The 70,708-nt window shown below is 40.8% G+C and overlaps 3 protein-coding genes across 3 annotated transcripts; all 3 read left to right on the top strand.

Annotated features, from left to right (window-relative positions):
• Positions 1-7,985: 7,985 nt before the first annotated feature.
• Positions 7,986-13,180, top strand: LOC128739724 (uncharacterized). The gene is made up of 3 exons (XM_053835221.1): positions 7,986-8,041; positions 9,671-10,972; positions 13,174-13,180. The coding sequence occupies exons 1-3, from the start codon at positions 7,986-7,988 to the stop codon at positions 13,178-13,180; spliced, it is 1,365 nt and encodes a 454-aa protein (XP_053691196.1).
• Positions 13,181-13,269: 89 nt separating this feature from the next.
• Positions 13,270-19,077, top strand: LOC128739725 (uncharacterized). The gene has a single exon (XM_053835222.1). The coding sequence runs from the start codon at positions 13,270-13,272 to the stop codon at positions 19,075-19,077; it is 5,808 nt and encodes a 1,935-aa protein (XP_053691197.1).
• A 4,623-nt stretch (positions 19,078-23,700) lies between these two features.
• Positions 23,701-58,145, top strand: LOC128741319 (dynein light chain 1, cytoplasmic). Its single transcript, XM_053837051.1, has 3 exons — positions 23,701-24,011; positions 30,677-30,842; positions 56,189-58,145. Exons 2-3 carry the CDS (start codon positions 30,735-30,737, stop codon positions 56,348-56,350), a joined length of 270 nt encoding a protein of 89 aa, XP_053693026.1. The 5' UTR covers positions 23,701-24,011; positions 30,677-30,734; the 3' UTR covers positions 56,351-58,145.
• Positions 58,146-70,708: the final 12,563 nt, after the last annotated feature.

Genomic DNA, 70,708 nt, shown 5'->3' on the forward strand with positions numbered 1-70,708 from the left:
CTCGGTTGAAAATAACCGACGGACACGACAAATATGACCCCAGATGATTAACTACATTTGTTGGATATCGTGCCCCGCGTGTAGATATTTGCGATATGTTGAACAGCAGGCATAAGAGACCATCACCTTGACGAAGCCCTCTGTGCGATTCGAACGAACTTGACAATCCACCCGATATCTGAACACAGCACTGTGTACCATCCATCGCACATTGAATCAGTTTGATGCACGTCCTAGGGAAGCTGTTCTCGTTCATTATTTTCCATAGCTCTTTCCGGTCGATAGTATCATATGCGGCTTTGAAGTCAACGTACAAACGATCCGTGGGAAGTCTGTATTCACGGCTTTTTGGAGGATCTGCCGCAGTCCAACTTGTCGCCTTTTTTGGCAGATATCCTCATCTTTCCACTCCTCCGGTAGTTGTTCCGGAATTCAAATTCTGACAATTAGCTGGGGCATACAGACGGCCAGCTTTTCTGGTCCCATATTAATCACCCTTATTCTTGTTTTCGTTCGAATGATATTCGTTCGAAAGTTAAGCCGATTCGTATTCTTGTTTCCGTTCGAATCAATTCGAACGTTCAAGCTCCCCTTCCTTTTGTTCATTCGAATATGAGAATAGTGCTTCCCGATTCGATCAAAGCAAACTATTCGTACGAATGCAGGGGTGACATTGCGATTCTCGTTTCGAGTGATTTTGGTTCGAGACGCCCATTTGTTTAACGTGGTCAAAACGAACCAAAATCAATCGAAACGAGATGCGCAATGTCACCCCAGGATACGGCCGTAAACAAGAATAAAGGTGAATAAGCTCCGCTCTGATGCCATCTTTCCTAGCTATTGATGGCCTCCTTAACTTCGCCTATCGTTAAGGCTGGCACCTTTTCTCCGTTTGTTGCACCGTCGAAATCCTTTTTCCCGCCGCCATGGTTCTCAGACTGGGCGCCATTCAGGTGTCCATCGAAGTGCTGCTGGTAGAACTTTCGTGTTTCCTGAAAACGATGCAGCTAACCCAGCCCTGGATATTCATGCTCTTCCAGGTAGCGCTTTTTCTCGCGGAAGTTGCGCTGCATCGTCTTCTGTTTGTGTCTTTCCACGTTCTGACGTGTGGCACTGCGCAGCGTTTTCCTCATCCATCACCCTCCGACATTCATCGTCAAACCAATCGTTCCGCTGATTCCGTGCCATATACCCGATGAACAGCTACACCGCTAATGGCTGTTTTGATGGTGTTCCAACAGTCCTCGAGAGGGGCTTCGTCCAGTGTGTGCTCTTCCGGCAGCGCAGCTTCTAGTGAGTGCGCGTAATTTGCGGCAACGACTGGTTGCTTTAGTCGCTCGAGATTTAACCGAGTCTGGCGCCGGTACCGAATATTGTCCACAACGAAGAGTTTTGGGCGCATCTTATCCATCACTAGGTACAGTGGTTCGAGTCAACATTAGCGCTTCGTAAGGATCTGACGACGATAAGGAGTCTTCGTATAAGAAGGTACTACGTAGGAAAAACTCTAGGAAAAAATAATATAGTACTAATACTAGTTTTGGGCAGCGGTCGTATTCACTATCGTTGTCGTCATCGGTGCTTCTGAGGTGAGGGCTGCGCGCATGTTGATGATACTTATGTTGAAGACCCAGCTCTTGAATTCTCAACAACCTGCATATTCGAGGATTGATTAGCCACCTCATAATCACCCGGGGCCCTATTCTCACAGTCACCTCACCTCAATTTACTTCTCTCACGTGCCCTATTCTCACAGTTACCACACCTCACCTAACGGCCCCCGTTTGATTTGCACAGTCACCCAGGTGAGCGGGGTCACCTAGGTGTCTGTGAGAATCGCAAATTGTCACCTCACCTGCAAAATTTAGGTGAGGTGACTGTGAGAATAGGGTAGGGCCCCCGTTCCCGCATCTCGCCCATCACTATGAAAGCTATACCCAGCTCGTGTGTGTTGCCGCAGCTCTGGTAGATGGTATGTCCATCTCTGAACGTACGTAAGTTTAGCTCTTCCGGCGCACCTTCTGCAGCACTACGACGCCGAACTCGTGGCTCTTCAATATTACGTCGCAGAGCACTCGAGTGCTCGCTTGGAAGTTGAGAGATCGGCAGTTCCACGTCCTGAATTTCCAATCTAGAGTCCTTTTTCATTGCGTGGGTCTATTCCGATTGTTCCAGTCCGAATTTTTTTGTTCTTCATTCTTTGCTTAAGAGTTTTTCGTGATGATGGCTTGCAGCAACAACCCCCTGTTTTGCCGGAGGGCCACCGAAGCTCGAAAAAGCCCTCCTCCCCTATTAGCATATACGACCTTAGCTTCCATCGGGAATGGTTACCCGATATCCACCAAGATTGCTCGTATCCCGAATGGTACCACGAGGAGGTAGGGATTGGAATTACTGAATAAGAGGTTATAAACTACTATTTTACTCAGCTGTTAATCACTTGCTATTCTATAACACGGGGCACAACACGTATCGTTCTTACAAACATAAAAAATATATTTACCTTTTACCGACCGGTTTCGGGTTATTGGTAGTGATGTCCGTTAATCGTTCGATTAATTCAATTAATCGAATAACACATGGAATATTCGAATAATTTTTAATCGAATACTGCCAGCACGAATAGTTGAATTAATCGAATAGTTCAATGAGTACGAATAATGCCTGAATAATGCTCGTTAATCGTTCATAATCGTTCGATTAATCGAATTAATCAAGGAAATATTCGAATATTTTTAATCGAACACCACTGACACGAATAGTTGAATTGATCGATTTGTGCAGACAACGCTCACCGATTAATCGGTAATCGAATAATTGAAAATTTCGGATATCACTAGTTATTGGCCCATCGACGGGGTAATGCCCAAATAATACCTCGAGAATTACAAATGATTGTCAAAATTTTCGCACGTTTATTGCCTTCACTTTGGTACTTAATATGTTCTTATGTGCTATGTGGGTAGCTGTCTTAGCCGCTTTGGTTCGCTCAATGCCAGCTCTCACCTCTCCTCGATCATCCTCCAAGCTTCATCCGAAATCCACTCCTTCCGCATGCTGCTCACTTTACGGAGAGTTTCATCAGAGGTCGTGATGAAAGTGTTTTTCATGCCGGTCTATTGATCTTTAACGGTCCCACCTCTCCAAATGCCGGACGTCGCAGTAACACTCAAGTTTCTCTTCACGTCGCTGAATTCGGGCGACGCGCAAACGCCTGCATACGTCAAGAACACTTCTCCATTTTCGGCAGATGCAGATGTGGTCAATTTGGTTTACTATTCAGGTTTCACGGGAAACCCATGTGACTTAATATACTGGTCTATGAGAAGACAGAGATCCAACAATGACCATATTGTTATTACCATGGAATTTTGCAAACAGATCCCCATTTTAAAGTCAAACTCCCCGCATTCACGTTATTTGAACCAAGCTTCGCATTGAAGTCGCGCAAGTGGATTTCGGGACTTTTTAAACCACGATGTGGCTGTGGAAACTCTTTTTCTCTTGCGGGTCGGAAGTATCTGTTGGCGCATAGCACTGGATTGGTTTCCAACCCGTGTCCCAAATCTGGCCGCGATTGTTCTTTCGTGTGTTAGTTCCCCCTTCATCAGGGCCGCATGTGCATCTGGCCTCAGAAGGAATCCAACTCCTTTCTTTTGAGTGCCATTTTCACCTCATATATCAGAGTAGAGTATCGCCAGTATCCGGCAAACGGACCTCGCTCAGTTCAGGATTTTAAGCCTCAGGCGGCTAACTACCCTTGTTAGTCGAGCCAGCTTACTCTGGTTAGTACATTCCATGTTTCAGGCTAAAGGTCGTTGTCAATCCATACCGATTTTTTTTTATTTTCAGTAAGTTGTTTAATTTTTAGATACACAGTAGGTTGTTAGCCTAAGGTCGCTGTCCCATTGATACTACTATCTTAGAGTAAGCGGGAGCCCTTCCTTGTCTCCGTGCGTAAATCAAGATTGCGTACTCCTGCCGGGACCACGTGGAGGTATGGATAGGAGTTAGTGGACAGATTTGGTAGTGCAAAACTCTTTGCCAGGTCTTGCAATAATAATGATTAATATTTTTAAGCGATTTTCAACTGCTTTGTAGGACGATTATATTAGCAGCAACCACCGATTTGGTTCCCCCATTCATTGCATGACCATTTTAACGTACGGTCAGTGGTCAAACCAAGCAGTAAGTACCCGATGCGAACAGCGGGAGCCAGCATGAAAATAAAAAAAAAAATTCCGGCGCCGTCGAAAATCAGGACTGTTCACTTGCGAGAAAACTAACAATCCGTTTATCCGTCCTTTATCCGTTTTAACTACTTCCGGACGTTTTTGCAAGCAAATTCGCAAAGTAAATCAAAAAACTTTTTTTTTTGTAATTTTACTAGATTATTTTTGGAAATCAGATAAAAGTGTATTATAACAAAAATGGTTCAGAACTTTATTTATCCAGTTCATTTTCATTTTATCAATACAACTACGCATTGAGTCCTTTTAGTAGCGAGAAGCTGTCCAAAGGAGCTGGAATCTTTTATTACACGTGATGACTTCTTATTCTTTTTTACACTGCGGAATGTCATACTGAAGTAAAATGTATATAATCTTACTCCAAGAAATATTGCATATAGATATGAAATCGGTCTCTTCGGTATACTTCTATTTTGGGCCTATCCTTTATTCTCTACATTCTCGGCAAAATATCATAACTGTGCTTGCACCACGGTTTGCACATCCGCTTCGTGTTTATTGGGAAATTTGTTCTTAAGGGCTATGAAATAAAGCAGCGAGAGACGGACAGAAGCCTGTTGGTAAAATCCTACGAAAAAGGTTGCATGCATTCAAAAGCAATTCTATGCAAAAGCAGTAGTTTCTGCACTTCGGAAGTGAAGTCTAGAGAGTTACAACTTTCAATGTTGGTCTACAATACAGATTCATACGATCCAAAATAAGCTCCTCTCATATGTAGGTATATTTGCTCTGTTGAGCCCACAGAATTCGCACTTACCCTCATTCCGATAGGTTGCGCCTCTACTTATGCAATTTTTGTTCCACAAATACCAATTGTGTTTGTGTTAGTAAATCAGCTAGCTCGTACTTTCGTATCCGAATCATATGATGATCTCGTAGCCAGCTCTGAAAATAGTTTTGTCTACCGCGTTGCAAGGATTATACAAGTGACTACTATCAGCAGCTGAATTGCGTATTGTACATGGAAGAAAAGTGTATTTCAATAATTGATTTTAGTAAGTTTACTGCAGTCTGCCCAATCTAAAAAGTTAACACTATTAAATATTAATAACGCTGATTGAAGATTTGTGTTAATAAAGAACAGGAAGTTTCATGAAGCATACATCGAGGCGTTATTAATTGCTATAATAAAATCTACGTCATCTAGCGACAAGTAGATATCATTTCGATCAGTTTCGGGATGAAGACACGGTTGGCATTGATACCTATCGGGAATTAGAAGTGTTACGTATCAGCCAAACAAAGCAGATACTAGAAGAAGTATGGTGATAGATATACGCGTAAAATTGCGTGAGGAATTCAAGCCAAGAGAGAAAGTGAAAAGCTAGATACGCCTGTTTGCGTGCTACCGGAGAAGCACACATTTTGCTAAACATCGCAATCATACAGGCGATATATTCCGGCGAGCCGTACATACTGCTGGCAATCTCTGCCACACGAGGGAGTTACAGCGCTCTCGTTCGCTCGATACTCTCGCGCACGTAGACCGGCGATTATCGGCCTTGCATCTCTCCACTTAGTGCATCAATTCATGTGAAGTAGCATGCGACGTTGAGAATTCCAGCAGTGCCAGCGTGTTTCCGTTATTCGCGAAATATAAAATATACGATGCAGTAAAAGTGTATGCGTGCCACTGCCAAGTTAAAAGCTCCTCACACCATCCCGTACACTTTTGACCTTTTCGGCTTGTTATCTGTCTGCTCTTTAGTATATAAACCAACAAGGTAAGTTTCAAACTCGAATCCGTGCTCAACTTTTGAACTATTTGTATAGCTGAAACAATATACCTGCCCATTCAATTGTTCTCTCAGTCCCGTTATGGTATATTGTTTTCACTTGATTCTATTTAGGGGCAGCAGAAAAAAGGATTGCATATATTTAGGCGCTTGCTAGACAGGTTCTGTACCGTTCGCATCTCAATTATTGTTCCGTTTCCTCTTTTGGTAGTGTCTGACAATTTGAGCGTCAGCCAACTGCAAATCCTGCTTGGATGGGTTCTCGGCAGATTTTTTTTACGGCGGCATGAAATTTATTGCTGCCGTATTTGTGATTCTCTTCTCTATGCATACCTCTAGACAAAAGCTTCTGCGAAGGTCCATATTTTATCTGCTTTATTTTTAGATACAAATATTATAGAGAAACCCGAAAGGCTTTAATGTTTTGTTTGTTGCTCTACTGCAGGATAGCGGACGATAATGTTTCCTTTAATCGATTCAACGGCGTACTTACATATATTATATATTACTTAAAATTTAGCTCAGGCAGAACAGGAACTATTTGTGTTTTATTATCCATGTGCTTTAGTTGACCCAACCATGCTAATCGCCTAGGTTAATCACCGATTGCTGGGCAGCCGACCTATAGTAAGACGGCAAGTTGGAATTGCATATGCATATGCCTTACATTGAATACTTAGTTCACAATGAGTGTCATAATGAATATGAAATTTTCAGTGGGTGCCCATCATATTAGAATCATGATTATTTAACCCTTAATTGATCAACCAAGAAACCAACGCAATCTGATCAACCGGGTACAGGTGTACACACTTAAGCGTCAAATCACTATTAAAATAAGCATAACTATTAGGCATTGTCAAGAACGAATGAATCAGCCTATCACATGGAAGCACTCTTTTGCTTCCCCGGCCCGACAATTATATATACACCTGCAGTTTCGTTTACTTCGATTCTAAAAGTGACCGAACCCTTGCTTTCCAACAGGACAGGAATTACCCATTACCAGTAAACCTGGACCAAATTGAAGTCCTGAAGGTAAAAAATTTAGTAAAAAATCGAAACTACCCTCGCTCTTTGATCGATGTTATTATTTAAGCATTGAACCTAGACGTATTCGATGGCCTGAAAGTAAACAGGTTTGTAAAAGTTTAAAACTATCCGTCACTTATTCCTACCCTTCGATCGATCTTATCATTTGAACATTAAATATAGACATGTCCTGCCCAACGTATCCGTCCAGCTTTAACCACTTGCTGTATACTCGCCGTAGAGACGCGTGTTTTCGTAATTCATTTCGTAATTCACCTTCATACACTCTTAAATAATTCTACCTGTAAATTGGTCGGATTTAGTTAAAGTTAGGTTGAAACTACTCAAAATGCCCTTAAAGTGTACAAACTCAGATTTTGAGTAGTTTTTCAACCAAAAAATTGGTAGTAGGAACTTAAAATTGCGTTATTTGTCATAGAGAATAATTCAATTATCGGTAGCAAGTAGCCAAAATTGGTTGAAATTTTTACCCAAAGTTTGAGTTTGTACACTTTAAGGGCATTTTGAGTAGTTTCAACCTGGCTTTAACTAAATCCGACCTATTTACAGGTAGAATCATTTAAGAGTGTACATCGTTCTCTTGCATTCCGCCAAAGATGGTTCTTAGCACCCGTCGTTCAAAAACTCCGAGTGCTCGCAGGTCCTCTTCTAGCAGTGTCCACGTTTCGTGCCCATATTTACATAATAATGAAACACCTATGTTTCACTATTATGTATGTTATATTCATGTTATAAGCGCGTTTCATTCAACAGGAAAACGATTGACGAAAAACCTCTATTACTCTCTACATAAATTGTTTATTTCTAAGTCAATTCATTATTGATACTGCTTTCATTTCGGCTTAATTTCAATCTTATACATGATTTTCAGTTAACATTGGAATGGTCTTCCGTTACGGCTGTGTTCGTAATCGAATTTTATCACTGGAAGGAATAATATGACTTCATGAGCAATACCGTTAAGGCAACCTTTTCCGAACACATCAAGATCAAAATTCGCTGGTAAGTATTTGCCGTACTTGTACAGTTGATTGATTTAAGGGGACGTACGACTATAAATTCTGAAAAAATAATATTTTTCTAATCCAGATTTCGATTATACAGACTTTTCTGCTTATTTTAATACTAGTTTTGTAATGCGGGAACGAACACACAAATAATTATTTCAACTCGTATTTTAATGCTGCACAAAATGAAATATCATTTGTAGAAAAAGATTGTCCATCGATAGCTCTTCACCAGATTTTAGGGTATAATTTAAGCTATCTTAAAAAAGAATTGAAGATAGGACTAACAAAAGGGCGAGTGTCGCAAGCGTAAACAAACCGAGTGAGAGTTGATTTTCCTATGCTAGCCCAGCAAAAAATAACTCTCACTCACATTTTACATTTGCGACATTCGCCCTTTTGTTAATTCTATCTGGAATTAGGCAAATCAGAGAGGAAGGTTTTAAGATAATTGACATTTTATGATTTTTACCGTGGTTCTCAAAAGTTTTTTCTTTCAGTGTAATTTTTTCTGAAAATACATTTAATTTCCTGTAACTTATCCTTTGACGTCATTTTGATCAAATAAGTAGTTTTTAAGACAAGATTTTTTGAAAAAAAGTAATCTCATTTCTCAATGCGCCCTTTTGAAAAGTTACTCTTGACGAAAAAAATCAAGCTTAGTGGAAAATGAGTTCTTGTGTGATATCTAACACATCACGAAAATTTCATTCCAATCAAAAATAGTCGATTCAAATGGCCTTTTTTTCAGCGGTGGCATCTAGAGTAGAGGCATCCCAGTAAACCATTTGGTTTGTATATCACGATTACCTCAGTTGCAATCAATATAGCAATACGAAATCATATCTGAACGAAAAAGTTATATTTCACGCCATATAAGAACATATATGTGCCAAAGTGGAGGCGATATACGTGCGAAAATTTTGACAACTATTTGTAATTCTATTTTGTGCAGTTTTTATAACACGCAACTAAATACTCCTGAATATATGATATAGATATAATCAAATATTGCAATTGTCTATCCTGCTTTATAATTCACAGTCATGAATTGTATATGAAGACACGCACGACTGCAAAACAACTTATTGTTCACTTCGATTTAACATACTCTAATCATTATACAACTCCAATATGAAATTGACATGAAAACGATTTATAATGTGAACTTTCTATTACGATTTTGTGTTATCTGGGATGATTTTTAAACTGCAAACGATTTGCACCTTTTTCTCGTAAACTATACAGGTAACCAATACGCATTTGAATAAGCAGTAAATCAATCATTTATTAGCATCCCTGGCGTTTTATACTGCAGGTTGCTGTTTATCAGCCTTTTGACTGCAGAACTGTTGTAAATTGGCATCCACAATTCTATTTAAATTCTTCTTGTCGGTAACTAGCTGCAAATAAGCATTGTCCGCACTATAAGAGGGCTAGCAGTAAACATATCCACTGCTACTACCAAAATGTGGGTGGCATGAACACGAGTGCTGTTGACTATCTGCTCGCCTGCTCCGACAGTCCGTACGAGATAATCGTATTGACCGAAACCTGGCTTGACAATCGTACGTGCTCTCGGCAGATATTGGCCTAATTATGAGGTGTTCCGTTGCGACCGCAGCATACACAATAGTCCCAAAAGCACAGGAGGTGGCGTCTTGATAGCAGTCCATCATCAGTTGAAAGCGTCTATCGTCGAAAATGACAACTGGCTGCCCGTCGAGCAAGTGTGGGTGACGGTAAAGCTTGCAGACCGGAGGCTGTTCTTGTGTGCACTGTATCTGCCTCCTGATCGCATCCGCGATCCCGTTATCTTGAATGCCCATATGAATTTAGTTACTGCAATAGCTTCAATGGCATCTCCAGTAGACGAGATAATTGTTATGGGCGCTTTAAACCTGCCTGGGTTAAAGTGGCGCGGACGAGACAATGGTTTCATGTACGTTGACTCTAGCTCGTCGTCTCTATCGCCACTCACTAACGAGTTATTCGACTGCTACAGCACTGTCACCATGCAACAAGTCAACAACATTACTAACGAAAACGGTCGCTTTCTCGATTTATGCTTTGCTAGTGTACAAGTTCAGGCTCCCGAAATAGCGATGGCTCCTTCCCCGCTTGTTAAGGACGTTCCACATCATCCACCCTTGCTGGTTACTATCCGTCAACAAATACGTCTTGACGTGACTAGTGCACCACCGATCGTCTACTATGATTTCGCCCGTGCAGACTTCAGGGAAATCCAAAGAACCCTGACTAGCATCAATTGGGATGCAGTTTTGGACAAGGATTATGTTAATTCTGCCGCAATAACTTTCTCCAATATCCTGAACTACGCTATCGATCGACATGTCCCAAAAAGAACCATGCCCGCTCTGAAGCAGATACCCTGGGTAAACGCTGTGCTACGACGTCTGAAATCCGAGAGAAAGACCGCTCTCAAGAAATTTTCAAAATATCGAACGTTGCCACTCCGTTACCACTACTTGTCGATCAACACGCGTTACAAACGATTGAGTCGCTCATGTTTCCGGAATTACCTGAGCAACATCGAACGTAGACTGAAAAGGAATTCCAAATCCTTTTGGAAGCACGTCAACGAACAGCGGAAGGACAACGGGCTTCCTTCGGTAATGTTCCTGGGTAGTGAAACTGCCAGTAACACAGAACAGATTTCCCAACTATTCGCGCGGAAATTCTCCAGCGTATTTACTGACGAAAGATTGACAAGAGAAGAAATTTCCGCAGCCATCCAGTGCGTCCCCGTACTTAGCAATTGCTTAACGCACCTTTCCATCGACGACGCGATGGTCATATCAGCCGCCGCGAAGCTAAAATCCTCTCCTTCTTCTGGACCGGATGGTATTCCGTCTGTTCTGCTGAAACAGTGTATCAACGCCTTGGCTGCTCCGATGAGCCACCTGTTCAGTTTATCAATCAGTACAGGTGTCTTCCCAACAATATGGAAATCGGCATACATGTTTCCTGTTCATAAAAAGGGGAATAGTAGAAATGTGAATAACTATCGCGGCATCTCTGCACTAAACTCAATATCAAAACTGTTCGAGCTTGTTGTGTATGCACCCGTATTTGCATTCTTTAAGCAATATGTCGTAGACGATCATCACGGCTTTATGCCCCAGCAGTCCACGACAACCAATCTTCTAACTCTTACGTCCGACGTGATAAAAAGTTTTGACGACCGGTCGCAGACGGACGTTATTTACACGGACCTTTCCGCTGCTTTCGACAAATTGAACCATCGAATCGCCATCGCCAAACTGGACAAACTCGGAATCGGAGGCTCGTTGCTACGATGGTTTAATTCCTACCTCTCCGATCGCCGCCTAGAAGTTAGCATCGACGGGTTCACCTCCAGACCTTTCACTGCTAGCTCTGGAATTCATCAAGGTAGCCATCTCGGACCTTTGGTTTTCCTCATCTACTTCAACGATGTCAACTTCCTGCTTAAATGCCCGCGACTCTCTTTTGCCGACGATCTGAAGCTGTATGCTAAAGTCGATAGTCCGTCCGACGCCGCGTTCCTGCAAGAGCAGCTGCTGATTTTTGCAAAATGGTGCATAGACAACCGCATGCTGCTAAATTCCGACAAATGTGAAATAATTACATTCTCAAGGAAATTGAACCCTCTCGTTTTCGACTACATTCTATCAGACGTGCCTCTAGGCCGCGAAAATTGTGTTAAGCACTTGGGAATACTGCTTGACTCTAAGCTCGACTTCAAACAGCACATCGCATATATTGTCGATAAGGCCTGCAGGAATCTGGGATTATCATGCGGATCGCCAAGAACTTCAACGACATCTACTGCCTCAAAGCTCTCTACTGTGCTCTTGTCCGGTCCAACCTTGAGTACTGCGCTCCTGTGTGGAGTCCGTACTACCAAAATGGAGTTGACCGAATCGAGTCAGTGCAGCGCCGATTCATACGTTTTGCACTTCGAAGATTGCCCTGGAACGACCCCTTTCAGCTGCCCTGCTATGAACAACGCTGCAGACTCATCGATCTTGACCCGTTGAACACTCGTCGCGACGTGATCAGAGCAATGGCAGTCGCCGACATGCTGTCCTCGAGAGTGGATTGCCCATGTCTACTCGCGAACCTCAACATATTCGCCCAAAGTCGTGTTCTACGCAACGGTCCATTTCTGCGTGTACCGCATCGGCGAACCAACTATAGCACATTTAGCACAATCATCGGTCTGCAACGCCATTTCAATCGATTTACACATAGCTTCGACTTAAATGTCAGCCGCGAGGTACTGAAAACTCGTTTCCTGGCACTAGCACGTAGATTCTAGATTCTAAGTGTATCAGTAGGGCCAGTAGGCATGTTGATATTTTTATACAAATAAACAAATAAACAAATAAGCAGTAAAGTAGCCGCATATTTTGCTAAATTGCATTGCAAATGCTTACTGGTTACCTGGGTAGCGATGTCGAGCGGGTGGTTTGCCCCTTTTCTGAAATGTCAAAAATGCCGTTCAAATATTACGACCACGTCTGCCATTATGGCTCGTAAAAAGCTGGATATTATGTATTGGAACCAACTTTTTTTTGATTTATTGGTAGTGTCAAAGCCCCTCGTGCTTAGATCGCTTCCGTATATCTAGATAAGATTTATGCTTACGAGGCGAGATGATAAGCGGCGATAAGCAATACCTATACAAATAAGAACGCCATTTCGATTGCTTTTCGTGATAAAGTGAAACGTGCAGTGAGCTAAAGCTAAATTGATTTCTTCTTATTTCCTATCTTAAAATATATTACTTTGTAAAATAGTTGGTTATTAGCCACGTAAGATTATTCTCATTTGTTCTCCAATTACTTAAAATTAATTAAAATATCCTACTCTAGATTAAACGCTAAAAATATAATTAAAAATTGAGTTAACCTACAATTTGTTGTAACCGGATAAAAGGTAAAGATATTCGGTATTAACTGAAACGTGGTAAACTTATATCCTTCTTAGTCTTAGAAGCTGTTTTAAAAGCTGTAATTAAATAGTTGATTCTGGAACGGAATAAGATCGAGAAGATTGACTAAACGTAAGCTATTAAATACAATTTGTATAACTAAAATCTATAACTTTGTATTATCGCAGGATATAAAAATATAACCTATATTAAAATCTCGGAACGTCCTCTTTCTTCTCTGGCATCTAAAAGTGACATCTTTTTATACCGTTTACTTGGAGACGATGTCCGAGCCGACCGAATCTATTACTCCTACATCTAGCAAAACTGCTGCCGGTGCAGCGAAATCTGCTGTAGTTAACGTTCCCAAATCACCGAAAACGTCTCGAAAGCTCGCTCTCATGGAGGAGCAAAGTTGTGATTTATGTCAAAACGCCGACAATAGCCGGATGGTCCAATGCGACTATTGTAAGAATTGGTATCATTTCGAATGTGCTAACGTAACCGAAGACATTGAGTTCTACGACTGGATTTGTACGAAATGCGAAACCGCGGAAACAGATCACCAGAAAAAGAAACCGTCTCGGAAAAACGCCAGAAGCGCAGTGAAGAAGATAAATTCATCAATAGCAGGTGCGAAGAAATCGAAGACTGTAAAACCAAAAAAGATGGTGAAGAATTCGACCCCCAAGGACCACCAGCAAAATCAGCAAGTTGAACGGGAGAAATCACAAAACAGCGCCGATGAAAAATTGGCGGGAAACGAGAAGGTGAATAAATCAACCAAATCCAAATCTGTGGGGTCAGACTCTCTGAGCAGATCGCAAGCTTTGAAAATGCAGTTGCAGAAAGTGCATGCTGAAGAGAAACTGATGCTTGAAGAGATGAAACGAAAACGGGAATTGTTGGTCAGAAAGTTCGAACTGATGGAAGAAATAGCTAACACTGATGAAGCTGCCGGATCTAATGCGCACCTTGAAAGCGACAGCGACTCTGACGAGTATTCCGAATCCGAAGGTGAGCAAAGCGACGACGACACAGACAGCGGTGACGGACAGGATGAACCCTTTATCCCAAAGCGGCAATCAACTCCCGTTAAATTACAATCGCGGCGAGAGAAGCAACACTCTCGAATGAATGTCACTCTGAGCCGAGAGCAGATAGCTGCACGGCAGGTAGTATCGTGCGATCTTCCCAGATTCGGTGGGAATCCCGACGAATGGCCAATGTTCATATCGACTTACGAGAGTACGACGACGATGTGCGGCTATCGAGACGAGGAAAATATGATTCGTCTCCGTAACTGTCTGAAGGATGAAGCTTTTACAACAGTGCGGAGCTTTCTAATGCATCCGTCAACAGTGGCAAAAGCAATAAGTGTGTTGAAGCTCCGATTCGGCCAGCCTCATATGATCATCAGTACGTTGCGGGAAAAAATCCTGAATATGGCACCAGTTAGATCAGACTCGATGGAACGGCTGGTAGATTACGCTCTCGCTGTACAGAATTTACGTTCTACCATTGATGCTTGTGGGCGTAAAGAGTATATGCGTGATGTAACGCTAATGCAGGACCTTATTAGCAAACTTCCTCCTGCGATAAAGTTAGATTGGGCCAGGCATAGTAAGACACTGAAAAAATCTAATCTCGTTGCATTTTCGGATTGGATATATTCTATTGCGGAAGACGCAAGCATTGTTGCTGATCCTCGCAAACCGCACTGCTATGGGCAAGACACACGCGGAAGGCGACAAGGTAAAGCTTTCATTAACACTCATGCAGAATCATTGGGACAGCAAACTGCACACGATCGAACAGGCAATACTAATCAGTTTAGTGAAAAATTCAGTGCGATGACGGTCAAATGTTGTCAGATTTGCAAAGGAAGCTGTTCAAGTGCCGCCAAATGTAAGCGTTTTCTTGGTCTCTCGTATGAAGCCAGATGGGCTGCAGTTCGTGAATTTAGAATATGCCGCAGGTGTCTACGACAGCACGGAGGAAACTGTAATAGTAAAGCTTGTGGCGTTGACGGGTGTACGTTCAAGCACAATTCTCTCTTACATAAGAATCTCGCAGTTCCAAGTGAGGCATACGCAAGTAGGAGTCAAACGAGGTCGAACGAGGAGCGTAGTGTTAATACTCACCAGATGGAGACAGCCTTAGAATTGTTCCGCTATTTGCCGGTTACATTGTTTGGGCCCAACAAGCACGTGAATTGCTACGCTTTTTTGGACGACGGGTCGGAATTGACATTACTAGATGAGCAAATTGCTTGCGACTTGGAGTTGCCAGGCGAATCGAAACCACTTTGTTTAAAATGGACAGGTGGAACCCATCGATTTGAAGAGAAATCTAAAAGGGTTAACATCGGAATATCAGGACTGGTGGGCAAGAGATTTGAGTTGAGCGGTGTGCGTACCGTCAATGCGCTTGAATTGCCACAACAGAGCCTGAACATCGATGAGCTGAGAAAGCAATACAAGCATCTAAAAGGCGTTCCAGTCGAATCATATAATCTTGTGAGACCTAGAATCCTAATAGGATTGAAGCATGCCAATGTTTCTTTAGTTCGCCGTTGCCGTGAAGGCAAGGAGGGTGAACCCATTGCAGCGAAAACTCATTTGGGATGGACGATCTTTGGAGGCTGTTCGTCCCAGGACTCGTCGGTCGACGGGAAGTATACGTACCACATTTGTACATGCAACCCGCAGAATGACGACCGACTTCACCACGAGGTCAAGCAGTACTTTGGTCTAGATAGCTTGGGAATTACGACACCGGTGAGTTCATTGATGTCGAAAGATGATGAGAGGGCGATATCACTGCTGAAATCGCGTACACAGATTATTGGTGACAAGTATGAAACTGGTCTTCTCTGGCGATTCGACAATATTCATCTGCCAGATAGTCGGTCGATGGCCCTTCAAAGATTAAATTGTCTTCAGAGACGTTTGGCAAAAGATGCCGAGCTAAATCGAGCTTTCAACGAAAAACTGGCAGACTACCAAGCGAAGGGTTACATACGAAAGGTAATGCCAGAAGAACTCGCCCGAAAAGAGGGAAAGACGTGGTATCTCCCTACTTTCCCGGTGCTAAACCCTAACAAGCCGGGAAAGATTAGAATTGTGTGGGATGCAGCCGCCTCTGTACATGGAGTATGCCTCAACACTGTGTTACTCACTGGGCCGGACTTAATGAGCTCGTTAATATCAGTTCTTTATCAGTTTCGAGAATATCGCATCGCTATCTGCGGAGATATTCGCGAGATGTTTTTGCAGATTGCAATCAGGCCCGAAGATCAATTCTATCAACTTTTTCTTTGGCGGGACAAAGCAGACCAGGATGAAGCCAGCACCTTCGTCGTTGAAGTAATGATTTTCGGAGCACGATCTTCGCCAACCACGGCGCAATTTGTGAAAAATCACAATGCCCAGAGATTCGAAACACAATATCCCGCAGCAGCCGCGGCCATACAAAATAAGCATTACGTTGATGACATGCTTGCTAGTACGGAAACGGAAAAGGAAGCCATCGAGCTAGCAAAGGCAGTTAAATTTATTCACGCTCAAGGGGGCTTCGAGATCAGGAATTGGACCTCGAATTCTCCGACCGTCTTGCAAGCATTGAGCGAAAATCCAGCTGAAGAGAAGAATTTGAATTTTATGGCGGAAATGGCGACGGAGAAAATTTTGGGCATGTGGTGGAACACAAGGACGGATTGTTTCATGTTCAAGATTTGCTATGATCGTTTTGACGCGGCGTTGTTCAATGGACGACGAGCTCCAACCAAGCGAGAGCTGCTTCGGATCTTGATGACGGTTTTTGATCCACTTGGCCTGATTTCGCATTTTCTAATGCTTTTGAAAGTCACCCTCCAGGAAGTTTGGCGTATCGGTTTAAAATGGGACGAGCAAATCACAGGAAAGCAATTGGAAAGTTGGAGAACCTGGATAAAACTGCTCCCGAAGCTGGAAAACATTCGAATCCCCCGGTGTTATCGTCGGTCGTTGTCTATCGGAGACCACACACGGTTCGAACTACACACGTTTGTGGATGCAGGGAATGACGGTATGGCAGCGGTGGCATTTTTGCGTGTCGAGGAAGATGGGCTGGTAGAGTGCGCATTAGTCAGTGCAAAAACTCGCGTAGCCCCCTTAAAGTACCTTTCTACACCGCGCTCGGAACTCCAGGCGGCGGTAATCGGGGCGAGATTAGCTAACAATATATCTAATTCACTTTCCCTTAATATTTCTCAACGGTATTATTGGAGCGATTCCCGCAATGTTCTTTGCTGGCTGCGATCCGACCATCGCCGTTACAGCCCATATGTTGCCGCCAGGGTAAGCGAAATATTAGAAACCACCGAAATCGATGATTGGCATTGGGTCAAATCCGAGTGGAACGTCGCTGACGACGGAACAAAACTAAAGGGACAAGTGGAGTTGCAGATAGAAGATCGATGGTTTCAGGGACCAGCCTTTTTGAAAACACCTAAAGAGAGCTGGCCAGAACGCAACTTTCTGCGAGAAACAACCGACGAAGAAATCCGGACAAATGTACTGTTCCACGGTATGAATATGGAGCCAGTTGTTTTGGCGAGTAACTATTCGAGATGGAAACATTTGGTGGAGGTTACAGCGTATGTGCAGCGTTTTGTGAACAACGTTTGTGCAAAGAAAAAGGGGCTACCAGGCCAAATCGGACCACCAACGAGTGACGAGCTTCGTTTGGCTCAGGAATACCATTTCCGACAGGCGCAGCAAGAGGTTTATAGAGAAGAGCTTAGAGTGTTGCAAAGTACGAACAACAAGGGCGAACGGATAAATCATGTTGCAAAATCTAGTAAAATTCTTAAGCTGAGCCCCTTCTTGGGTCCAGAAGGTCTTTTGCGAATGAATAGTAGGGCCGCAAAATGTAAGTTCCTGTTTCCAGATGAAAAGTACCCTATTATATTACCCGATGATCATCCTGTCACACATCTAGTACTAACCGACTTTCATGAAAGGTATCATCACCGAAACTATGCAACCGTTGCTAATGAAGTTCGCAGAAGATTTTGCATCCCACGATTGAAACGGACTCTTCTTAAAATGAGGTGTAAGTGTCAATGGTGTCGAAATCGCGATGTAAAGCCGGCGCCACCTGAAATGGCTGAACTTCCGCAAGCCAGATTAGCAGCATTCACCAGTCCGTTTTCTCATGTGGGTGTAGATTTTTTTGGACCCTTCGAAGTCATTGTGGGTCGTAAAATTGAAAAACGTTGGGGCGTCTTGCTGACGTGCCTTACAGTTCGGGCGCTTCACATTGAGGTTGCCAACTCACTTAGCACTAGTTCGTGTATTATGGCGGTAAACAACTTTATTGCTAGACGTGGACACCCAATCTGTTTTTATAGTGACAGAGGAACAAATTTCATTGGCGCTTCCAAAGAGTTGCGTGAGGCTGTACGAGCTTTGGACAAGAATGAAATGGCAAAAGAGTTCACCACCGCTACGACTTCATGGCGATTCAACCCACCGGCAGCCCCACACATGGGTGGCTGCTGGGAAAGGCTGATTCAAACGGTAAAACGGAATCTTACGGAAGTTCTCAAATGTAGACGACCAACTGACGAGGAGTTACGCAGTACATTGACGCAGATTGAGGCCATACTCAATAATCGTCCATTAACGGAGGTACCGGTTGATAATGAGTCGGAACCTGCGCTCACACCCAACCATTTTTTATTGGGTTCGTCGGATGGATCCAAGCCTTTAATACCTTGTGACGACAATGTGCAAGCGGTGCGACGTGGATGGCAGGTATCACAGGTCATGGCAAACGTTTTTTGGAAGCGCTGGTTGCGCAGTTATTTACCTGACATTACCAGGCGATCAAAATGGTTCAAAAAGGTAAACCCAATTGCAGTAGGTGACATCGTTGTAATTACAGATCCTGAGCATCCACGGAACTGCTGGCCAAAAGGCAAAGTTATTGGTATAGTGCAGAAAGACGGCCAGGTACGCAGAGCTACTATTCAAACATCCAAAGGAGTTTATGAACGTCCAGCCGTTAAACTTGCAGTCCTCGATATCGGAAGCGAAAATGTGTAAACCAAATCCCGGAGTTGGTATACGGGGGGGAGTGTCAAAGCCCCTCGTGCTTAGATCGCTTCCGTATATCTAGATAAGATTTATGCTTACGAGGCGAGATGATAAGCGGCGATAAGCAATACCTATACAAATAAGAACGCCATTTCGATTGCTTTTCGTGATAAAGTGAAACGTGCAGTGAGCTAAAGCTAAATTGATTTCTTCTTATTTCCTATCTTAAAATATATTACTTTGTAAAATAGTTGGTTATTAGCCACGTAAGATTATTCTCATTTGTTCTCCAATTACTTAAAATTAATTAAAATATCCTACTCTAGATTAAACGCTAAAAATATAATTAAAAATTGAGTTAACCTACAATTTGTTGTAACCGGATAAAAGGTAAAGATATTCGGTATTAACTGAAACGTGGTAAACTTATATCCTTCTTAGTCTTAGAAGCTGTTTTAAAAGCTGTAATTAAATAGTTGATTCTGGAACGGAATAAGATCGAGAAGATTGACTAAACGTAAGCTATTAAATACAATTTGTATAACTAAAATCTATAACTTTGTATTATCGCAGGATATAAAAATATAACCTATATTAAAATCTCGGAACGTCCTCTTTCTTCTCTGGCATCTAAAAGTGACAGGTAGACTATTGGAAAAAAAATTGCATACAAATCTTCTCCAAATCCCTATCAATAAAACAAAAAAGTTTGTTCTAATACGTTAAGGGAAAATGAGCAATCAGTACCATTTCATTGGAAAGCCCAAATTCGGTCTGTTTACACATTCTGCAGTTATACCCTTTGACGGTTGGTGCCGAATTGTACGTTTAGGCAAAAATTGAGCCACTGGACCTGACCCTGCCGTGATAGTCGGCAAATCAGGAGCCCCTAAGTCAAGGTCTAACTCCGTGCCGATGACTGAATGGCTGGAGGGGTGAAAACAGGCCAGTCACGAACGGAGTGCTTTGGGCATCTTGCCCCTACTGGTACGATCGATCTTTGTTGTCCCTTGCGTCTCGTGGAAACAACATAGGAGTCCTACCCAATTTTCCTTATGGGTATAACGCCAAGTGCGTTCTGGCAAACATAATTGGCTTCGCTTACAATTTGCTGTCTGATCTGTGTTGGATTGTTTGTGCATATACTCCGCTAGTCAAATAGTTAGAGTTGCACAAATAAATCTTCAACACAAACGGTCAGCAAATTTGTATGTATGCGAAAAACTCTATTATCGATATTCCCACATATAAAATAGCAACAGGACTACAGGGAGGATCCCTTGAACTAGCAACCCAAGTAACAATTTCAGGCTGATCAAACGCTTTTATAGCTGATTTTATTCAACCTGTGGCTGATCTATGGTTTAGGTTTAGAAATGAAAACCTTTTTTCAGCTCTTAAACATCTAAATCTGGTGATTTTATCAAGCTTCAGGCTAATTAGGCTGTGAACCATTTCGCGAAATTTTTAACTTTTTGGTTAAAATTTGACAGTTCGATGGTTTTCCGAAAATAACCCTGCTCGGGAGCATGGTTAGTTTTAACCGTTTTAACCAAGTTCTGAGAGCCAATGAGATATGCACAGGTGAGGAAGAGAGCTTCGACAAGTTTCGCTGATTTTTCGATAGATTTGTTTTACATTGGTATGGATGCTTATCGCATTACAAATTTGTTCAAACAACCCGGATTGAAATGAGATGAACTTTATCTATCAAAAAAAGCAAATGAACATCAAAAATTCCTCCGATTTTAACACGGACAGAAAAAACAATATTTTCATCCTCACCTTATATGCTCTCATTGAGCAAAAAAAACTATCAATCCGTCAAATATAAAATGGTTCACATTCTGAACTGATTTTAACCACTCAAGGAGAAATAACCATCGAACTGTCAAATTTTAACCAAAAAGTTAAAAATTTCGCGAAATGGTTCACAGCCTTAATAGCTGCTTTCGAAGCTGCAATGAAGCTTAATAGAAACTTTTTCGCACTTTTAAATAGCCAATTTGCGCAATGCTGTCAATTCTATTTTTAGAACGAGAAATAGTCTTGCAATCTGCTTTTCCAGTCGCTTAATCAACGCTTCATCAACCTTTATGCAGCCAAAAAAATCTATTTTTAAATCAAAAAAAAAATGGAACGCGTCATTTTTATTTCGCCGTGAACGCGATATTTTTAGTTTCGAATAACTTTAATTCGTACAAGTAAGCTAAGTCAATTAAAAATGCATGCCTTTTTCCGGGAATTGAACCAGCCATCTTTTGATCCATAAGCACTCACCGTATGATCCGCCCCATTTGCATCTGCAGAACAGACAGTGAGAATATCTTTACACCTGAAGCCTAGCCCGTCTAGCGTGAAGCAGTCGATAATGTCGATAACTGACAAACTTTTGCTGTCAGCCAAATTGCGAAATTTTATGATCTGACAGTGTGTGTGTGCTGTGAGCCGAAAGAAAACTGGGTAGAAGTTTTTAAAGCCACTTTAACACCCTTAAGCAGCCTTAAACTAGTTTGAAAGCTGTGAGCCTAATGAAAGCTTCCACTCTACATTTTAACACCTTTAAGCAGCCGTAAAACGGTTTGATGTTTATGGCTGTTTAGAAGCAGATTGTTTAGCAAAAAAAATCCGCTATTAAGCTTTTTTATCAGCTTTTGGGAGAGAACTGGTTTGAAAAACTTAAAGTAGCTTACACATCGCTTATTTAAACACCATTTGAGCGCTTACTTTATGCAGCTTTGATCGCCTTAAACCAACCCGTAAACAGCCGTTGCTCTTGCAATTCAGCTACCGTTGTTACTTGGGAAGTAGTTTTATGATGGGGTATTCCCACGGGTATTCCCTTTCCTTCGTTAAAAAGCGCCAATTTGACCAAAACGAAGACATTCCCAACTAAGCCCAAATTCGGAGGACTCCGTAGCCGCAAGGTTACCGAGTCTGCTTTGACATGCGAGTGGTCGTGGGTTCGAATCTTAGTAGAATCAAGCCATTCGATGTCAAGTGACTTTAGCATGGGTTTATTCTCAGGCCCCTCCATTTACCCTTCCTTCGTGCTGAATTCTATATTTAACCTCTGAAGCCTCTTGACAGTGCAAATGTCCCTCCTATAGTTAAGTGTACTGGTCAGAGGTACGAATGAGTCCTCACCAGGGACGGCTATAATATGGGATAGTGCTGGCAGCGAGGAATAAGTGGGTAAAGTAGATCAAGCTTTGAAGGAAGGGTAAACCCCAATACACGCAAGCACGTATACAATTTAAAATAAGCATATCGCTCACTCAATAGCGATTATAGCAAAAAAAATGCAGTGCAGGTCATACAGCAAACACCCGGGCGATATTACAATAGATCAACTATACTGGTCGCAGTAATGAGTCCACACATGGAAAAAGAAAAAGCCCAAATTTGAAATAACGGTTTAATTGGTGCGAAGAATGGAATACGAGTGTTATGTCTGTTTGTCTGTGTCCTATTAAGGGGACAGGGGCGTTTTTGTTTTTGTTAAGGTTCAAGCCAAGGTTCAAGCTACTGTTTTATCTGATTCACTGCGAATATACATTGTGTTCACGAGATCGTGTTGGTTCGAAAGGTTTCGAAAAATATCGCCCTTGTATCGAAAATATCGCTAATTTTTGATCACTGAAAGTTACGTACTTAAACCACAGAGAACAGATTAACAGGCTCGAAGGAAGTAATCGATTTTTTGTGTGTAAAATCTGTCGGTAGCGCCCTCCAGAAATAGTTTGCTGGACGCTTAAAAATATATCCATGTACCTTTCTCAATATTTCTTTGTGCTAGAGTTACATCGCAGCGATGGCAGCGGCATCAATATTTAGTTTGCCACTCACTGCTCGAGGGGTGCTCTGTTGAAGGATTACTCGTAGATTACATAAAAACCTTTTACGCATTTTTTCACAATTACCTGGTAGTCTGCTCTCTGTGTTCATATATTTAATATTTTAAGGGCACTCGGATGACTAGTAGTAAGATGCTATGGAGAGGTATATAGGAAATGTTTGTTGTTTTTTTTATCAAAATTAGGCAGAAGTCATGAAAATTAAGTATAACAGAGTCACTATACCACAAATAAAATATGATTAGTAATTGTTTTTCAGGTAACCCATCAAACATTTTTGTTTAAGAGTAGCTTATTCAACTATTGTATAGCTAACACCAATAGAACAAGCGTTTGATAAGCTGCAATAGAACAAAAATGTTCCTTGGGAAGTAAACAAGTGAAAATTTTTGATTTTACTACCACTAGAAAAGCGCCATCTCTTGAAAAGCAACGGTTCGTGTGGTGTCCAATTGCAAAATGTAAAATTTAGAGCAAAATGCTGAAGTGGTGTGACTTAATTGTTTACAACATTATAACTCTCCGTTATGATTCAAAATTTAACGGTTTTTGAGTGCCTTGGCGCCTCTGTTTTCTATAGTCTCTGTCATCTCTGTAGTTGCTGGTTGCAACGTCGATAAATTGTTGCGCGACATTAGTGTTTCGGCCTTCTCGGGCAGTCGTCCTGTACGGCCCGGTACCGGTGTTTCGGTGTGAATCGCCTTGTACCGTTGCTGTTTTCGCACGCGACATTCGGCTGCCAGAAACCGTCTGCCAGAAACGGACTGCCTGCAGTGAAAACACAGCACAGCGAAGAGGATCAAAAGTGTTCAAGTTTTGCAGTAGAACAGTAGCAGTGACTAGCGGCTGCAGAAAATTTTATAAAAAATTGTGTTTTTCTGCACGATCCCGGCAGGCGACGGATTGTAATCGCAATTGATTCTATCGTGACGGTACGTAGTGCGTCGAGTTCTGTAAAGTTTTCGGAAAACACGGGTGAAATTTCGGATTCGGTTCCTGACTGAGTACTGGGAAAACGAGCAGAAAAATTGTGTATTTTCTAGGATACACATACGATCAGTGCTAGTGGAAGCGAATAAACGGCAGGTAAGGGATACAAAAATTAAAAATCTTGGCCTTTTACTTGTGAAAAAGTTGTGCTATAGACTATCGAAGGATTATTTTGTGCATTGGAACAGTTGCATGATAGGTGCCTGACCGAAAATGCTAGAAACATTTATCACGAATGTTGGCTGATTTTTAAAGCAGTCCGGTTTTCTCGGGATTAAGCAAAATCATTGATATGGTATTCATTGTCGGCTCAACTGGACCGGATGCTTGGGTCCCAGGAATTGGTAAAAGCTTCAAGCCCCTTATTCATCTACTAATACATTCAAGGTCATTCCCGGCGTGGCTGTCGTTCTCGCGGTTTGCAGCGAAGGCATGGAACCTGCGGCAGGGTTGCCATAATGGCTTATAGTATTGTGAATGGAAGAGTCGATCGGATAGAAATATAGAATCAAATTTTCGGCCTGCAAAATTTTTTACTCGTGAATGATCGTCAGACAAAAATGTTGCATGCAGAAAAATAATTGTGTTCTAATAATTTCAAGCCTACATTACTAAATTATCTGTGGGGTTATTCCCGGTGTAGTTGTCAGCGTTTATGCCTCTCACGCCCGAGGACTCGGGTTCAAATCCCAACCTCGCAGAAATCATACATGACCTAAGCTGTTAAAGGGGCTGTTTTCCTATTCTGTCTTTGCTTACTATTGACCTAGCTATTGACAACTAGGTATATGAAACTCACTAAACATATTACCAAGAAGACAAATACATTTTACTTTAGTGAAATTACGTAAATGTTTCAAACTACAAATTCGTGAAATCAAATGAGCAACAAAATTCGACCATACTGTGCAGTCAGAGTGGACCAAGCGTATACCACCCACCACCATTGTGACTAGAAACGAGACACGCTTTTGTGAAAACAAGGATTCCAAGCAAATTGTCGAATGTTTAATTCGAAGCAGAAAGCTCTGACTGGTACCTTTCAAGAGAAACTCCGTACTTAACCAATTAAAAGAAGTTTAGCAAATTTTTCAGGCGTTTTATAGCTACTGAAAAGTTGATCAAATGTGTTATTATTTTGTGTTTATAGAGTGAGTGGACCAAGTATCAAAATGTAGTAAGTAATGATTTCTGAACTTTCCCAAATTGATTTCAAATCAAACTATGATTTTTTGTTAACTAAAAGATGTTATTTACAAGCGCCTCCAGCATTTTGTCGTAAAAATTTTATTTTCTACAGTAAATTACGGTTCGTACTTGCTTCGCTCTGACTGAACATGTGATAGAAAATTTAGGTCTTCAATGTAAATTACGAAAAAATATTTTTATCGCGTAAATTCCGAAAATCGCGTGAAAAAACTGCGTAAATATAAAAAAGGCGTCAAAATATTCGTGAAACAACCGCGTCAAAAGCGACTTCACCAGGAGTGGCTCTAATTTTGAAATTGGCTTTCCTTGAGGATCATGTGCCAAAATCGAACCGGGCTGCATATGATAGAATTCTGTCTTTGTCCAAAACATCCTTGAGATAAACAGAGATCGTGTTCTATTGAAGTCCTTAGTTGTTTGGATTGCTCTGGGTATGAAGTCTGCTGAGTCAGTTCAATCTAAATGAGAAATTTTCTGTTTTATTAGCTCGAATGTCAAAACTCCAAGGAGGTCACTCCATACGAATTTTTAATATCAAAGAAATGATAGATTGTCCCTACCACTTTTTTCTTGTTGAATGTTTTCTTAAACGATCTCATTCTATTGGTAATCGTCGGCTACTCCAGCATTTTGTGATATGCCAGAATTTACATCCGCATCCCATAGTTTTGTGCGTTTCTTCTAATGGAATAAGCTTCATTCAACACGTCGATGGCAGCTCGCATATCGTTTCTAATTTTTTGTTTTCGTCCAGCAGTAGATTTATTAACAATTGAAACAAATAAATTTAACGTCTATTTTTATTTTTGCAAGATGTCTTGTAAAATATAAAGGTGCCCACCTTGTCCCGGAAAAAGTTTCTCGTTCGACCACGGCAAAGCGAAATATTTTGATAAAGTTATTCAATAGTAAAAGAATATGTTTAAACGACTAAATAGCACACCGCACGAACCGTTGCTTTTCAAGAGATGGCGCTTTTCTAGTAGTGGTGGTAAATTGCTCTTTTATCTATGTTTACCTACCTGAACAACAATCCCCTACGATAAAACTGAACCTTGTCGTGGTGTAGGGCTTTTTAACTAATCAGTAAATGAACAGCGGTCACGTTTACTTCTGAATGTGGGTATATATCAAAATACTTTTGTGATTTCAAGTGGGACTCGGGGTAAAAATTTACCAAATGTGATTGTTGCGTTGTTCAGAAAGTGCTTTTATTCCGTTTAAGAATAATGCCAGTATGGGGATCTCTGACAATAGATGAAGTTTTCTGGGATTCATCCCTGTTTATAACAACTGTCACAAATATCTCCGAAAAATGTCGGATTGATTCAGTTGGTCGGAGGCTTAGGGTTAGTAAGGGGATGTAAGGGGATACCAGATCCGATTGGATGCCGAAGGACCACTGTGTAATGATTACGGGTAATGGCACTTCTTAGGTAGCAGATGGGAAAATTAGGTCAATTCGTGTCGCGTGTTCAAGTTTCGGCTAGGCGGTGCTGCTAGATAGAGTAGGATTTTTGCACTGGCCCCGTGGCTGTCCTGAGCTCTGATGGCTGCCCGCGGGCTCTGTCTATGGGAAGGGGTCGAGTCTTAAAGAGACGTTTAAGCCCAGAGCTTTACAGCACTTTGGTCTCGGCGGGCGAGTCTCTATATTTTGAAGCTTCTGTCGACTACCGCGAATGTCCAGCTTGTGCTGCGCTCAATTTACTTTGTATCGTGGGAATGCATTGTGAATGCTAAGGGGATGAAAGATTAAATTTGCCCTGATAAGTTGATCCAAGTTGCTCCGAAATTTGTCTTATCTATTGGTTCATTTGTGGTTGTTTGTGTTGGGAAACTAAAAGCGTGCGCGCGGTTGAAGACCAGTGTCAGGCGGGGCTGACGAATTCTCCACTTCTTCACTATACCACATATTGCAACTCGAGTGGTACAAAAAGTCCAAAGCACATTTACAAATTCGATCTATTATTTTTCTTCTCATCATCATCATTATCATCATCATCGTCATCATCATCATTATATTTAAAATATGACATTCCGGCCTTTGGCAGAGAGATCTTAGAGTCAGTTCGTTGAGTCCGCGCAGGGCCGAAACGCCTCCGCCTGCGGGTATAGGCGTGACGGCTATGCTTGGGGCTCTACCTGTGTTTTAGTGGGCGCCAGTGCCTGTCTCGTCAGGTAGAATTGATGTTTGAGGTCTCCCTGACACTTTGTTGACAACACAAAAGGGCCCAGCGCAGAGTTTTATACGCTATTAAGCGACCAGTTGGATAACCCGAAAAAAAGGAAAAAAGTTTACCTACCTGAACAACAATCACTATCCACATTTTATTTGTAGTACAGTTACTATTTAATTTTCGTGACCTGCCTAATTTTGATAAAAAACAAATTTTTGCTATACCTCTCCATAGCATCTTACTACCATTCATCCGTGAGTACGGAAAAGTGATTTGATAACGTACGAGTGCCGGGAGCTAGATATGTTTGCGACATTTCAATTCGAAAAAATTAAATTTCGCAACATGAATGCAATAAATAAAAACAATATTTACCAACTATTTATTGGTTCAGGCGTCAAACGTTATATTGCGATTAGCGATAAACACGAAAGAAACTGAGATGCATGAGAGCGCAATGTTGCTGCGCTAAGTAGATTGCAAAATTGGGCTGTTTCCGAAATGTACAATCTGCGTTACAATGTAACGACATCTGTTGTATTCTAAACAGGGGAAAATTGAGAATTTCAAGCATACTCTCACGCATGGCGCATGATGAGACACTAGCGCCAACTTCTGTTTTTTATTATTAGAAACTAGAGGCGGTGTCCCATTGAGGAAGTATATGTTATTCAATCGTAAAATGACTGAGATTTATAAATAAGCATCTATTATTTATTTGAAGTGCTTATTTTCTGACAGCAGATTATTATAAGAAATCAAATCTTTCAAAAGGATGATTTATTTCATAGAATTTTTCTAACAAGTGCATGATATTTTTTTGTACAACACTAAAATTTTACTTCGTTTCGATACAATCTAATAGACCAACCTCGTGTTTTGTCTCGACCTTTAATGAGGTCAGGCATGTAATTAATTTTTATAGCGATAGTTTTTTACAATCGAAGGAGGGAACGGTAGAAGATAAAAGTAATGGAACAAAGATGTAGATAGTATCCAAACAGAACGGGGCAAGGTGTGAAGGGGAAAGAGCGGAAAATTAGGTAAGGGAGGAACATTAAAGCAATACTTAAGAAACTAGTTAACATTATCCTTTACCCAAGATGGGGAATCCGCGGATCGAAACAAGCTGTTGGAGCCAACTGTCCCTCCCTTACCTAATTTTCGCTCTTTCCACTTCGCGTCTTGTCCCGTTCTGTTTGAATACTATCAACAACTTTGTTTCATTACTTTCTTCTACCGTCCTCTCCGTCGATTGTAAAAAATTACCGTTATAAAAAAAGAAAAACAAAAAGCCAAGCCCCATCTTGCCAGACTCCAACTAGAATTCCACTTCCTCCTCTGTCTTGTCGGAGTGGAGTTCTCCAAGAAAAGGTAGGTCTTTCAATCTTCTTTGGCTAATTTAACCGATAGCAAAGGGCTATCCTCAGTATACCTTCACTCCTACTTTTTAAAATAAGTCCGTAGTATTTAGGCCGTGGTATTCTGTTATTGATGTTGACAGTTCTCCGTTTCAAAAGTAGTCCTACATCTAGAGAAACAAGGTCTTTCTCTTTACGCTTGTCGGTCAGTTTTTGGGGTTTGGTGGCGGATATCCGCTTTAAATAGTGCGCACTAGCTGTTTTGTTTCGGAGGTTGGGTGCTGGTGGGAGCGACACTACGGTTTATAGCTTCTATCGACTACCGCGAACGCCCACGTCAAGCTGCGCTCAATTTACTATGCAGACCTATATTGGTACATAACTACCATAGGGATGGAAGGTGAAATTTGTTCCTTGGATCGAACTTTGATAAGTAGGTAACTACTGAGATTGTCTTCCACTTGGTTCATTTGTGGTTGTTTGTTTGGAAAAATTTATGGCAGGTGCGCGGTTGAGGACAAGCAAGATTGCCTGGTGCTAGCGAGAAATCAGTTTCTCCACATCTCCACCATACTACATTTTACGATTTAAGTGTACAAAATCTCCAGGGCAAAGCACATTTTCAAATTCTATCATTTTTCTTCTTTCCACACGAACTCTTTCGTCTTGGAATGCTTGGGTCTAACTGCGCCTCTTATAATGCGCAACGGACACGGAAGAGAAAAGTCCCGTGAGTTCCTAAAATACAGTAGTTCAAGTTTGGGTACTAGCACCGCGTAGGTGCTTTATAACGAAGAAATGTTTGGTTTCTTTTTAAACAAACTTTACCGATAGTTGGTATTGAAAAAAGACTCAATGCGAAGGGGTTACATTTTAAACAACATTCAATTAAAATGTCTTTTGGTCTACTCTATAAACAATGTGACATTGCATTGAATAAAAGGATTAAGAATAAATCCAAAATGCCACTGAGACATCATTTGCAATATTCCCAGATCGAACAAATGTCAAGAGAAAATAGTCATTATTGAATGGCGCCCAGATGTTTATACACTGACACTCAATTATTGGGAGAAGCGTAACGAACCAATAATGCACCAGAGTGGCAATAAAAAAATATCCTATATAACATTACGTTGAAATTGACTGCGGATGCAAATGTGGGATGATTGAAAATGGACATCTCAGCGCAGGACAGATTTTGTCACCACATCACATTAATGTTAGGCACTCTAATAATTGCGGTGTCAACGTATTTTGCTTTTAATGCAACTTTTTAGTTCAAATCTTAGAAACTCCGTACTGAGAAGCACAAAACGGTTTGAAAAAAACTTTACTATCTTTACTAAGCGAATTCTCATTTCAAAACTGGGTCAATAATACCTCCTAACGATAACACAAATATCACCGTTGTTAACCTACATACACTCATAAAACTTGGATTATGATTTTTTTCCATCGCTTAGTTTTATTTCGCGAACGCACTCCGGGAATCCCCAACCCGGAGAAGTCGGTTGGTAATTGACTTCAAACACGCAAAACTAATTTGCCGTCAGTTGTTTGGTTCTGTGTGGGAACTGAGTAAAATTTCCACGAATCCATCGTGAGAATGAGAGCGAAAGTTTGCTCAGTTGTGGGAGTTGCCATGTATGTACGGAGTGGAGGGCTGTGGGTAGCTGCGGCGGGAGTAGAGGAGTTTCACTTTGGCGAATCTTCACTTTCATTCGCTTCGCCGATATGATCTGACGATCGATCGACGACATCGCTAGCTACAAAGTATGATTTTTTGATCGATGATGAGTGCGTGCAATGCAAAGAAATTAATTTTTTTCGTTTATATATTATTTTTAATTTTTAAATTTAACACTATAAATCTATCTATAGTGACAGGGAGGTCGCAGGGCTTGTTACCGAGTTCAGAATTTATTTCGAAACTGTTTTACTGCTTTGGAAATATTTTTACTACCAAGCTATGAACCACCACATTTTAATGGCATATCGTGTATCGTTTCAGGTCATCACCTTCCACATCGTCCCCCAGTAGATCTAACAGTAAAACTCGAGCCAGCAAAATGAGTGACCGCAAGGCAGTGATCAAGAACGCCGACATGGGCGAAGAAATGCAGCAGGATGCGGTGGATTGTGCGACACAAGCCCTGGAAAAATACAATATCGAGAAGGTTAGTGATTTTCCTCATTTCAGTTCATTTTACTGACTGTGAAAATTAACTGATTATCAATGAACATTATGATGGCAATTATATTGTTAGTCACCGTGCGAGCAACTGGTCCAATGGAGGGGAGCATATTGGTTACTTACCTACCTAACTGAATAACTGCCAATCTAATAGCAGTTATCACAAAGTTTGTCATCGTTGTTGTATACACGAACACGGCATTGTGACCCACGCAACAACCCGAGAGGAAATTGCGTTATTTTTTCGCTGGCATACATATCCTTTCTGTTCTATGAAAATAGATCGCTTATGCAGGCAAGGTCAGCAACCAACCATTAGCCACCAGCATACAGCAGCTGAAACAGATGGAAAATGCCGGCGGGATGCGCTTGTAATAAATTTAAATTATTTTTAGACCCTTTATATCATCAACTCGTCCCCAGTTTCTTTTCTTTCATCGTCTTACTTTTTCAGTGTATTATGCTACGGTTAATGCTACTGATGAGCTAATACACTATGGCTAATAAAAAACGATACAGTAACGAAGTAACATTTACCCCCTGTCGTAGTATAGTAGAGACAAATGTTTTCTAACGAAATGTGCTTGTCATTTCAGGTGTTCGACACCTGAAAGCGGTACCTTGACATTCTTTTTTCAGGGGCATTGCACATTTTGCTTATCTTACACGATACACGAGAGTAATTGATATGTCAATTACTTCTTTTATAAAGGGGAAAAACTGTGGGTAACACAGTGTAATAAAGTGTCGCTCGATGCGTTTAATTATTTCTAATGTTAACAAAAACCATACGTAAATAGCAAAGCTGCCAAGTGGCCAATTTTGTTTCCGGATTCATTGCTCAATATTACATAATTCGCCAACACGGACGGGGTTTCGACCGAAAACCGTCAGTAAACTGGTATAATTAATGCCTTGATCTTGCTTCTTCGGTTGCTTCGTTTGACGAAGCTGAAGCGGATTCCGATTTGTGTGCGCTGGAGAACCGAAACTATAAATAGACCTTTTTTCATACTAGTCCATACAGTTTCACTGACGAATGTGCGTTTTTTTAAAGTGGCACATTAACCGAGAGATTTCGACCAGTTATGTGTTGGGTTGAACTTTCAAGTAACAAGATAATATATTATAATACTCAGACAGAATACTTTCGCTGAAAAGGGAGGAATGAAATTCCGGTGGAAATAGTCGTCCAAAAACAGATGCGTGAGTCTCGACACTTCTTAATCCTCTGGTTTGGGATTGAACGTCAACCAGTTACGTATGATTTAAAATATGTCAAACTGAATGAATTAATGGAAAGTGGCATGATAGAATTTACTTTTTGCAACACTCTTGCCACGAACAGGCCCAATCAAAGTTTCAATAGTTCTATAGCAAATGTGAATTATCTTCCTGTCTCGTCTGGAATAGCATTTGTAGTCTCAAACTGTAGAATTACAAAGAGAAGTAATCGCATGAGTTAAACCAAAACAATCTTGGTAAATCTGGTTAGCTGTGATGCACAGTGGCACAGTAACTGCGCTGTCGTTCTACGCGTATTTGTCCCATGCTTTGTGAAAATTCCCCCATACATTGGACAACTATGAAATGTAACAGGGTCAGCCGGTGCAATACGTACATAGTATGGTGCCAAAGGATGGTAGCGTTTTTCCGGGCTCGCACGTAGTCGGTCGTGCCGACAGAGTGCGCCCGTCTTTAGCCTGAAGTTTTCCGTTTCGAGAAAGGAAGGAAAAGGGCAATGAAAAACGAAAACGGACACCGAGTAATAGTGTTTGCTGCTCACGTCAGTAAATTTTGCGGTTGGCGTTTTTTTATTTATATTTTTATTTTTGTTCCAAGTTTTAACTACATTCGAGTTTCCCAATACCAGATTTTTATGTATCTGTGGACGCTTATAAGTTATTATCTGGCGCCAATTGTTTTGCAAAAAATGTGAACAATCAAGCTGCTTCATTGATAGGAGGAAACTTTAAAATACCAATTTTTCCTAATAATTGTCCGGAGTATACAGCACATCCGAGAAAAGTGGGCCCATAAAAAAACAAGCGAGCACAAGTTTAGAACCCTAGTCGTCGTCGTTGCTGATGCTGCTATTTAAATGTGCTCTCATTTCCCTCGGTAGATTGACATTTATTGCTGGAAAATGATCGCGGCGCCAGACGACCACCACCGGGGAGAGATTAAAAAAGATGATGCTACTATATCGTGGCATTGGCTGTTTAGCGCTGTGCAATAGGGGTCGACCGTGGTAGACCTTTCACAGTTGGAAGCTTCTTCCTTCTAACCCGGCCAATTTTGCCCAATCATATCGATTTGAAATAACGGGAGCGAACCGATGGGGAAACATTGCTTCATATACGGAATGGAAGCCATTTGTCTCTGTTGATTTTTGGCAGTTTTGGATAGAAATATCGGACCGTTCAGTACTAATGGTTTTCCGAATTTGCGGTATTAGACTTGACTAGGATGTTATTTGCCTAATGCGATGACAAATATTTTAATTTATACGAACAAGGATGACCAGTTTTAGATAATTTAAGAGGATTTATGTTCCATCATCTGGACATGATTAGTAGAAAGAAAAACTTTTTGCTTCCACGAAAAGCTGCAGTTACATGGGACTTCTGTATGTCGTGTATTTGATAAGAAAACGAAAGCATAAGATTGTTTCCACAGTAAAAAAAAGCTATACCGGAGGTAAAAATCATTCTCTCGGGACGTCTAGCACACCTGCTACAAGAAGGATCAACAATGCAGCAGTACACAGTTACAGTTTCGCTTCATGTACGCTAGCGAAATTGGAGTGATTCTGCAAACAGAAAGGATACGCACCCTGTGATATGATAGGTACCAGGCAGTGCCAGGAATGTGTTTGATTGAGAAATCGAACATTTCATCAAACGTAACCTGGTGTATGGCTTTACCAGATGAACTACTCCTTGTTGAACTGTTCGCTTGGAAAGATTGATTGTACTAGTTTGGCCCTGTTAAATCTTAGTTATCAGCTTGTAGACTTTGGTGATGCTCCAAATCAAAGCCAACATCTTAAAGCTGAATTACGTTACTTGTCAAAGCGCCTCGCAACGCAATAGAATACTGAGTTGCATTATTTTTCATATGCGCGTACCTACATCAAACCACGTTAATTCCGAAAATTGCGTTAAAACCGCGCAATTCCTATAACATTTGCAGCATCATTTGTACGATTTTTTACGCAAATTTAAGAGTTTAGGCCAGCGACAATTGAATACTATTCAATGCTAAATGTCTCCTTTTAATGTTTGCTTCTAAGTAGATACAGCAAGAAATGGTCGTAACCCGGTGGTGCTGGTGACATCCGGAAGAGATCACAGTCTCAGTGCCAAGCATGAGCATATTTATTTAATTCCATCTCTCCAAACGCGTAGGAGGCGTAAATCCTTAAGATAGAATTGTAGTAAGAGCTTATCTGTGTAAAAGTGCTTTTTTCGTGCGTACGAAAATGGTGCAAATCAAGCAAAAATGTGCCTTGATTCGAATGTTATGTTTCATCAAAATTTAAACACTGCTGTATGTAGGTACATAATGCGATAAGCTCTAGCTCACACTGGTTGCAGTCTCATCGGAATAGGTACATACTTTTTAGACGAATGTGGTTTCTCGTGTCAACCTGTGCTGTGCGCTCGTTCGTTTCCGTGTGTAGCAAACAGTTTCATCACGGAGATAATTCCCGAAAAAAAAAACGCAACCGTAAACGGACGGTATCTCTCGCCTAGCAGCGTCGTATCTTTTATCAGAGTGATATATCGCCGGATAAGAGATGCGATGATTGTTTATTTTCAGATTTCTTTCTCAAACTGACGCAGAAGGTCATTGTTCGGCTGCGTAGTATCCCGGCTATATATCTCGCGGGCCGTATCGTGACGTTTTAGGTACTGGAAAAAAACAGCTGCATGAAAGGATGCCGCATTTTTTTCTAAATCATTTCGTTAAACGAAATGAAAAGTAAAAATAGACAATGACATAACTTAGTTTTTTCGGCAATAGTACATCTAGATTCTAGAAGGTTTTTTACATTCACTTTTTTGGTACTGGTTTTTTGGTATCAATCAAGTTATGTTTGATAAATTCGTTTAAACAAATTATTACACAACAACTAATCAGTGTTGGTTCCACGAAGCTTTCACCGTGATTAACACATCCCACGGAATAATTACCGGAATCACTTCAGTGTTTGCCCATTCACCCTCCGAATCGAACAGGTGGTGAAGTGAGAATACCCGGACAGTCCCTTTACCGGTAGCGCTAGTCAGCATCAATTTGTACAGAAGATAACTCCTTCAGCGATAGTCGGCTAGTCAGTCGTATACTATAATAGCCTCGTCAGCTGATAGCACCGCTTATTGATGACTTAGCGGATATGCTTTTGAGAGAAAATCATCAATCATCATCGCAAATATGATGAGCAGGAAAATGGCGCCTGCTAGCTAGTGGGCAAACGGAATCCCAAGGTTAGATTAGTATGAAATTCAATAAAGGAAGTGCTACATCATGCTAAGCAAGCAAACCGTACGGTGATATGAACACTTTCCTCGTAAATTTATGCAGATTTTAGAGCGCTCACGTGGACGTTGAAGGACGTCATAAGGAATATAATTACAGCGAACATTAGGCCTAATAATAGGTATGTCGAATAGTGAAGAAAAAAATCGTTTTTTTCGCAAGGAAATTTTCATACTCTGTAGTATCACATTAGATTGGCCTTTTTAATATTCTTCAAAAAGGTTTTATTCTATCTTACGAATAATACGAGTTAATACTTTTGTTCGTTTTTGCACACGTGTATCTTATTCAAATCATTTTTGCAAATACACCCCTTGTACCTTAAGGGAGTAATCTAGGACAGCAGTTGATTTCTCCGTTTATCAACGAACTATCGATTTCCTAACTAGTTCATTTATGATAGTTAGAACATGCTTTGACTGTTATAGTAGTTCACTTCAACGTCAAATTGACAAATCTGGAGACTGTTATCCGAGAACAGGGTGTCGATTTCCTGGAAAAACCTGGAAAATCAGGGAATATCAGGGAATTCATTTTTGGATCAGGGAAATCAGGGAATATCAGGGAATTTCGAAATTCAATCAGGGAAATTTTGTTTACCCGGCCAACTTTCGAATCAAATCAATTTTCGTGTAAAATATACGCAGATTGATCGGTTGAATTAAAACTTGTTACATGTCTAGTGGCGATTCGATTATCTTTCAGTTTGCCGTAAATTTTTTATTTGTTTTGCGCCGTACAATTGTCAGACTTCACTCGCTGTAGTGCTCGAAATCGGCAATGGCAGGTCTCACGCACTTCACGGTGCAGACATCAAGAGCACAAAGCGGGATACATACTGTTATTTACACGCGATCTACAGCGTTTTCACCAATTGCAGAATTTTACACTCAGAAGTCCCAAGCATTGATCATCTTCCTTCAGTGTCCATGATTCATGTCCGTTAACGGTTACCGGGAGCATTAACGTTCTGTAAAATTTGCGTTTATGCGAGTTGGCAACCTTCGGGACTGGTTCAGCTGGTTACGTAATACGCAGAAAGCTTACATGTTTCTCTGTTCTGACGTGATCCGCAGTGAGCATGCGACTCTTGGCCTAGTTCTTCTCATTTGTCATTTTCTGGCATTCGACATCAAACAAGCTGTTACACTCACCCTTATTCTGCGAGACGAGTGACGTAACTAATTTGGAGTCATCGCGAATGAGGTGACAATTGTCGCCTGGGTGACACGGTTTGTCACTTAGGTGACACGGGGTTGTTACCTAGGTGACACGGTTGTCACCTAGGTGACAGCACTCAATTCGACTCGCCGTGGCGAGTCACGGCGAGTGACAATTGTCATATTGAGTCACGTGACTCGCGGAATAAGGGTGATTGTCTTCCCCACGTCGTGCCTATCACTTCCCTCGTAGTTGTTGGCGCTATGGCGGATCCTCCACAGCCTACTTACGTCTTATTCCCTTTCGTCCTGCTGTTCTGCGATTCGTTGATCAAGCTTTCTGGTGTACTCCACTGCAACGTCATATGCCGTAAACCGCTAGATGTTGAAATGCAACATCCTCTCAGTGCGAGCCTTCGCCGATTTCGATAACCTTGCGTGGATCTTACGTCGAGATAGTGGTCAAAGTCACTAAGAAAAGACTGTATATTGTGACTTCCAAAAAGTTTTGACCGTTAAACACGATCGATCTGGGAGCTAGAGTCTTGAATTTTCAAGTCGTGCGCACCCCATAAATCATTTCGAACCTGTCATAGAATTCGTCCCTAGCAAAGCAAAGCAAAGTCTTGAGCATTAACCGTCACTAGACATTATCCTTCTTTATCGACAGACTTCGCAGCCTACTGTTAGAGTACAGGAAAATTACGGGGTCAGTGCAACGATCCTACTGATTCCGTCTAACAAAAACCAGCTAGCCGAGATTCGAACACAACTGGCTTGTTAGAACAGCATCGTACCTCGAAGCTAACTGGGCGGTTCAATTCATCCCTAGTACCATCGAATTTATGATTTGTTGGTGACTATACGTTGATTAAGCTGTAGTTGAAGAATTTGCCTTAATTCTCAACACCCATATACGGTCATCGGACCGAACGGCCGGCCACCGAACTACCTTCGAGTCAATGTTGCTTTCAAGCCTCGATAGTTGCAATCCGAAATCATGACACACAGCTTTAGTCTTAACTGTCCACCATTGAGGGTTAAAATATTTGCCATTTGGACATTTTCCAATAATATATCTAGCTAAAGTTTTGCCGTACCTCGAAGCCAGCAAAACGCACATTTTTGTACCAAAAATCTTTGGGGAATCATCTCCTTAACCCCATGCTTTTTGCAGCAAAGATAACAAGCTGGAACTTCCAGGAAAGTTTTGTTTTAGTTTAACTGAAAACTCGCAGACCTCTCCCATGGGTAGGTGGTTTGACGCGTACTTCGGCCAAACGACCTAAAAATTCTTAGTTCCGCATGTAGAATGTTTATAGTTTAAGTTGGATATATGTGTAGTATGTAGTATTGCATAATTTAGCTTTATGTGTAGCATGTGTCTCGTAAAGCGGAATGGAGCGAAATCGAACGGATTTGATTTTAAATTCAATCCGTTTGGGCCGAAGCACCGGGAGGGCTTACTCGGTTCCCTAGATGAATTGCTGGTATGCACAGAAATTTCTCTAGAAAACTGAAACCAAATCCTACCCACCATTCATGAGATTTTGACTTACTATGAAAATTAAAATGTATCGCTAGTTAGAACGAACGAGTGTTCAAAAATGATGTGATGTCTTTATTTGCGTAATCGAGACATTTTCTATGAGATTGACATAGAATTTGTGGCTGTTATGCGATTATGGACAGCACAGCACTGAAAATATACACACACGTACATGTATACATGTGTATGCATGTATGAGTGTGCATGGGTGTATAGGTACGAATGAATATATGTTTGAGTGTTCTATGATGAGTCGGAAATTCTTATACCTATGCTGCCAAATTACAATTATTAATGGGCAGGAAGTTATAGTCAGTAGCTGTGTTTCCTGTATCAGTTTCCTATGCTATTACTATTATTACTAATATTGCTATCGTTGCTGTTACTGTCACCTCTATTGTATTGTTTTGGATGTAATTATAATTTTTTTTTTTTTTTTTTTTTTTTTCCCTCCTTTATTAGAATGATTTGCATGTCTTGTGACTAACCGCGTTAACGGTATTCAACTAACAACATAAAATGATCATGTATGACGCTGTTTGTCTCCCAAGGGCCTTCCTAATGCTGATGAGCCTCTGTCGGAGAGTCCATCAAGTCGAACGGTGGCAACTCACCGGCGGCCTGCTCCTCTCCATTCTTGCGGCTGTCGTCGCGGTCGGACTTAGTGGATCACTCGAAAAGATTTATAGCCTCGATATATATCTTGTTCTGTCCATTGCCCAATGCTGGCAGACTTCAACTGAAATTCCATTTCTAACTAAATCTTTTTAGAGTTAAAACTTCTTCAAGTAAAAACAGGTATTCGATTCTCTGGCTGATTCAAGCGATAGCGAAGGGCTGTCCTCAATCATTTCCACTTCCTAAAATGGGGTCATAGTACATAATATATGGCCGTGGTATGAGGATTTATTTTTCGATTCAATACCATCCTCACAGAATTATCAACGTCGTTAACATCTTATTAAGTCTTGCTTTAGTGACAGCTTGCACTTAAGACCTAACACGGCATATATACATATCTCCAAGTGAAGTTCTTTTTGATCCACCTCATCCCTTCTTAGTTACAGAATCATTTCAATTGACCACGGTCTGAAGAGCATACCGACAAATCGGTTGACTACCGCTACAAATATGCGATTAATGCCACCGGGAATAATACGAGCGAGTACCAGTCCCCACTACATCGCATCTGCTCTATTTTTCGGAAGTTCAAGTAGTTTTTCGATGGTTCTGAGCGATAATATTGCTCTTGAATAATATTCCGCACAAAATATTCGAAAATTTACGCCATCAGCTACAATACTGCAAAGATGGGAGATAAAGAGGCGGCTGTGGCTTTTAATGAGCATAGGTTGTGGAACAGCGCTGGGTCAATCGTGATGACATGGGTATTTGGGAGATGAGTAGCGTCCAGCCTAGCGAGTAGTTAGTCGGTAGTAGCATAGGTGATGGACAGACATAGAATTCTCGTGATATTACTAACTTGAAAATTGCAATCAACATGTTGACTAAAAAATTCCTCTTTTCTTTTCTTTTCTTTTCTTTTCTGCCTGATCTCTATCGCTTCTTCTCACGGCAACAATAATGTTGCTGTGAGGGGAGGCAAGAGACCAGCCACAGATGACCACACTGGTGACAACGATGGAGAGGACGGCCGGCGTGGAGCCTGCTTCAGGTTTAATCAAGATTGACTACGAACAAGATAAGGAAACAAACAAAGGAAGGAGAAAACAAGATAAGTACAAGCCATCTTATGCTATATTGACCAAGCACACAATTATATCAAGCCAAGTTCTGTCACTCTTCTTCCGCCCATTAATCCATAATCACCAATACATTATGGAGCTAGCGTAATCCGCACGGATTCTTTTAACATTATCACAACCACCTTATCTCAGCCCTGGACAGACTTGGCTCTAACTGCCCCACCTTGTGCTGCAAACAGAAACAGAAACAGTTTAACTGAAAACTCGCAGACATGTGTCCACCTTCCAGCGGTAAAGTTACTAGTTTGAGCTGACTGAAAATTAGCAAGATTTGTTATGTTTACACGGCTGTAATTTTTTTTGTATGTAACATCTAAGCTTTGTGCAAAAACAGGTCGATTAGATTATTTCTCAATCTTTGTTTCTTTGGATTCAAGTTGATACCTCAAACATAACTGTCCCTCGATACTCGATAGAAGAGGGCGTTTTCGAAACGTTGGTAAGAAATAGGTTAAGAATCTTTGATATGTGTTCGTAAAGCATGAAGAAATCTAGCTTTAGTTTTCAGCAGCTCGCATAAGCCATGCTAAAGGATTAAAAACTTAAGCCAGAAATCACCCAAATAAGCTTGATATTCGAGTTTTGAGGGTCAGGGAAAAATATTTGAAGCATCAGGGAAAATCAGGGAAAGTCAGGGAATTTTATTTTTGGATTTGAGTCGACACCCTGGAGAAGTATACTTACTGAGAGGTTCCAGAAGTTTTACCAATAACAGCTGCCAATTGACTCTGATCGCCAAATCGCAGGACTTAATTTGCAAGAACAAAGATTATGCCTTTTCGACGAAGAATTACTGTTTACTATGTCATCACGTAATTGTTCTGTGGGGATTAATAGTCCGAAGTGAGGTTTTCAACATCTGGATTTTCTCAAGACTCAGTGCTCGGATCTCTGTTTTTTTGTTGTTACTGTAACGATTTACCCTCCGTGCTCACTTACTCAGGTATTGTTCAACACAGATGTATGCGAACGAAATTGAGCTGTATTTCCCCAGTTTTGCTCCTTGTTCCCATGAATTAATTAGGATGATGAACAGCGATCCAGTAAGAATCTTGGAGTGGTCTCAGCGCAGTCAATTAGTCGTTACCCAACCGGAGAGCACAGCAATGTTTGTGAAGGGTTGTCGGAGAAACACGAACCAAATCAAACTTTTACCTTCTGTCACCATGGATGGGCAAGCTATTGAGAGGACAGAGTGCGAAAAATCTTTGTTTCATTTTCTACACGAGACGGATCTGAAATGGGAGAGTCTAGTAAATCAGCTTTCCGGGAAAATCTACGCAAGCCTTGGATCACTCTACGGTTATGCTTCCGCTGCTCCGACCAGCACACGCCTGAAATTGCTCAAAGCGTTGATTTTACCCCACTTCATATTTGGCGAGCTACATCACGTTAGACCAAGTGCGGGTTCCATGGATAGGCTAAAAGTCGCGCTGAATTCATGTAATACGTTTTGTTTACGGTTGAACCGTTATGCGCACGTAACTCAATTGCAGAAAAACCTAATCAGATTCCCACTAGAGAATTTCTACGCGCACCGCACATGTGCGTCCCTACGCAAGCTGGTCAGGACGCAATTAATGTTAGTAGAAGATATTTGCAAGAATCTATTTTTTTTTTGTTTAACTCTATGTACCATGGTAGTACAGGTGATCCAGTATCGGAACTAAAATCAGCCGACTAAATTTTTAAGGCATTTAAATATGGATGTTTCTATCTCAGAACGTAGTAAAAATATTTCGAAAGTTCGAAAACAGACACTGAAGAAGCCTGCAAGTCGTAGGCGAAATACGTATCTGTCATTGAATAAAATACACATAGTAGAATTAAATTGGATAAGTTTTCTTATTTTTTATTTTTAGATAAAAAATTTTACCGACCGCTCGGCTGTCCAAATCTCGGCAAATTTTTGCCGACTTCGGCACTTTTTTTTAAGTGTGTAATAGTGACCTACGATCATTTCCAAATCTGACTTCTGTTAATTATCACATCGGCGAAATCAAACCCATGTTATTGAATCACAATTAGTTCGCACTGTAAAGCTATAACAACAACAACGTGGCACCTTGACTTTATTTCCTTAAATTAGACGAGACTCCGTATTCCCACGCTATTCTAGCGTGGTTTGAATAACTGTAATTTGGTTTGATATTCTCGATAGCTGCCGGCAACATTCGGCACTTGCTACCTAAACGAATCCCAAGAATATTCCTGTACTCCACGTTTCTAATAATAAAGAACGATATAAATTGAACAGAAAAAAAACTGTGTTTCCAAAACCAACAGCCATTTAACATTGAAAACTTCAGGCTTTCAATTCTGCATACGTCAATTTGCGGCCAAGCTGTGCATAAATATGTTCACGTTCCCTGCAACGGCCGACAGCAAACGTTACGGCCACGCGGGTGGATCGATAAAAGAATTTCACGACCAGCACAATTCAAGACCGAATTGCAGCAGTAAGTCGCCATCAAATATATCAATTTGATTTCTCCTTCAAGTTCGAATCCTAGCCAAGCCGCCTAGCCAAAGCGACCCGTTCTGCCCGCACCAAACGAAATAGTGGGAGAAAAGCCTGCCGGTGTAGCGAGGAAGGGTGTGGCTGTGGCCTGCAGGAAGGGTGGGGGAATGGAACCAGCGAGCGCTGAAAGTACCAGGTACCGATTCCATACAGCCATTCGGAGATAGTAAAAACCTAACAACCAGCGTGGCTTTGTTTGGTTCTCATAAACAAATAAATTGCACAACTCATTCGCTAAGTTTTTTGAGGTAAAGGTAAAATTTGCCTTAGCCCTGTTTCTCCAGGAATAAAGAGGTGCGAGGCGTATCCAGGCGCGCTCAATTTGTTTATTCCCCAATGAGCGCAAGGGTCTTCTAGGTGGGGTGAACCTTATTATTCGTTTCGTGACATATTGGGAGCGTTTGTTGCTAGTATTTAATACGAACGTAGACAAATGATTAAATCAGAAACCTACCTTCTAATGGATCATGATATTCTACCTAGAACACTGGTAGATACTGCTATAGAAATACTTTGAACCAAATGGGAGCTCGTTCGTAAAGAAAAGCAGGAAAATTCAATATGTAAATCAACCCTAGTATATATGCTGCTTTGGTGTTAGATCGTTTACATAATAAACCGTTTCGTCGAGACTCCCAGTTGCGCGAGGATACACATGAAACGGTTTTGATAAGCATGTTTTACTCGCAGTGGGTCAATGGTATGTGAGTCAAGGACGGATCACAGAGGCACAACATTGGTTAATAGGTCCACTGCAGTTGGAATGTGTCTGTATGTAAATTTCTTTTTTCCGTCTTCTTTTGTGCCGATGAGGTACAAACATAAAGCATCGATTGTTTCTTTGCTCAAACTTGCTACTTGGATGGTTTACAGCTAGAAAAAGATGTCTATTTACTTTAGTATTTTGAGCAATCTTACACTTCTTTAAGAAAGTAACTGAAGAAGGCTACCTAAATGTTATTAGTATCGTATACTACTGACTAAAGTAAACTAATACCAGTTGACAGAACGGAAAACCATTTCTCTAAAGCAAGCTCTCGTTTGACGTTTCTCAAGCATAATCGATCACGCCACTGAATACTTGCTGCTGACTAACAATGGCAGTTTCAGTGGCTCTTTGCTTCCATGCAAATTAGGTGTCATCAATTTTTCCGAGTGGGTGGCATCCTTTCACGATCGATTTCATACGGAGGGAGGTTAGTAAAAAAAAGGCCAACTTGACATAAAAATGTATATCATGCGATAAAGTGTTCAGAACTTACGAACTCAATATTAATGGCTTTAAGCATGGCAGTCGCGAGTAGTAATGCATTGTCCGTCGGTTAGCTTTGTCATACAGTAAAGGACTATTTAGTCAGAAGAGTTTGATAATAGAACAAAAAGAGCAGACAAAACACATTAGTTCATGACCGTAAAAGTGTTCACAAATGTGAGCATAATCGCACGCAAAAACTATTTCAATATAGCAAACTTTTTTCTAACCTAACCAGTTTTATTTCCATGCCAGGCGTGTTCACCTGATAGAAGCTATATTTCCACTTGCATCCGTGTCCTAAAGGGGCAAAAAGTCTGCAGACATGCAGTCAATTTTTTGTGCTGTTTTCCACATTAAATTTGCAAAAGTGTCAACCGGGGCAAAGTTAGCGTTTAAAGAGTTGTATTAGCTATTAAAACTAATAAGCTGTGCCGGTGTTTGAGACGGCGACAGAATACCGCCATCCGCCCGGCTCCCGAGCATCGCCCGGTGAGAGTCACGCATATTTTGATGCGGTTTTATCATTGTTACCATAGCCAACAGCCAAGTCGTTGTCAGTCTTGTGCACACGTCTTGTACTGCTTACTTGTCAGAGCGTTCTAAAGGGAACAAAACTTTCGCATACTTTGCGCTCGCATGTGTACGGTTCGTGTCAGCCACGGCTCTATTGTTTTTACTTGAGGACGAAAGTTATAGCTTGAATATTTGGCTCGAAATAAGTAGTACCGGTACGTATTTTGCAGTTTAAGATTTTCGTGATTGAGGCACATTCTTCAACTGAAGAGTTTCGCACAAGACACTGCTGAATTCGTTGTATAGTGAACGGCAAATCAAATTTATGCAACTTTGTTGGATCCCGTTCCGAACTTGATCGGGGAATATTCTTTCTTTAGTTGACATCTGCTGAAATGAATGTAATAATGTATATTTTTGATTTGGGTAGGAAATCCCATTTGTACTGGCCTTTTTCTATTATCGTCCACGAAAATTTCTTACCATAAGTTGTATTCCAATGGTCTTTTGTAAAATCGGCCGTAAATTTTATCCGTGAAGCAAAATTTAACAAAAATTTTGACTTCCTGATCTTGATATTGATTTTCGTAATGGCATGGTATTTTTTTTATTATGTGTCTGTATCAAATTAATTACAATTATAGCCGTAGCAGAAGCACGGTTTCTTTATCAGAAATGGAAAGCAACGAAACTATTTAACGACCGCACATGGTGAATAAAAGTGTGGAAATGAAAGATATTTGATACGCCGGAAACAACGGTAAAAATAATTTTCACTGCAGCCGCAGTGCCAACCTCGCTTGCCCTCGAGTTCTCTGATGTAATTCGAGCAAATGTTTGCAGTGTTTTTTTTGTATGATATAAAAAGGCTGGATGACGTAAACATTGGAATGTAGATTGCCAACGCCAACAACTGTGAGAGATTTTTAGTAAACATTTTTACTAGGTATATTAAATATTTTCAGATGGTTGATTCAAACGAGTGTCTCATGATAGAGGACTGACAATTTATATTGGAATATATTTACGAATATACAAGTGAGGGTTATATTATATGCGGCTGGGTCCGGTTATTTCAACTCATTTTTGCTTTTAATAAAAACGATGTCAACTCTCCAATGGGTAAAACCGTCTCCAAATAGCCTTTCTTTTTAGAGCCTCAGGACCGCATGTGATTTTTTTTATCAGGAACATGAAAATACGTTTGAGAATGCTTTGCTTGACATTTTGGTACCAACAAAACAATATTCTGACCGTGCGTTCAAGAGTTCGCTTTATTCAAAAAATTGAGAAAATTTCAACGGAAATTATTTCGGGTATTTTTTACTTTTATTGCCGAAAAATGATATGTCTTAGGCTTCAAACACAAATTACGTAACGCTTAGAGGGGAGCGAGGGGGTCGAGTTACCGTTACTTGTTGTTACATAGGGGGAGGGGGAGTCATGAGAATAGTTACGTAACTTGGAGGACTTGTTGGAGGTGGAAAACAGTGAATCGGTTTATAGTAATGAAAATTATGATACAAAATTATGGTTTGTAGCTGATGAAGATAATCTTACTAAATTTTCAGTTATTACGGTTGAAGACCATTTCAGACTGCCCACTTTGCTTCGGGGTACGATGCTGGCCTAACCAAGCCGTCGTATGTTCGAATCTCGGCTGGGAACTGTTGCTTTAGAGCCAGTAGGATCGTTGCACTAGTCCCGTAATTGTCCTGTTCTCTAATAGCCGGCTGCCAAGTCTGTCGATAAAGAAGGGTCAAGTTCTCAACAGGACATTTATACCCATGGCTTTGCTTTTTTTAACATTTCTGCTTAAGGTGAAACGGTACTGAATCCAAACATGAATTTGTCCAGTGCGTTCGACCATCACAAATCTCACATCTCACATATTGCTTCAAAAACACGAAAAACAGTGCTCAAATAGCTACTGTTTACACTGATATCCCTCCGTTACTCGCGCTGTTGTATTTTGTACAACGTGTGGGAACCGTTAACTTTTTCTCGGTATATCTCGGGATTACAGCAATAAATAAAATTACTGTTTTCAGCAAAGTTAATCTACAGACCAAGATCTTTCAAACGGTGGAAAAAGTTTCACAACTTTTTCACCAACTGGCATTAGTATTCGAGTGACCTCTGTTAGGTTTTAGCATGCCAAACTTGGTGGAATGGTTTGTCATATTTGATTAACCAGCGTCTCAATTATACTAGGCAACGCACATTCGAATTAATTTTGTATCACAAGCAGGGCTTGAAAAGGGATCGCAAGTTGAATGTGACTGCCGTGAATGCGAAATTTCCGCTTTCAAACTCCGCTTTTTGAACGATCATTTGACTGTTTTTTGAATCCAGTCAATCTGCCGCTTGCGCTGCTGCCGTCTTACAATCCATGCGGCCTCTCTGCAAAAGCAAACAGTCGTACTACCGCTTTGCGCGTTCATATGAAGAACTGCAAACTGACTGGAAGCATAAGATGACGTATTTTTTCATTTCTCTTTTTGCTTCCAAATCGGCTGCTCACAGTAATAGTTTATCACCCGGACGTCGGTCCGGCGCAAGCAAAATGTTCGTTTGTATTGGACGGAGTCCGACCGACTTCATCCATCCACATGTAGTGGTTTTTTTGTAGTATTGAATCATACGCTAATGCGGTAGCTTTTCGTTAGCGTGGTGACTGCCAGTCATTTGACTGTTTTGCAGTCATTCGCTGCTCCAAACGGTAAAGGCAACTTGATCGAAACGAAAATGTTAAAAAGCTTTAGAACGCATTCGTTCTACTGCGTTGAATCGGCGTTTGACTGAGCAAACTGCCAGTTGTGTTATGCACAGCGTTCGGACGGTGTGAATTTGAATGTACGTTGGTGTGGCTGCGGTAGAAAAAAGGATCGGTCGAAGCCCTGACCACAAGGAAGAAATCTGAAACCTTTGTTTGCTTAGGATTGTTTGCACCCGCATAGAACTATGTCTTACGAAAAGGTTTAGGATAAGGTGTCATTCCGAAAAATCAAAAAATGTTAGTATTACGAAAATATGAAAGATTTTGAACACTAATAGCTTTGCCAATTATAAATAGATTTTTACCGTTTAGATACTGATCGATTCATAATAGGTGTAGCAATTATATGATTTCTGTTATAACTTTCTAAAGTTTCTTCTTCCAACACTAATTGGTAAAAATCAACGAAAAGTTTCAGGGTAAAATACCGTAATGTTCCGATTTTGTCTGCTCCTGATTTTGTTCAGCTTTTGTGCTTTTAAACATGGTATATAAAACTTTTCAGTCTACATGAAACTATTCTGATTCCCTAAGGAGAGTTTTTGAGTAATTAGGGTATTTTTATATTAAAAGTTCTACAGTTCCTAAACAAGCAAAGATAAAGGTATACAATATTCAGCATTGTGTATTTTTACCATTTGTATAACTTTGTAAAACATGGAAAACTACAAAAACAGCTAGAATTGAAAAATTGATTTTAGCGATTCAGAAATAGGGGTTTTCTATCTTTGCTGAAGAGATAGAAGGTTACTGTCTTCAGCAAAATTTCTTGTAATGATATTCTACAAAACTTTGCAGAACACATCAATGTGTCATATTGAAACTAAAGCAAAATAAATTTTTTATTGCACTTTTAGGGGCATTATTCAAAATTTGAATTCCACTAGACGATAGAACTTTTAATTTAAAGAAACTTTTCCAAAGGTTCCATAAACCTAAAACCAAGGTTTTCCGCTTAAAACTCTGATGCGCTCCAAAAACGGTTCTGGACTAGTGTGCTGTGCCCGGTTGATTAGACTGCGTTGAGCTTTCGGTTGATCAATTTTAGGGATAAAATTTAACTTTTAGTACAGTGGGATTTCGAATTTGGCATGGTTCGATTTGGCATGCCTCGATTTTGGCAACACAAAATAGTTTACTTCAGAAACTATGCTTAAATATCTGTCAATTTCCGCATACATACTTTAAATGATGAAAAAATATTGCCCTAAGTATGTTCATGAAAAAAAGTTTGCAGTTATAGAATGTTTCGAACAATAATATTTTTATTGCCGTAGGACTACGTCTCACCGCAGGTCGCCAAAAATTTACTTGCACCGCACGAGTAGCTCTTGGCGGATTCTGTAAACATAAAAAGGTTGCAATCGTTGATTAATAACATTTAGTCAATTTCGATTTTGGAAACATAGGCGACACGCATTTGTTGCCAAATTCGAAATCCTACTGTAGTAGTCCTTGATATTGTAAGGTCTTAAGTCTTAAATTTTGAGAAAATTTTCGAAAAAAAATTCCCAGTTTTGTCACTTTCCCCATATTCGCAGCCCAAAATTCAACATGGGTCTGAAAAAATTTGAACATTAGTATAATACAATAAATCAAAAATTTGCGTGACAAACATTGGCAAAATGTCGAGCTTTGTTGAATTGAACCTGCATTCGTAGTCCTACGTGAGCCCCTCGTTCGTGCCCCTTGGTAGAGACCTTCATATTTTTTTCGTTAAAATATTTAGTTAGTGTAGTCTAGACAGAATCAGATAATTTTTTGAACAAGTATAATATAATATACATCAGATACCTACTCTTTTTGAAGAGCAGTCTGCGCATTTCTAAAAACTCCGCAAGGCAGTAATCTTGGACTATTAGTCTTAATGTGTTTGCTGACCACGTTTCACTTTTGCTTCCGCATGATTGCCGCATGCTTTTTAAACTATTTAAGAATGTCAAACTGTTGACTGTTTTGAGGTCCCACGATTAGCTGACATTTTTATTCAGTGGTGCTGTTCTGCAACGTACTGCATTGAGAAGTGTTGTGTAATTTCATTCCATAGAAAGTCAGCAAGCAGAAAGTCACCTTCAACTATTCCAAGTGTGGTCGGACACACTTATGATTGGCGCGTGTGTGTGTGTGATTGGCGGTTTTCATGACCAATTTTTGGCCTTAAATGCCATCATAAGAGTGTAATAAAACCCAAATTGTTACTTGGGCAGTATTGGGTGCTTTTGGCGAAAATCGGTATTTCGGGATTAGTCCGGAAAATACTACATTTCTAACGGTAAAATACCAACAGCAAGCAAAGCCTTGGGTATAAACGTCTTTGAAACGCTACCCTTCTTTATCGACGGACTTCGCAGCCTGTTATTAGAGTACAGGACAATTACGAGGCTAGTGCAACGATCCTACTGACTTATCCTACCACACAGCCGTGATTAGGACATACGACAACTGGCTTGTTAGACCAGCATCGTACCTCGAAACTAACTAGTCGGTAAAAAACCAGTATTGGCAACTTATTCGGAATAGAAAATACGTGGAATTTTTCACTAAATGTCCATAGTAAATTAGAATTTAAACAGATATAACATGCTTAGCGCTTCAGTTCCCATGCCAGGACGAATTTTGTTGTAGACCAAACCTCGTGTTTTATGTCTTGACCTTGAAATGCGGTCAAGCATATATTAATATATATATATTTGAAACGGTGGAAGACGGAGGAAGAGGCACAATTTGTGTCTAAAAATAACCCAACCCATGTCGCTTCCTTAATAAAGCTTATACAAATTTGAAAAAAAGTTTGTCACCCCCCCCTTCAAAAATTTTCGAAATTTGAAGGGGCAAAAAAATAAAGTGCAATAATGTTGCATTCTTTAATGGTAAGCAGATTTTTACAATTCAACGTGTTTACATTTCTAGATTACCCAATTCGTGCAAAGTTGAAGCAATTATCCCGTTAGTCTCGATCAACTATCCTACACCATCTTAGCTTTCTGATTCCTGCTACAGGTTACAGGCGACTATTGTGCTTAACCTTTAAGTTCCGACGTCGAAAATTGGGGTGCTTGGAATTAGACTTTTGGCTCCATTTACTTTAAATTTTGTTCCATTTTAATTCAACGTGCTTCAAAAGAACCGAATTAGATTGAGGCATCAATCAACTAAACAAAGTATTAGTGAAATTTGCTACCACTTTTGACGGAGATATTCCGAATTGCTGTGGGATTATATTTTGCTGTCATAGGTAGTAGATAAGATTAAAATAAAAATACAGCAAATTACACTCTCCGGAACATCAGCTTTCGGTGCTTTCTAGGTTCCAAATTGATCGTTTTATTCCATATTGTCCAAGTGCCTACCCTAATTTTGGATGTAAGGGACGAAAAACTTAAAGATACAATTTTTTACCATACATTGGACGCATGCAGAAAGGATGTCACTGAACTGTTCGAAACTTTTCTGACTATTGTCATGTTGTGATTATCATTGGGATCAATGGTGGCCCCGACCATCACATCAAATCGAAATGTATGAAAGTGGAATTAAATTGGAATAACACTTTCATTGCTAGGCAGTCGAAACAGTCTGATCTTATAACAGGACATTGTCCAAACCGCTATCATCTGAAGCTTATGGGAAAACTGCAAGGTGATATATGTCGATTCTGTGGCACAGAAAAAATAGACTCGGAACATCTGTTATGCCGATGTCCGGCATTTTTCAATTAAAGATCAAGGTTCTTCGACGGAGGGCGGTTAAAAACTCTGATATTTGGAAAACAACTCCCAGCGCAGTACTGCACCTCATCCGAAGTGCAGCACCGGACTGGACAAATGCTATTAGTCAAACAATGACAATCGCTTCTGATAGTGGTGCGTTAGCATCCTTAATATATCAAAGATAAACACGTTATTGTTGAGAACCAGCATCAACTGAGGAATGGGCTGATACTCGTATGACTAAAAGGTTGACTAAGAAACAAGCGGTTTCAAACGTAAATGGCGTGAGATTTTTTTCGGTAGCATAGCACATGCGTTCCAAGTAAAAAAGTTGTAGGGACCTAAATTGCATTTTTACGAGAAGATTCCGATACTATTTCGTGGTTACCGAGTTCTGAACTAGTAAGTGACACAGATTTGGACTATTATCGAAATCCGAGTGACATACAAGTAAAAAGCAAAATTCAAATGAAGGTTAACGGGAAATTAGCAGTCATCAACTTTTCGTCGGAAAGCCCAATTTTGGAAGCAGTTTTTGAGCCCAAAAGCGGAGTTTTGTTCGTAAAATTGTAAATACTGCATTCTTCTTGCGAATCTGAACACTTCAAATATATTTTCATGAACAGAATTTTTGTTTCAAACAAAAAAACTGCTTTTGTAATTGGCAGAATCGATGACGACTAATTTCACCTTAAGTTACACGTTTATGACTCACTAAGGTGATCCTGTAGCACTCCACTATTTTCAAGTTGATTCATCTCTGCCAGAATATTTACTTTACGTGCTTGGATCAAAAAATTTTGAAAGTTGTTTTGGTTTGAATTAAAATTTAAGTACCTACTGTACAACTTTTTTGTATTAAACTTTTATTTATCTGGAAAAATAAACACTGGTTTCTTCTCCTTTGTTTAGTTATTGAAGGTTTGATTTTATTATTTTTTTCTTGCCCCCCCCCTTGAACAATATTTCGAGACCAGGACATAAACTTTTTTCCAAATTTGTATAAGCCTAAGGGGGGTTGCGCAGTCTCCTTTTGTCCAGCACCTCTATGGTTCAAAGGTACAAGTACCAGCGAGCCACATGCCCTGACGGCAGTGGTGGGTTCGAATCCGGTTATAATCTCAGATTACAGCTTGGTGCGACCCATGCAACTTCCAGCATTGGACAAAAGGTAGGAGTCCCAACGACAACTTGTTAAGCATAACTACCAACAACCCTCCCCCCCTCCCCCCCTCACCTTTTCATTCTTCCCCCTCCATTCAAAAATTCTTTATTACTTTCCCCTACCGTCTTTTCATAAATTGTAGAACCACCGTTTGAAAAAAAATTATAACGCTTCTAACAATTGAAAACGCTTCCGCCCCCATCGAAGTCTGACGAACGGCTCCAAGTGCGTTAAGAATTTTCCTTCCATCTCTTCGAATTTATAGTAAAGAAACTCGCTTTCAATTGTTTTCAAAAATCCCGGAGTTAAGGCTTGGAGGCCTAGCGCCATTCTCTCTGTTTTAATCCGACTATTCACAGTTAGTGGCTCTGAGATTTCATCAGCTTAGTATCTCCCGGTAAACTTGAAACATATATTTTAGTCTTTCCTAGCAGATTCTTTAACGGCACGATTGTTCAAAAAAGCGCCAAGATCCTTATATTCTGATCGTTTTTTCTCGATTCGTTCTTTGAGAGCTTCAAATAATTTGGATAATAATTTGGTTTTGAATATCAAGTTGTTCAAAAATTAATTGAAGCTCTATGTCTGTCTGCCACATTAGGCCATATGAATAAAAGTGTTAGAGCAAATTCTCCCATAAGATTTACACGGGAAAAGCAAAGCAAACTGTTTTATTCATACGGCCTATTGTGCCTATTTTACAGCAAACATTAGCAGGTTTTCTGTCACATTTTCGGAACGTATTGAAAAACGGATGCATCGTGCTTAGACCCTGAGTCTCAGTCGATATGTTCTTCGGTACTCCTTACGGCATCCTTTGTATTAGGCGGTAAATTAATTAAATTGATGCTTAAAAAAGATTTGGCCACGATCAAGCATGGAAAATCAATGATTTTTATCGCCGCACGCACAGATTGTACAGTACATGACAAACAGTGAATCTTCAGCATCTTACCTAGTAGCGAGAAAAAATATTACTCATGTTGTTTGTATTGAGAGACGTACGATGCACACAATCGATCGTCTATATCTGTTATATATGTAATGAACATGATCTGACATGAGGTTTATCATAATCTGTACAGATCGCGACAAAGTATTTGTCGCTTATTTATAAGTAGTGATGTCAATGAATCTGAATTTTTATTGCTCTTATGATCTTGATCGCGATTTTTTCCATCTCTGGATGATGGATATTGACTTATAGCTGCCACAACCACAATGTTCTGCCGCCAGATATGCTCTTATTCTCTCGATTACGATCGCATCTGAGGACATAAAAGGCGCTTCTGAACAGCTGTAGTAAATGAGTCTTCTCATTAGGCCCTTAAGATTATATCCGGATCTATATCCGAGTCCACACACGTTCTGGTAGTAAACCGGCAGCAGCTCGAAAGAGTCCTGCGAATCAACAGTGGAACTAACATCAGCAATGTCAAACCTCAAACAACATGCTTGGCAAACAAATAGAGAGACCTCAAGTCCACTGCTACTGCATTAGCACGCAGGACCTGGTCGCTAACTGTAACGGTTTGACTTCGGTAGGAACGTCTGGGACCTCCGAGATACCAATTGCAGTGTGTCCCAGTGACACCAGATTGGTCCAGATCCAAATTAGAGTGGTCTTGAATTCTCTGAATGCAACCTATTTTGGTTTGCCCAAACATCAGGGATGGTTCAAAGCCACAGTTTCATGCTATAAAGGAAGACTAACCTTGACAAAAATAAGGTTAGGCGATCAGTTTCGCTACGACGTAAACGGTTACTGTAACGTGGAAACGCGACAATTGCATACATCTAAAACAATTTGGGTGGCGAGACAATAACGAGCTTTTCGTGGTTCTCGTAAGAATTAGGCCCCGTAACCGGCTTTTTAGTCTTTAATTCACCGCTACGGGTAAACTTTATATGTTTGGCTCACTAACCAGCTTGTTTTTAAACGAACGACGTTGATGGACGAAACATTTGGGCTAACAAATCGAATGTAAAAAGCTTGGTCGTAAAAACCTATTTCAGAAGATTGTTCACCTTTTTTATTGATTTCGCACAATGGTCCCAAGCATTACAACAGTCAGTCATAACGAAGTGAATCGTTTTTATCCACTTCAAACGGACATGAAATTTACCTCGATTGTGCCCAGTGTGCAAGAAGGATTAAAATTTAAAATGCATTATTTTTTCCTACCATATAAGCACCCGTGTAACTATTTGAGTTTTATTGCATCCTAATTATAGTTTTTATGATTAGTTTTGATTACTAGTACCATACTAGTTAGTATGTAATAAAACCCAGTGCTACTCAGATCAGGACATAAGGGCAGTGGAAAAACGGTTATAAATTCTGTACTGTTTATGTGTTATTAACGGCACAAACCATCCATAACTATAACTTTTAGTCTCTCTAATCTAATTATTATTGAAATTCATGTTTTGGCATCGATATGCAGCTTGTGCTAAACTGCCCCAAATGACCAAAAATCGTCAAATGATTGAAAAGAAAACATTGCGATGCATTCTATTCATTAACTCTTCTGTGCAAGAGAACTCCGAAAAGCGTCAAACTTTGTGTGACTGAATGACTGTTCCACACGCTTAGCAAACCTAACGAATTGACCGGGCAGGAAGACGGTTTAGAACGGATATGAAAGAATGAACCGTTAAACGAGTTTCCGCGTGAGTGTCGACTGTGGCACCGTGTCGCCTCCGTCGAATGGTGCGCGATGTGTGTCAGTTGGGAAAAAAGGTCGTTTAGAACTTTTCGCAGCGCCGCCGCCGTTCGTTAACCAGCAGGAAACACCAGTAGTGTGAACTAATTTTGAGTGATTCGATAGAGTAGATAGGTATGCAACAACGGATCGTTGGCTTTTTCTGCGACACAGCTTTTTCCGACCGAGTTGTGTGAACACATTTTGCTGCCTGCCTGCCTGCCTGCCAGCCGGCCTGTCGTGTCCTCGTTTGTGCACTGTGTCGTGTGTCGGGCCTGCTTTTGAATGTGAAGGACGTCAGATCAACTTTTGCGCTCGGTTGTTATGTGGCTATAGATCCTAAATTTCCCGCACATATGTGTTGTACCAACCGTCATCCGCGGTGAACATTTATCGAGCTGTTGGAGTGAGGTGTTTTGTTTGAAAGCAGCGACGTATTCGCTTGTAGCACTTTTTCAAAAGAGGATTGCTTGTTGTGTATTTTTTAGTTTTGCACAAACGATAATAAATTGTTAAAAAATAATGAGGCTCTTGGTTTACAATGCGAGCTTTTTAACAACACTAACGGAATTTAAAGACTTTTTGCTACTATAGCAGGTCAAATACCGAGCGCTTCCATCGCAGACAAATGAATGGAGGCGCACAGTCTGCTGTCAACATTTAGCACCAAAGTTCAAAACTACAGGGGAATATCAACTATTAAGAGTATTTAAATAGTAGCATAAAGCAATTAAATGAGGCCTAATCATTTCCTAATGTGCTGGTTCGAATGTGAATTTTAATTACCGTAGATAATAAGATAATGATAATAAAATCAACATTTAAACTAAACGAGGCTCATCCCACAATTAATTAGAATTTGCCCCTACTAGCTAACAGCGTGCACATCACATTCAACTCGACCTTTAAATTCACAGGCGTCACCAAACAACAGAAAGGAAAACACTTAACAACAAAGCTGCACGGTGGACTCGTTTTTGCGCTTCGTTTCATTGAAAAGTGTACCACAGCGTGGTTCTTTGATGATTGCTATTAAAGTCATAATCATGATTCCCTGTGCTTATCCACATCCCGCCGGCTAGTGTGCCGTTTTTTCGTAGTGGTACTTTGAAGTGAGAAGAGCCGGGTAAGACAAGACACTGTCTGCCCGAGGATTTTTGACAATTATTTCCAATGACACATAATTATGTCGTGTAAATTAACAAGAAGATAGGATCTATAAGGTAATTTCTTTTAGTTTACCTGATGGTCAAAGAAACCCGGTTTCGCCTTACAAATAAGCGGGCACCTTGTTCCTGGCTGCTGGGTGACGTTATCATCTAATGCCATTCATTCCGGACCTTTCATCTTGCTGATAAAAGATAAAACAAGATGTTTCGGTTAACGGCAACTAAGCTATGCAAATGCTATTCTTGATAAACTATAACGACAACGAATCTTTATTTCCACAAATAACATTTTCGCAAAGATCTATCTATTTTGACAAACAGGCGTCTATTTAAGAATTGGTTAGAATAAGATTAGCTTTGCAGTTGAAACATTTTCGATAATTTTTGTATTTATATTTATATTTGTATTTGAATAATGTCTATTTAAAAGTCAATCACCCCATACATTACACAGTCTATAGCACCACTAAGCTTTTGTCTGCTTCTTTACAGGACATTGCCGCGTACATCAAGAAGGAGTTCGACAAGAAGTACAATCCCACCTGGCATTGCATCGTCGGCCGGAACTTTGGTTCGTACGTTACGCACGAAACGCGCCATTTTATTTACTTCTACCTGGGACAAGTCGCCATCCTTTTATTTAAGAGCGGTTAAGGAACGGAGCTAGAACCTTATTTTTTTCAGAAGTAGTGCGTAATTGTTGTATACAGAGCGAAACCAGAGGGATAACATAAGTAGTAGCAGAAAGCAAATCGATCAGCAGTGCAGCAGCAGCAGCAGAAGCAGCAACCGAGTAGAGACAGGCAACCGCAAAGCAGGAACACATTCTATTTACTATTACTTCTACTATTATCGATAATTATTATAACCATTTGCCCAACAACCAAAACCGACGATGTCGATAGGTGACACCTGGGTTGCGAAAGAAAAGGGCAGCTGGCAACCGGGTACGGCTTTGTGAATATGTTCGTTAACCAAATTACGATGCCTGGAACAAAAGGCGCAGTCCAGGTTCACTAAGATAACAAGCCAGCGTTAGTAGAGCAGAGTACCGGCACTTCGAGAAGATGTTCGATATGTAGTTACATTCACTTTCCGAACCATTTATAGCAAACAACAAAATCATTAAAGACGCTAGATCTTTGGAAGCAGAACGATTTAGAAGCACTTTATAAAATAGAAGAGTAGATAATTGATGATTAATTGATTCCAGTCGATTTTTAATTCAATCCCTAAATTAACCTGATTAGAACAAATTGATTTTGTTTTGTATTACCTACATACAAATTATAAAAAAATTCGTTAAAATGTTTGTTCTTTTTGAGAGCCTCTTTATTCAGTAAATGAGCCAGATTGAACTGACGAAGAAACAGTAAGTTAATAAATAGCGTTAACTGTGGAACATGGAGAAGCGCGCACGGTCGTGCAGTTTCATTTTATAATGGTTAATGAGCATTCTTGTCGCACTATTATACAGTCAGTCATGTGAATATCAATATGAAGTTCCCTGTCATATTTTTTGCCCGATTCAATATGTTTATAAACTCCCATGTTGTCGTTGTTTGAGACCAATATTTAACGTCAAAATATTCATCGCTCTTTACCAATCGTGCTGTGTGTACTCCCCGTGAAGTGCAGTAAAACATTCTGCCGTATCGTCAATGTATGTACGTGTGATTATTCCCGATAAGAAAAAGCAAATAATACTCGAGATAAATTTTTGAAATTTTTAACGAAATGTTCAACTTCTCAAAAAGTTTCGTCACCAGTTCAAGCAGTTAGTCTACACATTTTCCAGTCCACGCATGCAACTTATCAACAACCAGTCAATAGTCAGTGAACGAAGATTGAAAGTTGTTCAAAAAACGTTAAAACGGTAGAATGATTTTAGGCCTCCTGGTTTGGTTAAAGCAGCGGGAGGAGCGAAAAAATAACAGGCAGTTTACTTATATAAATTTTTTTTTGACAGAATTAAAAAGAAGTAAAACATAATATTTATTTTGCACAATAGCGCTAAGTCAGAAAAAGTATGAATTGATCTCGAGTGTCCGAGCGCGGACAGTCGACATAAATGCCTCGTTGAATTATTCACTCCATAGTTTGTTTCCACATATGTGTCCGTTACAAATGCAGCCGACCACGTATTAAACATTCAACAAAAAAATAAAGGGTGAAAAATATTGCACATGCCGAAGTTCAAACGATTAATTTCAAACACACACAAACAGCGTGAAAAAAAGATACCAACAGATTTAAATTTACCGCGTCAACTCAATTTATGTACTTCTCATTAGCTATTATATGAATGGAAATATTACAGTATTTTTGTGTAAAGAAAAACAAATTGCAGAAAAAAAAAACAAAAACATGCCGAACACTCATATTGGAGATAGAAGCTATTAAAACTGAATCGTATAAATGAAAAAAATAAAACAGGAAAACACATTTCGAACCAAATGTAAAAAGATCAGTCGAGTTTTATTTTCTACCATTGTCCATACTGTAGTAATAGCGTACCTTGAATCCCTATTTGGGGAAAGCTACTGTGTTTCGTATTTGACATCGGTGTTAGTTTGAAACCAACGAGGAAGATACGACTGAACATTCGGCAGTTATCAGTGGAAGGAGTTGCTGCAGAGTATTCTCGGAAGGTTTATGAGCGGATCGGTGGAGAGAACCTGAAGGAACAGTGGAAGCACATCCATGGTGCGATCAGTATTACAGCCCGAGAAATATTGGGAACTGCTACTGCTGCTACTTCCAGTGAGTGATTTGACGCAGAGTGACTGTTGAGAAGAATCGAGCCAGAACTCTCACATATTGGCTGCAACTGCGACACGCCAAAGCAGGGAGAGATATTTAACCGTCATAAGAAACGCCAGCATTGGAATCGCGTTCTTGCGGAGGCGGAGAATTGCTTCGAGAGGCACGATACGAGAAGCTTCTTTAATACGATCACCGGCATCAGGAACCGGACCGTGCCAACTCCTGTTATGTGCAACGACAAGGACGGAATCCTGGCTACCGATAGATGGGAGGTGGCTAGGCGTTGGAAACAACATTTTGATGCATTGCTGAATGGTGAATAAGATGGAGCGGTCAACAGAAATTAAATAACGATTGAGGATGATGGACAAGCTGTAGATCCACCAACTTTGGACTGGAAAGGACTGCATCCCCGCCAAGCTTTTGAAAGTCGGGAACGAACGGCTGTATTGTGCAATCCATCAGGTTCTACTAAAGGCATGGACTGAGGAGGTGCTACCTACGAACTGGTTTGAATGTCTCATATGCCCTATTTACAAAAGGGCCATCTACTCGAAAGCAGCGAATTATCGAGGCATTAGTCTCCTCAATTCTGCATAGAAAATACTCTCCCGAATCCTGTTTCACAGACGGTGGCCGTTACAAGAAATCTGCGGTTTTCGAGAGGGATGCTCCACGACGGACCAAATATTCACCTTGCGACAAATCCTCGATAAATTCAGAGAATTCAACCATTTGTTTATAGACTTTAATGCGGCGTACGATACAATTAAACGAAATGAGCTGTGGCAGATTTTGCTTGAACATGGTTTTCTACCAAAACTTATTAGGCTGATACGTGCTACCCTTGATCAGAACCCAAGTAGCACTTGTAACTAATCATAGATATAAAAAATACAAAAAGGTTGCACAGCAGTTACATTTAGGATACCTGTAACGAGTTAGGTTACATAAAATTAAAAATAGTTACTTTTTAGTTTTCTAGTGACAAAAATCTTAAAAAGTTACCAGGTAGTTACCAAATGACCAAATTGAAACCTTAATTTCGAACTGTCAACAACTTGGTCGTCGCAAAACAGTCACCTTTCAGTTACGAGTTACCAAATAGTTATCAAGTGACACAAATGGAACCTTTTTCCAAACTGTCATCAACTTGCTGGTCGCAAAACAGTTATTTTTCCGTTACGAGCAGTTACGAAGTCAAAAAAAGTCAGCTAGTAACATTTTCGCAACAACTTGTTCACTGTTCCTTGTAAACACAACAGATTAAGCAAAAGCTAGATCTCAAGAATTTTACTAATGGTAAAGATAAATAATTGGTACACGGGTTGTAAAATGCTCTTGTAAATGTGTTTACTTACTTAATTTATGGTACTTGGAATCGTCTCCGCACAGACATTGGTATTAAGTAAACAAATTTTGATTATTCTCAAACGTCAAAACGATCAAGTTACATCGAAACGAAACCGGCAATGAAAATAGGTTACAGTGTAACTTAGAAATGATGACATAAGAAATAAGTGACCACAACAGATTCAATAATGGTTACTGTAACCGATAGAGTAACCAGGTCGAAGGCTAAGGTTACGTGCAACCAGAATGTAACTGAAATGTAACCTTCTATGATTAACACTGTTGGTAAACTGTATTATTCAAACTGAAACTATTCTTTGATATTAAATTAACACTTTCTTTTCACAACAATCACTAAAAAACACATTTTCCCGATATCTATGAGCAATGTCTGCTTCATATCATTTCATGCAATATGCCGAAAACGATACAAAACTTCAAGGACGATGGTGTAGTAGTTAAAACCAAAGGCGAAATGGCTATGAATTTTACTAAGTGATAGCGAAAACAATTTGTTTTTGAATGATTCCTAGATGAATGCTTCACTAATTCGTTATTGCTAAGAATAAAATTAAAAAATCAGAAAATTAAATTTAAAATTTTTATATTTGTACATATTTGTTTTACAAAAGATCAATTTTTCAAAGAAGTAAGTAACGAAAAGCTAGATTAAATAAGAGCGCGTGAATTTTTCAAAGCTAGAATCATGCATTTCACCATAAATTTGAAACTGCATTAAAATTTGCGTTGAAATAACAAGCAAAATTTATACACTCTTCTATATTCAACAGTTAAATTTACTGCTTGACGTTGACAGCCATAGATTGAAATAATAAACCTGCTGCATTGTTTTCGCTATGCAATAAAAGTTTCAAGATAACTAATTTGCCACCAATTGAAAGTCAATTTACAGTTTATGTGTAACTTCAATAGTAACCATTTTGTAACTATACATGTTACATATTGGTTATTGAGTAACTGTTAATGTAACCATATTTAGTTACATAAGTTGCGCTATTTCGGTTACACAACTGTTAGGGGATTGTCCCCTGTTGTGAAACGGCCCCGGTTATGAAACACCCATAATTTTGAACGTTTTTATTATCCTAGTGCAGTCAAGTTACTACCAACGTCTAGTTTCATAGTAATATAGCTTTTGAGCAAACAACGGTCAAATTTCAACATTTACGATGCTTTGTAGGAAAAGTGTTTCAAAAAACACCCAAAAAAGTTTTTTCGCATGTTTTGCAATTGATTATTTTGTGAACCAAATGGAATAAAAAAGCTCAGGTAAAGGCATATAAGCTAAGTGTTGGACCTCTATTTCATCACACAGGCAAATTTTAGGTGAAATAATTGACTCAAAAATTATAATATAATTTTTTTGCAATATGGCCACCGCCCCGGTTATGAAACAGTCGAGTTCCCCGGTTGTGAAACATCTAGAAAATCAAATATTTTATACTTAAATGAACGTACATTACTTCAATTGGGGCATTATGAGTTTTTATGGCAGCAGGATTCATTTAGGTTTAGCAAAAAATCAATTCCTTATAACACATGTAACAGGACGGTGCATTTGAAATGCGCTAATATAATTGCTTGCTATTTTACATGCATTCATTACGATTCAGATTTAAATGATTAAACGAAGAAATTGATTAATGATTTTGTATTTTTAGTATTTTCCATGAATAAATGATTTTATTTTTTGATTTTCCTACGATATTTCTATATTTTCTTTTCTTTTCTAATGATTTCCCGAGGTGTTTCACAACCGGGGACACTTTTCTTTTAGCCACAAAAAACCATGTTTTGAAATTTTGCTATAACTTTTGTGTTTTAAACAAAAACCATATACTTCCTTTGGCAAAAAGATAGGTATATGTTTAAACTTTCTAATGCTTCAAAAAGATTTAAAATTGGATGATCCGATCAAAAGCTATGGCCAACAAACAAAACCTGTTTCATAACCGGGGACATTCCCCTATATTTTAGGTTACTGTAACCGAAGTTTTACATTTAAATTTGTCGCATATCAGCCGCTGCGACTCAATTGTGACAACGTGTGCTACTTGGGAATAGCGTCAGAATAGCGGGTGAAACATCGGACTCGTTTGTGACGTTAGATGGTTTGAAGCAAGGTGACGGACTATCTATCGAATTTGCTATTCAACATTGCATTAGAAGGTGCTATTCGAAGGGCGGGCGTACAGAGAAGCGGTACCATCATTTGATCATCACGAAATCTCATGCTCTTAGCGTTCCCGGACAACATCGATATCATCGGTGTTACCGTAGAGCTGTGGAAGAAGCGTACACGCATCTTGTTACGGTAAGCGGACTGCATCCAAATTGCAGGAATCAATATTCAACTTGGGCTGGCAAATCTTCGAGCGTCGCACAAAAAAAACCAAACACGGTTACTGACAAAAGCGGAATAATGTTTTATTTGAATTTTCGAGTTAACGGTTTTTCTTTTGTACATTTTATGATGGTGAATGTATGGCGTGAACTGATTCTCTCTCCTTTCTCTCTCTGCTCAACATCGATAACATCGACAAGCGCAACTGGGGGCGCTTGGATACTCAAACACGTCTGAAGAAGAAGTTGCGAAGATAGGGCTTATCATAAGTTCTATCAAAACGAAGTTTGTGGTGGCTATTTCGCAGAAAACCCGACAGAGGTCAACGACTTCGAGGCAGACCCCGTACCCGTTGGATGCGCGATGTGGATGCTAGAGTAGCAGATTTTAGGAGCGAGTGGAGAGCGGCAGTCCAAAACCGAGAAATGTGGAGATGGATCCTGAATTCGACATGGATTGGATAAGCGGATTGTCGTCGAAAAAGTAAGTTAGTAAGTAAGTGAGCTAATTTGTTAATCTGTCAGAGAGAAAGAAATGTTTGATGTCACAATTGCGGCAGCTACGAAACATTTTAAGTCGTTATTTACAGTCATTTTTATGATAATGTGGTTGGCCGAGGTTACTCCTGTACAACACGGATTCTTGTAGAAGAAATCAGTATTAACAATCCTTTGTGAGTTCACGATGGATACGAATTACATTTCAAAAGGTTTTCAACGAATAAGTATAGTCAATTACGACATTCGCCAGAAAAACTGCTCCTGTGATATTCGATTACGTTTACCGGGATAAAGTTATACCTCGTTCAGATTATGATCGTGATCTAGGGGCATTGGCGTAGCTAGGTAATTTCCCTGGATGGGGCGTAGGGGGCGCCTTAAAAAAATCATGACGATCCTATTACGCCGGCTGTCACCGATAGCACAAAGTTTTGTAGGGAAATACCAGGTGGGCTTAATGAGACCTCGCGCAATTACGGACCAAATGTTCACTATCCGACACATCTTGCAGAAATATCGGGAGTACAACAGTTACAGACGCAATTACGGACCAGATGTTCACTATCCGACAGCTCTTGCAAAAATATCGGGAGTACAACGTGCCCATGCATCACATCTTTATTACCGTCATCCGGGGATACTTGCAACACTTTTGAACTTTGACTTGGTATAACTTTCGAAGTGCACCGTTTACGTAAGTATAAGTAGCCAAAGTTGTATAGTGGTCAATACTTTTGATTTATGATTATGAGAAAAATTATCATCTCAATGAGCCTGTAGAATGAATTTGGTCCGTAATTGCGTCTGTAACTGTTGTACTCCCGATATTTCTGCAAGATGTGTCGGATAGTGAACATTTGGTCCGTAACTGCGCGAGCTCTCATTAAGTCCACCTGGTATTCCCCTACAGAACTTTGTGCTATCGGTGACAGCCGGCGAAAATAGGGATGTTGCAAGTTACCCAGTAAACGGGGTTACTTGCAACACTTTTCTGATTTTGCGTTTCTTATGATTTTAAATTTGATGTCAAACCGCGAATGAGTATTTTAAGATATTTTGAGTGTATTTCTAGTAAAACAAGAGATACTGGAGGCATGTTTTGTTTCCCAATTTTGTCTATCGCTTTTTTTAAAGATATTCTGTAAAAAGCAACATGTCGGCGAACTTCAAACTGCCGTTTCAAGGCACGTGGAATTTTTCACAATTTTAATTTTTCTGGCGATGGCAGTAAACAAAATAACATCGTACACATGCAAACATACTGTTTACATACTGTCTATTATAAAGTGACCAGATTTTTTTTGGACGAATGCGGGACGGCAAAGGCAATCTACCCTGGACTGAAAACAAAGATTTTAGGTTAAAAATAAATGCATCGAAGGGCAAATACATGAAAAGATAAGGCTCAAACTGACAAGTTCGCAACTCCCATGGACGGTAGCCCGGTATGGCGTCGAACTAGAAGTGGTAGTGAGTTCGCATAGTTGGGATAACTTGTGACCGCGGACAACAACACTATTCAAAAGATCCAGCACCGCATGCACGCGGGAAATCCGGCTCATTTTGCTCTTTGCAAAACGCTACGATCAAGAAGCATATGCCGCCGTTCGAAGCTGACAATGTACAAAACCTTTATTAGACCAGTAGTTCTTCATGAACTTAAAACTGTGATGCTGTTCACGGAGGACATACGCGCCCTTGCCGTGTTTGAGGCATGTGCTGCGGACAATATTTGGTGGAGTACAAAGTGAAAGCGGAGAGTGGCGGATGCGTATAAATGATGAGTTATTGCTTAAGGATAAGGATTGTTCGTACATTTGACGAAAGTCGGTAGGCTACGATGAGCCGGATACGTCGTCTACGAGCATGCCAAACGTGGGGACATCGACAGGGGGACATACGTGCCAGATGGCTCGACCAGGTCGAAAGCAGTTTGAGACTTCTAAGACGCCTGGGAAACAGGCGACGAGAGACTCAAGATCAAATTGTATGACGATGATTGTTTAAAACAGCACGAACCACCCCGACGTTATGCTGAGGACGACGACCGACGGCAGGACATATTGAATGACTTATCAAATCGAATCAAATAACAGTTAATCAGATAACAGGGCCGCCAATACATATAAGTGCAGCATATTTAAGGTCGCCAGTTATTCAAATTAAGAAAAAACCGTTAGTTTGCTGAGCAATCGTTCAAATGAACGACGGTCTACGGTATACCGAAACTATTTTGAGGCAAATTAATACAAAATATACATAAATTTTTCAGTTGAATGCACTTGTTTCAACAATAATTCATAAATAGGAAACCATTCCTCTGAGCGTTTCAACATTCAACTGGCACGATTAAAAAAATTATCAATACGGGAAACTTTCCGGGACGCTTGGTAATCCGGGACAAGCCATCCAAATCCGGGACAAGCCATCTAAATCCGGGACAGTCCCGCACAATCCGGGACGTCTAGTCGGCCTCGTCTATTACTATAATTATCTATTTACAAGTGCTGCAAGCCGCGCCGTATTGGAAGTAACAACACGAGGCCATCGTTACTTCCTCAAGTTCAAAATATAAATAAAGCTCAAAGTTGCTATTTCTTAGCTTATATGATGGACTAGTTGTGTACAGGAACCAAACGATAAAAAATAATTTCATGTCAACGCACTGACGCAACTTTGCGCATCCATTTTTCCTACTCTGAAAGTGAAATTACTTTCCAATCGTATAAAAACATGCACATCAATGATATAATGGATTAAACTTATCTAAACAATAGGTAAACGTCCCTTCTTTAAAACGCCATTGACTACAAATGGTTATGTTTACAAACAAATGCGTTAGGGCTGTCAAAAGCGCGATGCGCAAAAGTGTTGCAAGTAACCCCGGTGTTGCAAGTATCCCCGGATGACGGAACTTTCAAAGCAGCATACGATGCACTAGATCGACGACAGCTATGGCAGATAATGCACGAACACGGTTTTTCGGGTTTTCCGGATAAACTGACGCAACTGCTCAGAGCTACATTATATAGAGTGATGTATTTCGTGTGTAACTCGGAGACACTTTCGAATCCTTCTTGCATGCTATTTACCATCGTTTGTCGGTTTGAAAATCAAACACGTGCCTCCCACTGTTGACGGCGGCAAACTAGAAGTGGCAGCTGAGTTCGTGTATTTAGGATCGCTGGTGACTACGGACAACAGTAGTAAAGAGTTTTAGCGGAGCATTTAAGCGGGTCTACTTTGCCCTTTGCATAATACTACGATCAAGAAACATACGCCACAATACGAAGAACTTGCAGCCGTGACACAGCTCATGAAGGACATACGCGCCCTTGCCGTGTTCGCGCGGAAGGTACTGCGGACTGTGGCAGAGACGTATGAATCACGAGCTACAGAACCTGTTTGAAGAGATTCCCATCGTTATCTGGCGAAAGTCAGTAGGTTACGGTCGGCCGGACACGTCGTAAGGATACCGGACGTTAGTGCGACGAAAACAGTTCGCTTCAATAACTGCGCCAGCACCAGGAACAAAAAGGCTTAACGTGCAAAGATGGATCGACCAAGTCAAAAGTGATTTGCGACTTCTGAGACTGGGGAATTGGCGACGAGTGGCCCAAGATCGAGTTGAATGGAGGCGACTGCTTAAAACACCATAAGCCGGGGTGGTTACCAGGCTACTGATGGCTATTGACGGCGACGACAACTGCGCGTTTGCGATACTTAGCAAAAAAGAAAACATTTACCCAGTGGGAACACATACACTGATTTTTTTCCAGTTTTTAAATTACAATGGGGAAATGGGGGGGGGGGGGGGCTGCAGAGTTCTGGAGGGGGCCTGGTACCCCAGGCACCCCCTCTAGCTACGCCAATGCCTAGGGGTAAAATTTGACCGCCCGATTTCCTTCATTAGACACATCGATAATGTGACCAATGAGAGCTTGAAACTTTTTCACTAGTCAAAAGAATGGGCTGTGCCTTCGATGATACGCGATCTACAAAGAACTCGACAGAAGTAAACTAGGCATCGCTAGAGTTATTTGGCGTACATAATGCACATTTAGCATGCAGTACGTTTTGACGCTGATTTTCATGCAAATTGCAGAACACCAAACTAGAAGCAAGTCTATCATCCATGGTAGTTCCTTACGACCTTTAACAGATTTCACCTTTAAGAAAATTTTCAGGTCTTCAGCGTAGTACAGTCCGCAATCAGCGAGTATAGCGAAGCAAACATTGTTGATAAATCTGGAGAAAAGTAGCGATCAATGTTACTTCCCTGTGGTACACCAGAAGTGCTTCGAAAATCATTCGATTCGTGGGAGCCCAATTTCACGCGTATCGACGATTGGCGAGATATGCTGCTACACACTGCACAAGGCTAGTTGATGCACCCATTCGCTCAATTTTGGCGATTAAAATCTTATGGTGGATACTGTCAAGTGCGGTTTTCAGATCTGTGTAAATGGAATCAACTTGGATGAATGTGACGTAAATTGTACGAACGTACGCTCCCGACTGGGTGCGGATATTGATTCTGACCATTACCTAGTAGCAGTACATGTGCGCTCAAAGCTGTCTACCGTATACCGGACACGTCAAAGCCGCTCTCCTCGGCTGAACATCAGGCAGCTAGTTAACTCGCAAGCTGCCGAGAACTAGGCGCGAATACTGAATGAGGCACTGCCTTCTTCCGAGGAGTTCTCGAAGACGGTTGGGGCAGAATACGCTCGGCCATCGGAGAGGCCACTACCAGCACTAGGTATTGAGCCTCGGAGTACACAAAATGATCAAAGTCAAAGTGATAAGCCCATACAAAAAAAAAACAAGATGATTGGTTTCATGGAGAATGCCAACAAGAGGTGGAGGGAGAAAAACTGCTTGGAAAAATTGTCTAAGTATTGCCACTAGAGAGAACCTGGCCAAATACCGACGAGCTAGAAACCAGTTGACTACGATCCTGAGGAGGAAAAAGTGCCAAAAGGACGACAGATCGCGAAGAATTAAAACAACTATTCCGAGCTAATGACACGCGCAAGTTTTATGAGAAGGTGAACCAAACTCAGAGGGGCTACACACCGAAACCGGACATGTGTAGGGACGAGGGAGGGAATCTAATCACAAACGAGCACGAGGTGGCCGACAGATGGAAGCAGTTCTTCGATGGACACCTTAATTGCGAAGTGGCAGAAGGAGGCGGAACGGATATTAATCTAGGAGCGCCCATGGAAGATAGTAATGTCCTAGCACCTGATCTTCTAGAAGTCGAACGTGAAATCGGGCTGCTGAAGACCAAAATAAAGGCGCTGGGAAGGACCGCCTACCGGCAGAGCTTTATAAACATGGCGAAGAAACGCTAGCAAATGCTCTACACTAGGTTATTTCGAGGATTTGGGAGGAGGAAAAGTTACTGGAGGAATGGATGGAAGAAGTGGTTTGTCCCATCTACAAAAAGGGTGATCGGCTAGACTGCTGCAACTATCGCGGTATTACATTGGTAAACGCCGCCTAAAAGGTACTGTCCCAGATCCTGTTACGCCGGTTGTCACCGACAGCACAAGGTTTCGTAGGGAATTATCAGGCGGGTTTCAAAGGGGCTCGCCCAACCACGGACGAAATTTTTACTATCCGACGGATCTTGCAGAAATGTCGGGAGTACAACGTGCCCACGCATCACATCTTTATTGATTTCAAAGCAGCATACGATACAGTCGATCGAGACAAGCTATGGCAGATAATGCACGAACACGGTTTTCCGGACAAACTGACGCGACTATTCAGAGCTACATAGGATCGAGTGATGTGTTTCGTACGCATCTCTGGGACACTCTTGTGTCCCTTCGAGACGCGGCGAGTGTTGAGACAAGGTGACGGTTATCCTGCATGCTGTTCAACATCGCTCTTGAGGGGGTGATCCGACGAGCGGGCAGCGAAACGAGAGGCACGATTTTTACCAAGGGTAGTCAACTTCTAGGCTTTGCAGATGGCTTAGATATCATAGCCAGGAACTTTGCGACGGCGGAAGCAATCTACGCCAGACTGAAAGCGGAGTCTAGGAGAATTGGACTAAAAATAAATGCGTCGAAGACCAAATACATGAAAGGAAGAGGCTCAAAGGAAACAAACGCGCGTCTCCCACCGACGGTAACCGTTGACGGCGACGAACTAGAAGTGGTAGAGGAGTTCGTTTTTATTGGGATCGCTGGTGACCGCGGACAACAACACTAGTAAGGAGATCCAGCGGCGCATCCAAGCGGGAAATCGGACCTACTTTGCCCTTCGTAAAACATTACGATCAGGAAGCATATGCCGCCGCATGAGGCTAACAATGTACAAAACCATTATTAGACCGGTAATTCTTTATTGACTTGAAGCCGTGACGCTGCTAACGGAGGACATACGCGCCCTTGCCGTATTTGAGCGGAGAGTGCTGCGGACGATATTTGGCGGAGTACAAACTGAAAGCGGAGAGTGGCGGAGGCGTCTGAATCACGGTCTACAGGCACTGCTTGGGGAGATTCCCACCGTACATCTAGCGAAAGTTAGCAGGCTACGGTGGGCCGGACACGTCGTAAGGATGCCAGACAACAGTGAGACGAAAATAGTCCACTTCAACAACCCCACCGGCACAAGGAACAGGGGGGCCCAACGTGCACGATGGCTCAACCGGGTCGAACGCGATTTGCGACTTGTGAGACGGCTAGGAAATTGGCGACGAATGGCCCAAGACCGAATTGAATGGAGACGAGTGCTTGAAACAGCATCAGCCACCCCGGTTCTATGCTGAAGAAGAAGAAGTTGTATGTAAGATTTGATGGCTTGTACAAACTGCTTACTAATTAACGTTTCTAATAGCTTGAATCAAGACTAGAGGGACAAGAGAGCCTGGACTAACTCCCTAGCCGAACAAGGGGAAACCGCCGCCGCCAATGGTGATATCCGTTTGTGGCACGATATTTCTCGCCGCCTTAGTGGTGCAAGGATGAATACAAAGATGCAGCTAAAGAACAAAGCTGGTCAGCTAATGACAGATCAATTAGAACAGCTTAAGCGATGGACTGAACATTTTGATCAACTCTTTCGAGTTTCAAATATCAGAGACCAACAAAACCTGCAGTTTGTCGGATTAATCGCGTCTACTCGGAGGCGCCATCACTGGATGAAATTGAAGCAGACAACAAGAATATGAAATCCAATAGAGCAGCGGGGATAGACTGTATTTTAGCCGAAATGCTCAAAGCTGACCCATCTTCGTCAGCCCAGATGATGCTTTTCAGCAATATATGGGAAATCGCGACTTTCCGGTGGACTGAATGCAGGGCATATTGGTCAGAGTCCCTAAAGAAGAAGATCTAACTAAATGCGGCAACTGGCGTGGCATCACGTTGCTCTGAATTACTCACAAAGTACTCTGTAAGGTCATCCTTAATCGGATCCAGGAGAAGATTGACACTCCTCTCCGGCGGCAGCAAGCTGGATTCCGTGCTGGTCGATCATGTGTACACCATATCACAACGCTCCGCATTATATTGGAGCAGATCAACGAATTCCAGGACTCTTCTGCTGATGTTCGTTGGCTTCGAAATAGCGTTGGCCTGACAACAGGATATCTAATGAGGAACTGCATCGTCGATGTCATCAACGACCGATAGTAACAGAAATTCGCGAACGTGGGTGGAAGTGGATCGGTCACACCACTTCGGTATCCGCAAGGACAGCGTAGAAGAGGCAGACTCAGAGGCTCATGGTAACGTAGCTTAGCCAACGACATCCAGGCTGTAGACGAGAAAAAGCTATGATGGGTAACCGTCAACAGTGGAGATCTCTGATTTCATACATTTGTTTTGCCGGACCAGCGGTCATGGACACATAAGTAAGTAAATAGCTTGAATCCTACACTGAGTGTAGCCACAGTAATGAGAGGTATTAACTTTTCTCCCTTCTTGAACACCGGGAACATTATCGAGATCTTCTAGTAGTCCGGAACTGGAGATAAAAAAATCTCCATAAACTGTTGCAGATGAAACG

Source organism: Sabethes cyaneus, chromosome 3 (assembly GCF_943734655.1).
Source record: "Sabethes cyaneus chromosome 3, idSabCyanKW18_F2, whole genome shotgun sequence".
NCBI classification, from domain to species: domain Eukaryota; kingdom Metazoa; phylum Arthropoda; class Insecta; order Diptera; family Culicidae; genus Sabethes; species Sabethes cyaneus.

Coding starts and splice junctions, on each gene's coding strand:
- LOC128739724 (XM_053835221.1), top strand. CDS start 7,986: ATGAGCAATACCGTTAAGGCAACCTTTTCCGAACACATCAAGATCAAA. Junction 8,042..9,670: donor ATCAAGATCAAAATTCGCTG/GTAAGTATTTGC, acceptor TTGCGACCGCAG/CATACACAATAGTCCCAAAA.
- LOC128739725 (XM_053835222.1), top strand. CDS start 13,270: ATGTCCGAGCCGACCGAATCTATTACTCCTACATCTAGCAAAACTGCT.
- LOC128741319 (XM_053837051.1), top strand. CDS start 30,735: ATGAGTGACCGCAAGGCAGTGATCAAGAACGCCGACATGGGCGAAGAA. Junction 30,843..56,188: donor AAAAATACAATATCGAGAAG/GTTAGTGATTTT, acceptor GCTTCTTTACAG/GACATTGCCGCGTACATCAA.